The following is a 62,084-nucleotide window of genomic DNA, read 5'->3' on the forward strand; positions in this document are numbered from 1 at the left end:
TATATAAGAAGAGAGGAAGTTCATGTTTTTTGTCTTCTTCAGCAGAATTTTATAACGTTTTATTTACTTGAGTTTTGTTCAGCATTTATTCTGAATGCTGGACAGTAATCTGTCACCACACCCACTCCAGTACCAAGAAACACCAAAATATGGTCTGACGTTGGTCACAGGTGACCTCTGATGTATGATGTATGATGCCTTTATTGAGCTATGTGTCTTTTTTTTTTTTCAAACAAGTCTGTGTTGTTTTTTCACCGAGAGGTAAATATATCACAGAAAAATGCAGACATGATCTGTTAGGGCTGCGAGGAAATGTGTTTAACCCAACACTTGAGAGAACTTTAAATTTATTAACATATACAAACACACACACATACACACACACCCATACACAGCACATTGTGAGCATACCCAAATCAAGTTTAACAGGTTTTCTTTTGTCACTTCTTGATACGTTAAGGTCTGTGTTACAATAGACAATCAACTCATGGTTCCTGACATGGTTAATAGTGGCTCACTGTGTTGTATTCTATAGGGGGGATATTAAGTTTTTTGAGGTTTGACTATTCTGTGTTCCTCATGTTCTTTCATTTGATCAGTCTGGTTTCTGTTTTACTTTTTCTTCGGTCCTTCTTGGTGTTCATAGTTGTGTTTACGTCTTGTGTCTAGTTATTCTTTGTTACTCTAGTTGTGGCCTGCCCATAGCAATGCAGGCCACAACTGCATTGCTATTGCAGCTGTGGCAATGCATGGTGCATCATGGTGGCACCTATTGCTCTTCACCTAATAGAATGTTTCTTTAACTGGGATCTGTCCATTAAATTAATAAATGTAATTCCAGTACCAAAAAATTTTACTTAATACCAGGTGAGTCTCCCTAACCTGAGATTGTGAATCTGTACTTGGCTGATTCTGTGTCTTCAAATAATTTTAACAATGTTCCTGTAGAAGATTCATAACTTATAAGTCTGAAACAGGAAGAGGTTTGAAAAAACAATCTGTGTGCGACACTCAAGAGAGGGATTCATTTGTTGCATCAGAGTGATGTCATCACTGTTGATGTCATTGTTACCATTGAAGTTGGAAATTTTAATGGTGCCTTCACATCAAACAGGTTTTGAGAGTCAGGCAAGTCTGGTTTATATTCAAAGTCTATGTGGGGTGTTGGATGCGTTAGATGTGTCATGGCAGGAACGCAACGCATAGATAAATCTAATCCAACATGGTGGCTTGCTTTCTGGCGCCCCCTAAAGGGAGAAGCTGAAAAATATGAACTTGGCCAAAAAGAGAGCTGCCCTCTCGCTAGATGGCAGTGTTAGTAACATTAGTGGTTTCTCCAGTCGTATTGTGCACAAGAAGAAGAAATGACTCACATTGACAGAAAATAGAGGCCGAATGGGAGTTTCTGCTAAAATGTGATTGTGTTCTCTCTCACAATGTGTGTTTTTCGGTTGTTAGTTAGTAATTAAGCCGTTTTGCCGCCATGTTGGTGTGGTTGAAGATCTGCAGACGGTGTTTTCTGCGGAGTCGTGTTCTTCAGCGGGGGTTTCAGTCTCTTACAGCAGTCAGACACAGACGGGCTGAGCCCCAGGTGAACTCAGCTCCTGTGTACCGATGGTGCTCCACTGTTCAGGGCGAGGTGAGGGTCCGCTTTGCCCCCAGCCCCACAGGTGAGGTCCTCAGGTAACGTGGAGTTATTCTAAGTTTGGAAGATAAGAGATCATCCTCTTTGTGTATCGTAAAGCGTACAAGTATTAAACGACATGCTTATAATGTTCAGTGTAAAACTTCATGCACATGGACTATATTTACGTGTGTGCGGATTAGTGGGTTTATATGTGTTCACACGTATTTCTATAATAAGTAGTACATTAGATATTTTTATGTCTAAATCTTCAATTTGTGACTAAAAGCAATAACTTTAATTTAGTGAAGTCACTGTTGTTAGTCAATGAATAATTAGTTAAGTGCTTCTGAAATTCTTAGCCAGATGAATATTTACTTAGGAAAATGTAACCATTTAATTTTAAGAAAAGCATGGTGCATTGTATGTTTTATGGTCATGTGGGAATTTAGGCTTCCAGTCTGTTTGGAAATTTAGGGATTTTTTTTTTTATTGAAACCTCTTTTTGTCTGATTTAAGAACCATACTTTTTAATTTGATTGCTGTGGTTTACAGGATTTTTGCACCTTGGAGGTCTCAGAACTGCTCTCTACAACTATATTTTTGCTAAGAAATATGGAGGCAAGTTCATCCTGCGACTGGAGGACACAGATCAGAGCAGGCTGGTTCCAGGAGCAGCAGAGTCTATAGAGGATATGTTGGAGTGGGCTGGTAAGAGGTTTTTCAAAGAATTTGGATTGTTTGACACAGTGCGATGTGAACGCGAACAGGAGCAGCTGAAAATAAAGTGAAGGGCCGCGAGGGGAGTCTACCAGCGGGTGAAAAAATGCTAAAAGTTACAAAAACATAGAGGTTGACAAGCAAGCATCATAATTTGGAAATAATAGCTTGTGAGGTCAACACAAGCAGGTACAGCACAATTGGTTCACACCTTCTTGCACCCAGTTCAGTGTATCAGCTATAAAGCTTGTTTAACCCATCTTTGGTGTCACTGTTACTGGTATATAAAAAGCCCTTTTTAAAATAAACAAACAACTCTTAGCCAGACGGGGAAGTAAGTATATCCTGGTGGCCCACCAGACTTCTGATACACTAGGGGAAACCCTGAATTTTGGTTCCCAATTAAACCAAGTCTATCAGAAGATCAGGTGTGAAAACACCCTTAGAATACTGTTTCAGCAAAACTATCCACTCTACTTACAAATACTGTATGGTAAAGACGGTTAAAAACATTAACTTTGGAATCCATTTCTGTTTGTTTTACAATTTTAAGCCCTTATTTTATCACTATATAAAACACAGTCTAGTCTCTAGTGCTTACTTCCACCTGCAGGTATTCCACCAGATGAGAGTCCTCGTCGGGGAGGACCCCGGGGTCCATACCTGCAGTCCCAAAGATTAGACCTCTACAATCAGACTGCCAGGAAGCTTGTAGAGAGTGGTCACAGCTACTACTGCTTCTGCAGCCCCCAGAGGCTTGAGCTGCTGAAAAAAGAGGCTCTAAGGGCCGGCCAGACACCACGGTACCTAAACGGTCACGAAACTTTGTTCCTGAACAGCCAAAATGGATCAAAGACGTCTGCAGGATTTTTGCACAGAATTGAGTGTTCGCCTGTTTCTACAGCTACGACAACAGATGTCGTCACCTGCGAGCAGACCAGGTCCAGGAGAAGCTGGCTCAGGGAGCTCCGCATGTGGTCAGGTTTCGACTGGAAGCCGGCGTCGAGCCGTTCCTGGACCTGATCTTCGGATGGAACCGCCATGAGGTGGCCCAGGTTGGTCTGGAGGGGAATTCACCATGAAAGGTGTAGTTGGGAATGTCAGCACGTCGTTACTCTGGACCTGGTGGGACACCAAAATATATTTCTTCAACCTGTTCATTCTTATCCTCAGGTGGAGGGCGATCCAGTTGTGATTAAAGCAGATGGCTTCCCCACCTACCACCTGGCCAACATCGTAGACGATCATCACATGAAGATCAGCCACGTTCTGCGAGGATCCGAGTGGCTCATCTCGACCTCCAAGCATCTCCTCATGTATCGCGCGCTGGGATGGACGCCGCCCACCTTCGGACATCTACCGCTTCTGATGAATAGTGACGGCAGCAAGCTGTCCAAGAGGCAGGGGGACATATTCATTGAAAAATTCTGTAGAGAAGGGATTCTCCCTGAGGCTCTGCTGGATATCACAACCAACTGTGGATCTGGATTTACCTGTAAGTGGCGACGGGTGACATATAACACTTCGGGGTGTCTCAATGCTACTTTTTCACTTCTGATATGATACTGATATTGCAGCTTTAAGTATTGACCGATAACAAAATTGAAAAGACATGATCAAGTGGTGTTATTCAGAAAATACTAATCATAAACAATAGGTAAGAGAATAACTGACTCATTTATTATTCATTAATTTATCTGCGTGTGGGATACAAGTGCTGATGTGTAGAAATGCTAAGGCGGATTAAATGCTGGGGTGGAGATTTTAGATGCAGCCTGATATTATGCGATACTTGTTTCTTGGCTGATAATGGATCAGTTTTTGATATCAATATCAGATGGGGCTCACACTAGTAGCAATAAGCTTAAGATGAGCACTGTCAATATTAACTTAATTTAAGTAATAATAATTATGTGTTTATCCATGTATACAGCCAATCGAATGGGACGGAGGTTAGACGAACTGATTTCTGAGTTTAATCCTTCAAAGATCAAAACTCACTCTGCTTTGTTAGACCTGGAGAAGCTACCAGAGTTCAACAGGTGGGAGAGAAATCAACTTCGTATGAACTTGTCTTTAAGAATTTGTCTCAAATCAATCCAACCAAATTACAAAGAGTGTTTTTAAATGTTAACTTATTTTGGAAATTGCTCAACCGGAAGTTTTTGTTTTTCTGAAGAATCATCAATTGATTGCTCTCCATTTCTCTTTGGGACTTTGGACAGAATTCATCTGCAGCAGCGAATTGAAGATGAGCAGAAGTGTTGTGTGCTTATTAAAGATCTAAAGCAGCAAATTCAGCAGGTTTACGCTGCAAAGATCCAGGATAAAGAGGTGCTTGAAGGGGATTATATTAGACGTGTGCTACATCTCCGTAAGGTAATTTCATCTACATTAGCTTTATTTCCACTGAGCGGTACGCCACGGCCTTGTGCAATTCAGTATGCTATTTTTTCTGTTTCCATTGTAGTGTAAGCTAATTCTTTATGTTCATATACATGTTGTCTGTTAATTTTGATATTGTTTTCTATTAAAAAAGCAGTATGTTTTGAGAAACTGAAAGCTTTTTGCATTTTCCAAAAACCTCCGCTGTGCAGGATTTTGTGCATCAGTCAGCCACTTCAGTGAATGACGTCAAACTTGCAAACTGTTCAGTTTAGTTTTCAGCTTTATTGTGCAAAATTTATGAAGGCTAATGTTTCAACAATATCTGTCTTCATCACATTAGCTAAAGTCAGTTTTTCAATAAATTTGGATTGTTTGACTGTGCAGTGTGAAAGCAAATTGCAGCAGCTGAAAATGTAGCAAATGTTGCAGTTTGCAACATTTGCAAATTGCAAATTTCAAACCTTGGCTGCCAGAGTATCAAGTGGGAAAACAACCTTAGTGTGACTTTATGAGATAGATCAACATGAAGTTGCATTTAGTTTATTTTGCTATTAAAATTATTTTTTCAAGACATTGCACGTCTAAAGTAATATCTTCAGTAGTATTCAATGTATTGCTTTCTCTTCAACAGGGTCACATAACTTCCCTAAAGGAGCTTGTGAGCCCAACCTACTCCTATCTGTGGGTGCGCCCTTCCCTCTCCACCCAGCAGGTGGCAGCACTGACCAAGGAGGCTTCTCATATTGCGTCTTTAGTTCTGAGGTTTGAAAGCAGGTCTTTGCTGCATATTAGCAGTGTTTTGTCAAGTTTATGAATATTTGTGTGTGTGCGTGTGTGTGTGCGTGCGTGTGTGTAGGTTAATAGAAGAGCAGGGAGAGGAGCTGTCAGTGGGCCAACTAAGCAAAGATCTAAAGAGTTTGCCTAAGCAGACCAAAGCCACCAAGTACAGAGAGGTGATGAAGCTGCTGCGCCTGGTTCTCAGCGGCCTGCAGGTACCAGTCTACGTTGCGTTGAGCTCTAAAATGTGTTGTGTTTAACAGATGTTGGCTGATTCAAACTGAGGCTAATAAGAGCCACGCCACAGAGAACTGCTCACTCTCATGATGCATAGGTCTCACACTTTCTGCCAATGAGTCATTTGTCTTGAGATTTTTGTCAGCCTTATGAGTAAAGTCTAAAAAGCTAACCGACGAGCTGAAATACTCTGTGTTCATTCTTATGAATACAAAGAATATATAGATTTTTTTTTTATCTTTAAAAAAAGAATAAATGATTTTTAAAAGCTTGTTTTTATGGTTTGTTTGCCTTTTAGCCATAGTGGTACATTAAAAATTTTTTTTATATTGCATAAAAGTGAAATATTTCTTCCCCGTCATCTCAGAAAGTGAAGCTCGTACATTTTATCGAGAATCGACACACATATGTTTCAAGCCTTTGCTTCTTGTAATTTAATGATTATGGCTCAGAAAATCTGTGAAGAAGGCATGTTTGGAAACCGGTGGTGTTGCCTCCTAATCAACTGATGAACACAAAACACCTGCAAATGTTTCCTCAGCCTTTCAGCGGTCTTTCAGTCTGGGTTAGTAGGCCACACTGTCATGGGGAACTCTGCTGAGTGGACAGATGTCCAGAACACTCAAAGACTTAGCTGGAGTCGTTCTTTGATTATTTTATGTATGTTTGAGAAATCCTTCAATCTCCCGTAGCAACCATTCAATACGCCTGGTCGGACCTAGCTCCGCCTTCGAGGACAACACACTTAAATACTCTGATGGCAATACTTTACTCAACTCTATGTCAGCAATACGTGGTGAGGGTCTGACAATGAGTTTGGTGGAGTTGAATAAAACTGTCTGGTCTGAAGCTTGTGCTTTTATTTTGGAAAATATATTTTCCAAAAAGCGCAGGTTTAATAGCGTGATTTTTAGAACGTTATTGGGTATATCTTTGACACCATCAGGGCTTTGCTTCATCTCAGTTCTTGCTGGCAGCAGGAAGTTTCATCACACAGCTATATTTAAAACCACCGCAACAAAAGGGAGATTTTAATCTGACTTCAGAAGTCTGTATTTTAAAAAGAAATATTTTTTTCTGGCTTCTACATGTTTCTGAAACGAGAACAAATTTCAAATGAAATAAAAACATATGGATGTGCGTATAAAAAATGTATCTAAAATGAGATTGTTGCAAATTTAAACAATATTCTTTCTCTTTGTGAGCCTTGCATTTAAATTTGAAAATACCCGTGACCCTGTGAGACTTCGGATGTCATTTAGACTTTTTACAGACCAGGGGTTTCATTTCTGCTATTCTTCTAAAATTGCATATTTCAAACTTTTTCAGCACTTTTATGAGCTGACACATAGAAACTAAAAATAAAAATAAAACATACATTATGTAACTTCTTTTATTTCCATCTATTTCTTGACCAAGTAGAATTGTCATGTCTTGCTTTATGAAAACAACAGCGCTGCCGTAAACCCTGTGGCGACTCAGTAAAGTGGCACATTTTCAGGAGGGCTACCGAATGAGGAAGTTGCTTTTGATTCAGTTTCACACACACACTCAGTCTGGTTTTCTGAGGAAACCTAACTTACCTCCTTTTGTTGCCCTCTGCATTGCAGCAAGGACCCAGTGTTGCTGAGATGATGGTATCTCTAGGCCCCGCAGAAATCAGACATCGATTCCAGAAGCTTCTGCTGCCTCCAGATTCCTGTTAAAGATGGTTCACAGATAACCTCTTGCTCAGCTGGCGAACTGTTCTGTATGTTGAGAAATACAAAACTTCCGACAAACTTGATTACTCTGTCAAACTTGAAAGAAACTCAGCCGACTAAACATTATAAATAGTTCATGCTGTCAGGTGTCTTATACATTTTTTTCTTTTTTAGGCAGAGACTATGCACACCTGGGTGGGAAGTACCTTGGTGTATTTGTATGCTACATTTGTATGCTCCACTGATTCGAAATCGATGGGAAAATTTAGTTTTAATTTGACAATATTAATAAGAATAATGACAAACGGTTTTATTGTGACTGTTTTCTGGCTTTTGAAGGCTATATATTTTTTTTTGTTGCATCATATGTATTACCCTAGAGGAACAGGAAGTTGTGAATTACAGATAAAGAAAAAGGTCACTGAAACTATGAAAAACTTTGAAAAAGAGTAAAATAATAAAGAAAATGCTTCAGTTGGACTCTATCTATGGGAATATTCTGACATCAATTTGCATCACATTTTCCACTCTGACTCAGTGTGCTCCAAAAACACTGAGTGTGCTAACCCCTAACCCTAACTAAATCAAATTTTTATATATATGTATAGATAAATTCTATTTTTTAAGTTTCTGATCAAACAAAAAAAAAAAACTAGCATCAGTAGTTGCATTTCCAGCTCTTATCTCAAAATATGCAAGACATTACAGATGCATGTCAACTAATTACATCTGCTGTAAAAGTTTTTAAAAAAAATCATACTACTTTTGGCTTTAAGTCAGGTTAAAGTTTTCTTGTTTTATGCCATTCAACAGTAACACAAACAATCCTTCCTGTTCTAAAAGCCAAAATAATGAGATCATTGTGTTGCTGTCCACAAATTCAGAAATCTTCATGAATTAGGGTTGCTAAGTCTTTTTGTACAAATGACGGCATGCTTTGAAAACTTCAAATATGTTGATGTATTATTTTAAAGCCACTCCAACCTCATCTTGGAGTCTTGTTTAATGATTATGTGAAACTAAAATGTCAGTGTTTTAACCTTAACATTTTACAACACAACTTTCTCCCTGATCCGTCTGCGGCCTTTCTTGGTCTTCATGTTGTTTGTTGACTAATATTCTGTTAAAAGTCCTCCACATAGCTCCATTTATACTGATACTGTATTGCACACTGGAGGATTCTGTTTACTTTTATGACTTTTAAAAATAATATATTCAGAAAGTGTGGATGTTATTTATTTCTATCATTAAATAGGACTGAACACAAATGTCACACTCAGGTTTGCGTACCACAAAAAAGATAAAAATAAATCTGTTATTGCTGCTACTACTGTATAATGATATTTCTATTATATTGTCAACTTCCTAAAAAGATTGGCCTGTCATTTTGGCAAATACATGAATAAATAAGTCACCTCTTCTTTCTTTCCAAAAGGTGTTTTAAGCTAAATAAATAAATACATTTAAAAAAATCATTTTTTCCAAAAAAAAAAAAAAATGACTTGGGCCATTACTTTATAAAGGTGACAATATATACTTTTGTTACTTTCTTCTGTATTCCGAGACAATAATCTATAAAATATATAGATTAAAAATGCTTTAATTTGCCTACTGTGTTTTTATTATTATGTAACGTCAGAGTTTAGGGGTTCAACATTTTTCACGTCAAATGCGCTTCTTTCTGTTTACACTTAAAATACACACAGGCACTTTTGAGGTTTAAACCTTCTTACCGAGAACATGCTTTTTAAACAACAGGAACGCTTTGCGGTATTTTGTAGTTTTAGACGAGCGTTTTCGTCTAAATCGAGGGTGGGGTGGCGCGTGTTGGAGGGTGTAACGGTTAACTTGGTCGGAGCGGCAGAAGTGTGACAGACGGTGCGTGAGAGTCACATGTCACCATAAACAAGCGACTGTTTGACACCTCCGACACTCAGAGACGCTCCCGGGTCAGCGGCTGTCTCCGGACCGGTAGAGGAACCTGGGCGGCCATGGCGAGTGATGACAGCCGAGACACCTTTGAGTCGTGGCTCAGTAAGTTACAAAAAACGGAGCGAGAAAGAGTTAAGATGTGGTTTTCAGCCGCTCGTTTGCAGGAGAGACGGAGCTCCTAGCTTGCATCTCGTCACCAACCGTCGCTGTTGAACGTCATCCTAACCGTCAGCGCTTGAGCTCTGGGATCCCACGAGCTCATTTGATGTGCGGGCCAAAGCTCGGCCGTGTCTGGCTGTCTTTACAACAGTTTTATTTGTCAAAACATTAGTATTAGTACAAACTTTTAGCTTCGACAGGAAGTTGTTGAGGTCCCCGCGCGTGCCCGAGAAGCGCTGCAGCGGTTTTGTCTGAAGCTGACACCCCGCTCACGAGACTGTGCGCGAGCTCTTAACCAATTAAATAATTAGCTTAATATCTGGTGGCAAGACGTCCTCTCAAAGTGTCTTCAGTAGTTTCCTGCACTTGTCCATAAGTAAGCATAGCTTTCAGTGTAAACAAACCGTATTTACCATAACTAAATACACTTAGTGGAGAAATTCATAAATGCCTGCATTCAGTCCTCAGATTAAACTGAACTTAGTTTGAGAAACAATGGCGTTTTTAAGTTCAATTAATTCCGTTCTGTTCAGTTAAATCGAACCAACAAAACACTTTAGAAAAATTAGCGAATCTTAATTCATATACAAAAATGTCAAATCAGACAGTTTCTATTCACATGGACAGAATCACATACTTGGCAGTCAAGTTTAGTTTATCACACCATAGCAGTAAAAAGTTGTCTAATTGGTTCAGCCGTTAACTTTGCAACAATCCCTCATAATAAGCAAGCCTGTTGAAACAAAGGAACAACTGCTTCTCAACAGGAAGAAACCTCCAGTGGACAGGCCCAGTATAAATTGCCATCCTTTGCCTTAATTTTGCCATATAAGCAGTTCTGGGTTAAAAGTTCTCCCAAATCGAAAGCCTATTTGTGAATAAGTTCACTTAAATTCTTATTTAATGACTGATTTGATGGGTGGCTTTGGGTCATGGTGCTCTTTGGATAGTGTTTCTGTTAAATGGAAAAGACAAGACTGCAAACCTCTGAAAGCTGGAGTCTGGTAGAAAGCATTACTTTCAAAGTAATGCTCCTATTCAATAGACTAAATAAGCAATAAACTAATTCCACTAATACCTAAAAAAAAAGGATTTGGAGCATATTGCCATAATATTTCAAACATACTTGTGAACATACTTAGAAATATTTACCAACCGATCAATTTTTTTCTGATACCGATAGAGATATCTGAGGTTTAGTATCGAACATCGCTGAATTGACTTGAAATGTTTCTTTTTAGACAACCTTTTTGTTTAGTTTTTTTTTTCTCCAAAAATACAACTTCCTGATTGTTTGTGCACACTTTTACTTCCTCAAACGCTGCTTTTATGAGTTTTTGATTTAAGAAAATTGAATAAGCTTTGTTTGCTTCAGGAATTTCTCGTTAGCTTTATTAAGTACGTAATGTTTAGCACTGAGATTTAATCCGTTTCTATTTATAAAATAATCTGACAGGGATGTTGGAAAAAGTTTAGAAGAATCAAGAGACTCGGCTGCAGTAAGTAAGAGTATTAAACAAGTAAGCTAGCACTAACCTTCCCTGGTTTAAATCAGGATGATTATTCGTTTTCCATCCGGTTAAAAGAGTGCGCTAACAGCCAGAGCGCTGCTTGAAGAATTTTGTCATAAAACGCATCTGTATTTGTATTTTATGCTCAGTAAGTGGATGACTTTTTGTACTCAGCTCACTTATTTTGATTTGATCAGACAAGGCTACAGATCCACATAATCAGGAGGACAGATGGGACTGCATCGAAGGTTTCTACAAGCTGGTCATCCAAGAGACCGATGGGTAAGCAATTTCCTTTACCTGACATTTTTTAACCTTTAGCTTGCCTCAGAGGGTCTCCTTTCTTCTGGTTTTAGGCACCAGCTTGAGTTTTGAGTGCAGACCAGTTGCTTTTGGTGGTTATTTCCTCGCCACCAAGGCATTGGGAAAACAGTTGCTTCACAGGTTTTGAGCATAGTTTCTGTTGCTCCACTTAGAGGTGGTGCAACTGTCAAAAGAGAGGAAACTCTTCTCACTATGCAAATTCAGACCTTTCCTGTCTTTTAGGAATTTAGATCCCACTTCTCTTTTGCATAAATTGCAATTTCTAAGTACAGAGTTGCTACGTGACCCACTCACTTGTTTCAATGCGATGTCATGTTTTATTTAATTTTTTTTTCAGGCCTCAGATAGCTCTGCGACTTCTTGCCCATAAAGTCCAGTCCCCGCAGGAGAAGGAGGCTCTGCAGGCGCTCACTGTTAGTACCTAAACTCTTTACTCAGCTCAGTAGGCTTACAATTATTCATCCCACAGGCAGATATATGCTAATTTTTTATTATTATTTCAGCAAATGTTTAAAAGCATTTGATTACTCTGATGCCAATAAATGTATCTAAAAAGGTTATCTGTAAGTAAGGGTATAAATACTTATTGACATTCAGATTTTTGTTAAAATTAAAATAAAAACTGAAAAAAATGCTGTGTGTTTTATGTCTTTAGGGGAACTGCCTCTGTCAGTAACTTTTAGAATTTGTTTTTTAATCCCACCAAAATTTGCCAAATTTGTCTTTCTTTTGATACTTTGCAGCATGTTTAAATACCAAGAAAAGAGATTTATCTTTGCCAAATTCCTATTTTAGAAATTTATTTGTTTATTTCATTTAAATGTAAATTCTTCCCCTTTATATCTCTAAACAAACTGGTACTGTTTGGTTTGTATAATGTTCATCTGCCTTTGTGTTAACTGTAGGGGAGGGAGGGTGGTCTTGTGAGTAAAACGTGTCATTTCACTATTTAATGTGAGACATCGGCAATTAAATCTGCATTCAGACCCACTGTGAAGTCTACGCAGGGCTTCAGTCAGTAAGTTGCCATGAAAGGCAACATTTCAAGGGTCATGCGCTTCATATCATCTGACATGTAAGGGATGGTTTACCGCAAGTTAGCGATGAAAAAAAATCGGATTCTTCTTTTCTTTCATTTTCACTTTTTTATGTCTTTTTTTGGTGTTTTCCAGGTTCTGGAGGCATGCATGAACAACTGTGGGAGGAGGTTCCACAGCGAGGCTGCCAAGTTTCGCTTTCTAAATGAGCTTATTAAAGTCTTAACACCAAAGGTACCACTTGCCACAGACTTATCTTTCAGTATTGAAATCAGCTATGATTCACATTATGAATCCTAATTTATGTGATATGACATCTGCTATATATGTATATATATTTTTTAGAATTCTCTTACTAAGAATTTATCAGATGCAAGCTCTGCAGTAGCACACATTTCTTTTATGTGAGTTTCTTTACTGGTACTATGAGCTTTGAAGATTTAGATAAGTAGTTCTTAACATTATATTTGGCCATTTAAATAGCTTTAGGTTATTTTGTTTACCGTTAAAGCACCTGGGAAAAAAAGACGTAATCCTTGTTTTAAACATGGTGTGCTTTGCTAACAGCCATGCTAACTACTTATACTATTCACTACAGGCTCTTCTCTCGTGGGAGAAGCTGTATCGTAGCACAGGGGCTCGATTGACAGCAGTTTACTTGTGTTTAAATTGGTTTGATATTCTGAAACAGTAGGTTAAAAATGGCAGTCAAGAGATCCGTGGCAACTTGGGAGGAGTTGCATGAAATTGACAAACCAAATCTAATTGCAAATGGATGCCAGGTTGGATCTTTATTTTACTTTGTTTCTTTCTACAGTATTTTGGCAGCTGGACTCCACAGAAAGTTAAAGACAGAGTGACAGAGGTCCTCTATGGCTGGACCCTGTGGCTCAAAGAAGAACCAAAGATTCAGGAAGCGTACAACATGCTGAAGAAACAAGGTGACCTAGAACACAAACACACAGGATATCATTACACTAGTGTTGATGGCTTTAAAAACTGAAAAAATCACTTCATTTAAATATGTTTCTATCTCTGAAATGATCTAAGCTTTACTTTTTCTCCGATTTTAGGTATCGTAAAGACAGATCCGAAACTACCAGACACACTAATCATGGCTCCTCCCCCTCAAAGAACTACAGAATCCGTTTTTGATCAGGAGGAGAAAGCCAAGGTGAGTGTCTGACACTATAATTATATGCCTTTTGAATGTTCATGTAGATAATATGTCTGCTCTTTATCAGCTCCTAGCAAGATTATTAAAAAGTGGCCGTCCAGAAGACCTGGAAACGGCCAACAGGCTCATTAAAAGCACAATGAAAGAGGTGAGGAATGAGGTGGTGCTACTGGCTGGCTTGATGATTGGCTGAACTGATTGTTATCGGTGTGTGTTTATAGGAGCAGGAAAGGGCTGAGAAAGTAGCAAAGCGCGAGTCAACTCTAGCAGAGGTGGAAAGCAGCACTAAGCAGCTCAGAGAGATACTGGAGCAGCAAATAGTGACTGGAACGTCATTACAGCCCAGCGACAACGTGAAGGTACGCTGGATGAAACGGCAAGGCGAAGGCACTCGGTTTTTTCCATAATTAAGTTTATCTGTCAAATATGAAAAAGACAAACAAAAAAACACAACATTTACAAAAGTTACACACTGCAGCTTTAAGGTTTTTTTTTTTTTTCATACAAACATGTAGCCAGAACACTTCAGTCTCATGATATAACTATGTGATCTGTCAGTGTTCCAGCGTCTTGTGATTTCAAGAATGTTTGGGATTTTATTATTTTTCCGATGACCATAAATATTCAGCGGGTTTGGGGTCGGGCATCTGCCGAAGAAGTTCATTTTGCTTCCTCTGATAAAGCATGAGATTTTGATTTGATTTTCTGTTGGTTACAGCAACAAATTTTGCTGTAATTTGTCCCAGTAGTTTTCACATTAAACGATGGTATCATTGTTTTAGGATCATTTTTCAAAAATAAATGGTACAATAATGCATTCTCAAAGATCAATAAACTTTTGAAGTCCAATGAACATTTAAACTGGAAGATAAATAAGAAAATAATAAACAAAACAATAGAAACGACAAATAGAATGAATTATGACATTTCTGTAAACAAAATTGTTTATAGAATTTGGTCTCAACTAACAGAAAACATTAGTTGAGACTAAAGCACCAAAGAGCAAATCAATAAATCATGCAAATGGTAAGTACTCAGCTCATTTGAATTTATCATGCGATTAATTAATGTATTGCTGAATCATATTTTGACTATAACAGGCATAATATTCCTTGCTTTTTCCTTCCTTGTTTTTTTTTCTTTCCTTCTTTATTTCCTTTCCTTTGTCCTACCACCCTTGCTTCCTTCCTCTTGTTTTTCCTTCCTTCCCAGTATCGGATGTTATTTCTTTAGTATATATCAGGACTTTCAGTGTCTGTCCTGCATCAGTCTCTCTTTCTCTGTGTGTAACTCTCCTGCCTGTAACATTAAATCTCTGTGATAAACTAGGAGCTCTATGAGCGCTGTGACCGACTGCGGCCCAGCTTGTTCAGGCTGGCCAGCGACACGATGGACGACGATGTGGCTCTAGCGCAGATCCTGGCGGCGAATGACGATCTGACCCTGGCGGTGAATGCCTATAAAGATGTGATGGCAAGAGGAACGTGTAACTTGGGAAGATCACGAAGTAAAAGTGAAGAAGTGACAAGCAAAAGCATCAGTAAGACCTGATTTGGTGTCTGTTGTCTGTGGTACTTTTGGGTCCGTCTTTGCTGTATATTTACAGACTTCGTTTTCATGTTTGTTCAGGTTCGACGAATCGTAGAGAGATTAAGAGCTACCATCTCATCGACCTGTCAGGTCTGGACTCTCCACAGATCCAAAGGAAAGCTGATTCGTCGCCTCAGTTTGAGTCTTCTTCATCCGTTTTCCACTCTCATTTGGAGGGCAACATTTTTCCAGCACCAGAACAGGACTTTGGTAAGATGTTACTTGAAGCATCGATTGCAATATATCAATGATTAGGAAGATAATTTCTTATTTATAGTCATGTTGTGTAAATTACAGAGTTTGATGATTTAGACACGAAGCAAATCCAGCAGAATCCAAAGTCATATTATGAGGAACTAATGCAGGTAAAATCTCAATATAAGCCTAAAGATAAAGATTTAAGCTTATTTTTCTATTATAAGATGGTATAACAAACATGTTTGGTCTTATTTTTTTAGATTGACAAAGGGTTTCAGATGACCAATGGTAATCAGAATGGAGGGAGAGAAATTTTCCTGAGAGCCCGTGGAGGTGACGGAAACAACGATTCATCAGACGGGGGACACACCTGGTAATGAAAGATTGTCGTCATTGTTGACAGAAACCCCTAAGGAGCCCTGTTTTATTTTTAGAGAAACAGAGTCAACTGAAAACAGAGTGTTCTCAGTCAGAGGATTCTTCAAATGTGCTGTAATACAGACCACTAAAGGAGCTCCTTCCTGCCCACAGACATCATCCTCTACAACAGCTACTAGAAGAACCTTGGATAATTTGAGTTACGACATTTAATTTCCCTTTGGGATCAATAACAATTTTTTAAATAGAATTGAATTGGCATTTCATATAAGCCATGTAAGAAACCCAGCAGACATCTGGACGAAGTTGCTCTGGAACCAAACATGAACTTTCAGGCTTACATGTAGAATGTAAGTGTGGAAGATTAACACTACTCATCACCCTTAAAGGGGTAGCATTATGTAAAATACACTTTTTGGAGTGTTACATCATGTTATCATTTTATTCCCTAATCATAAACATACCTGGAGTGTTGATTGAATACTTTTATGTTCATTTGAGAAATCCTTTAATCTCTCATGGCAACCATTCAGCTGTGCCAATTGTCTGGTTGGAACTGCAGTTTCTCAGAACTGCAGTTTCTCAGAACTGCAGTTCTGAGCTTCCACCTCACAGAGCAGCCCTTCTGCACAACTCCCCCACTCAGCTCCTTCAGACTAGTCAGCAGCAAGTAGCAGCAGCAATTATACAAGCTACTTTTCAGTGCAATGCTGGTTAAAGGGTTAATGGAGGAGTGATGTTGTGATGACATCATGAAGGTGGAGTTTCAGAAAGAGGAGGTTTAAAAGAGACACAAGCGCACTTACTTTTTATGACAAATTAAGTTAACGTAGTTGCTTGATTGTGCTATAAACTGGCACTATGTGCCTGTAAAATACATAATGGTGCCCCTTTAAAAGCTTATGTAATCTTACAACACAAATGAGAACTCATAAATTTGAGACAGTTCAGTGGTACCTCAACACATTAATCACTTGATTAATTTGAGTAATTGTGATTTCAACATCCAGTAATAGTGCTGCAACCAGTTCTTTTTTGATACTGTGCAGCCCACCTTACTGCTTTGTGATGGTGTATTTTCCTCTCTTCCTCTCTCTGTTTCTCAAATTTCTCCTTACCAGACGTCTATTCCACTTCATAAAGCAATGAGTTGTCAGTTTCTAAATAAAGGTTGCTGTGATCAGCTTAAACCAGTCAAGTGTAAATAGAAATAAAATGCTTTTGTTGCAGTCCCATGGGCAGTTACTCGCACATCTTGAACCTTTAACATTTTGTTGTGGTAGATGAAGACAGAATATCGAATAAATATGAGCTGGAAGGAATGGTTCCATGGCAGTAATGATGTAGATAAGTTGGTAGATGATTTTCAGTCTAAAGTTTCAGATATCATTGATTAAATTGCCCCCATTAAAGTGAAGGTTGTGTCTGGAAAGAAGATAGCTCTATGGAAAAATGCACAAACAATTCAATCTGCAAGACAACTCTGCCGTAGGGCCAAACAAATTGGCGTAAAACCCGTTTATTATATTTATAAAGAAAGACTATGCAACAATCACACAACACTAAAACATGCAAGGGAGGGTTTCTTAGCAGATGTCATAAACAAAAACATTAACGATGCTCAAGCTTCATTTGCAACAGTTGACAGGCTCACAAACCCTCCTGTGATGTTACCACCTGAACTCCAATCTAATGCTGCCTGTAACAAGTTTTCCAGCTTTTTTTCAGAGAAAATTCAAAAAATTAGAGGATTAATCTGCACAACCACTTTAAAGCTGGTACCAATGCTGTACCCAAACAAAACAATTACAGGAAAATCGACCCAATTTCAACTACTTAATTATAAAACCCTAGAAGAAATTATAAGTAAATTAAGCTCAAGTTCCTGCTGTCTGGATGTTCTACCCACATATTTCTTTTAGAAAGCCCTGCCTGTCATTGCTACTGATCTGATCCAAATAGTAAACTAATCACTCACATCAGGCGTTTTCCCCCAGGCTTTGAAAACACTGATAAAAAGAACAATCTGGACAAATCACTACTGCAGAACTACAGGCTGACCTCTGATCTCCCATTCATCAGCAAAGTTATTGAAAAAACTGTGTGTAAACAATTCAATAGCTTCCTAGCGGGAACCAACCGCTTTGACTCCTTCCAGTCTGGTTTTTGTGCTCACCACAGTATGGAGACTGCCCTCGTAAAAGTGTTCAATGACATCCATATAAATGCAGACTGTGGGAGAACCATAGTGCTGGTTCTGTTGGACCTTTGACAGGGAGGTTATAACAGGAAATAATATTAGCTACCATAACTATGCCTATGATGCAGAGCTTTACATTGCAATGTCACCAGGAGACTCAGAATCCATCCAATCACTGAACAGATACTTAGAACAGATAAATGTGTGGATGTGCCAAAATTTCTCCAGCTGAACAGAAACAAAACTGAAGTTCTTATATTTGGACTGAAAGAGGAACGATCTAAAGTCAATGCACAGCTTCAGTTTTTACAACTAAAACCTAGCAATCAGGCCCAAAATCTGGGAGTAGATGGACTTTGATTTGAACCTTTAGAGCCAGCTACAAGACAGCTACAAAGTCGATCTTCTATCACCTGAAGAACATTTCCAGAATTACAGAACTAACGTCTCAGCCAGATCTAGAGAAACTCATTCATATGTTTATCTTTAGTCGCATTGATTATTGCAACAACGTCTTCACAGGTCTGTCCATCAAATCAATTCCTCCAGCTGCAGCTGATCCAGAACGCTGCTGCTCGGGTTCTCACTAAAACCAGGAAGACACAGCACATAACACCAGTTTTAAAGTCCCTCCACTGGCTCCTCATAGCTCAGAGAATAGACTTTAAAATACTGCTGTTAGTTTATAAATCACTGAACAGCTTTGCACCACAATACATTAAAGATCTGCTGTTGTATCAACCTTCCAGACCCCTCAGGTCTTCTGGTTCTGCTCTACATCTCCAGAATCAAAACCAAACGAGGAGAACCAACATTCAGCTTCTATGCACCACAAATCTGGAACAAACTTCCAGAAAACTGTAAAACAGCTGAAACACTGAGTGCCTTTAAGTCCCGATTAAAAACCCACCTGTTTAGAATTGTATTCGAAACGTAATCAATTACGTATTTAATGATTTTTTGTTATGATGTAAAGCACTTTGAAATGCCTTGCTGCTGAAATGTGCTACACAAATAAAATTTGATTGATTGATAGTTTTAAAAAATAAATAAGTAAATAAAATGTGTTTCATGGATTTGCATTTAGTCCCACTGAGTCAACCCTCTGTGGAGCATCTTTGCACTGCTGTTACAGTTGCACATCTTTCGACTTATGTCTACAAGCTTTACACATTTGGAAACTGACTTATTTTTAAACCCATTTTTGCTTTGCAAAATAACTCAAACTCACTAAGACTGGTTGCAGAACATTTTCAAACGTCTCATGTTCTGTTTTATAACATTCATGTTTAAAAATGATCATAGAATCAGTTAACAAAAGGCATGTATAAACAAAATGAGATCACTCGCCATATCACATACTCTGCTTTGATTTTCACTGTTACCTTTTGTGCTATCAGGTCAAACTCCCCGACTAAGCAGCTCCCTGGATTGGAATTGCATAAACAACCAAATAAAGACTTTGGATCACCGCTCATACTGCAGGAGAGCCGCCATCCATCTCCATCGTTGAAGGACATCTTTGTTCCTTTAGAAAGTATCAAATCCAGTACGTCTCCTCTGGTTTACACAGTTTGCAGCTAAGAACTAAAACTTTCTGAAGAATTTAGGGTTTAAACGTGTAAATGATTTTATCTTCCTCCTGAATACAAAGCGAAGCGGTGCAGATTGGTCTATTGTTATTTACAAAATGTAAAAAGATTGTGAAAAACACCTGAATTCATTTCTTTTCCCATTACAATGTATGCCTAGGGACTTCAGTAATTTACAAGCTCGGTTTATGCATTTCAGAATTTTTTTCATCTTTTTTTTTTTTTTTTTTTTTTTTTCTTATGTGTTGTAGGTCAACTAGAGCCAATCACGTTGTACAATACGGCTGGGATCCACGTGTCCCTCCATTTTGCCAAAGGCTGTCCGTCAGGTCATCCAGGTGTGGCGGTGGCCGTCATGTCTGCGGTGAACACATCTGCACTCGACGTGAAAGATTTCGTGTTTCAAGTCGCCGTCCCTAAGGTAAAAAAATAAAATGGTGATGGGGTTCTATCATCTTAAAGTCTTGTAGTTCTAAATGAGTTAATACTTAGTCATGACTTCATTGTTGAGTCTTTAAAGCTGCTGTTTGGTTAGTTTAGGTCAGTATAAATTAGGGTTGTCAATTAATCTGATTGATATGAAAAATTTATTGTTATTAAATGACACAGATTAATCAAAGTACCTGTTTTGATCTTAAAGCCTCTCTCTGTCTCACGGAGGGTTAGCTAATTCACCGCAGTGCTTTATGGGTTTGACACAACAGTGGAATGTGAAAGTTTTCAGCAACAAATGTTGAAAATGTTTCAACTTTCTGCTTATGGTGTGCTTTGTCTTACAATTGCCCAATTCAGTTTTTTTAAGCACACACTGCACAATATACTCCACTGGTACAAGGATCAGATGGATAAATGCAGCAAAAGTCCTAAAATTGCCTCGAGTATTTTTGTTTTGACCTACTTCTTTTTGGTTATCCATATTCTAATCTTTATTCCTGAACTGAGAACATTGCTGATTGTGACGTTAACTCTTCTTTAAGAGCATGCTGGTGAAGCTTCAGCCGGCCTCCCAGACTCGGCTTCCTCCTTACAACCCTCTGCTGCCTCCACCTGCAGTCTCACAAGTCCTGCTGTTAGCCAATCCTGAAAGTGTGAGTAGAAAAGAGTCTGCTTGTTTCTGTTTCTGCTCATCCAAAGCATTTGAACACTTGGTATGCAAATTAGAATTCAATGCTTATTTTTACTGCCCTGTCAGACTTCTGGATTTTTTATTTTTTGGCAAGAGATTTAGAGAATACGACAGATTGTCATAATATTCCTGTTCCTTTCAGGCCCTTGGCAGCTTTTATAACCAATCAGCTTTTGAGAAATGTCCGCTCTTTGTAATGTTATTATGGCACCAATTTCCTAAAGTTACAGTTTAGACTTTTTAATGTTCCATGTTTTGTATGCATATTGGGGTTTTTTTGTTGTTGTTTTTTTGTACCCTGTCTATCAATTATAGCTTTAGAAAAAGGATGCAAATGAATTGGAAGAGCAGAAATAACTTATTATCACTCAGTGGGGAAATGGTTGATTTGACCCAAGAAGCCTGGATGTTTGAGCTGAATGTATAGCTGCATTTCCAATACAAATGTGCCCAAAACTTTGTGGACATTTGTTCATGCGATAAGTCAAATCAAAAAAGAAAACATGCCGCGCCATCTTCCTAACACTTTGTCGTTTTTTTTTTTTTTTCTTTTCCTCCAATAGTCGCATCCGGTCGTTGATAGCATGACTTGTGAGATGCAAAAAACATGTTTACATTGCAGTTTTTTTAAATGCACTCATTTCCATGTAGCCAAAAAACTCATCCTAATGCAAAAACATTTTCATTGAAAAACGTGATTTGTTTTTTGAAATTGGTGTATTTCCATTACGTAAATTTATTTTGCAAAGGGTTTGAATAATTTATATATTATAAAATCCTGTTATATGGGAAAAAAATTAAGTTTTTATCATTTTGCAACCAATAGTTTTCTTGTATGTGAATTTATATAATCATAACACGTCTGTTTTTTTTTTTTTTTTTTTTGTTTTGTTTTTTTTATTCTTTTTTCTGTTCTTCCAGCGTAAAGTTCGGCTACGCTACAAGCTGACCCTGACACACGGTGACCGGGGGCTCGTCGAAGCAGGAGAGATCGAGACCTTTCCCGACTGGGCAATTTTGACTGGACAAAAATAGAAATAAAAATAACGACACAAGCTCAAGAATGTCATTCTGCTGGAGCTAAAATGCAGACAATGTAGGCAGAGGGAGAAAACTGAAATTATTGGGAAAAGAACAAGGCCAACTAAGTGAGGGCGAGGTTCATGTGGAATAAAGCAATGCAGCAGCGATGAATTTTCAACAGTTGAGTGCTTCAGTTCTCAGGTGATAAAGGTACAGTCACTGCTTTTTGTTATGTTGGAAACACAAAAACGCTGAAGTCAATCTGTGGCTTTCTATTTGTAGGGATTTTATATTTTTGTTAGATTGATATAAATTAAATCAAATTATCTGTAGCTCATCTGGAATGCGCTACAGACCACAAGAGGGCGCATTTCAGTTCACAGGCTGCGGGTAAAACCTCACCGACCTGGTGTTTTATTAGTCTTATGAATCTTTCAATTCCTGCTTGATGAACCTCTTTGTAAACAAGTCTGGAATAAAATTCAACCATCAATATTTGTTAGGCAATAATAGAAACTGCTGAAGATGTTTTTAAATTTTAAAAATGCCTTAATTGTTATGAGCTCTATGGGCTTTTTATCCAGCTGGGAATTCTTCTGATACTGCTCTGACTGTTACATGTTTTGACCTATTCTTTTAATATGATTACTGGTTACAAGTTACTGGTTATAGATGTGCACATTAAAACTTTTTCATGTCCATACTTAAAAAAAAAAAACTAGTGCATTTACTGAGAAAATCTGGTGCTTTATAACACCAGATTTGGTGATAACGGTGGGAAAGTATCTTACTTTATTGTCATCGAGTCCGTAAATCCTTGCAAAATTAGTATTTAGGAAATTAAGAGTTAAGAAAAATCTGAAAAAAAAGAAAATGAGGTAAAACTGAAATTGTGTAAGTGTGTCTGAACTGGTAATTATTGCAACTCCTATTCATGTGTAAACTCATTTCATTTAATTATTTTGTTATTTTCATTTTTTTCACTGCTTAATGTTTTTGCAGCCACTCCCCAACACTGTAGCTGTCATCACTGGAGTATTATCTTCTTGCCAATCACATGTATGGCTGAAATTTTCCAATGGAAAGGCAGTTATTTTATAAATATAAAGATCAGTGTATTGTTTTTCTTCTATAAACTTAATATTATTAGTAAATGCATAACATGCCATCAGTTGTTTAATTATTGAATGTTTTTTTTAATGTCCGATGTAGTCTGATATTGTAACAAAATTAGCAAATTGATTCTTTCCTGATATAAAGTTTCACTTTTCAATTTTTTCATCCAAAATCTCTTAGTCTCATTTTTTTCAATCATTTGACTATTTCAATTTGTATATTGTATAAAGGAATATTGCACAGTATTTCAAAAATACTGTGCAGCACTTTTGCTGTATAAATAGTGCTTTATAAATAAATTGACATCAACAATGAAAAGAAAACCTTCAAGAGATATGAAAATATGTAATAAATTCTCTTAGATTTGTACATGACAAAGTCAAGTAAAGGCAACCCTCATTGTCAGTGCTGGCCCAGAGCATGTGCAAGTTAACCCATTTAAACCCAGCGGTCATAATAGCAAACAAGACATTTTTTCACTTTCAAGGACTCCAAAAAGGTTACTGATTAAATTTTCAGTCAATGTTCCGCAAATATTGAAAGTTTAGAATGTTTAGATAATACGTATGCAGTATCACATGTTTACAATAAATAATCACATGACCAGAGCTCTTTATATCTTGGTTGGCGAGAGGGAGGCTGCCACCAACCTCCCAAAGAAGAGGCTAGCTAGGATGTATGTTTAAATAAACATATGTTAAAAGATTCTTGGTGCACATCATCTTTAAAGTGTCTACTTATGATATACACCTTTAAATTTACAAAAATTGGTTTGGTGCATGAGCATGATGTGTAAACATGTTGACAGTCAAACTAGTGACCGGTAGGACAATACATTTTACCTACATAGGTACGCTTATTTAAGTACATATCAAATTCTTCCAATTCTAAATTTCTTCCTTTTTAAAATAAATTTTGAATGTGGTTCTTGATCTGTCAGACTTAGTGATGGTCAGACAAAGTATATGACAATGTAGTTGGGAGAAAGATGGAATCTTTACCGATTTTGGTAGTTGTGGCTTATGCAGGAATAATCCATGCCCAATTTTGAATGCATATGATCAATTCATGGGAAAAGAGGATGATATGACCCCTCACCGGTCATGTGGTGCTCTGTTACCACCTGCCACGTTTATGGCAGGTGGTAACAGAGATGAGGGGACAGTTGTCTCTGATGTATCCTTTCAAACTAAAGAGGATCCAAATGAGGGTCTGAGTGAGACTGACAGATGTTCATAATTTTCAATAATATAAATGAAGGTCTCTACTATAGATGTTATTTTTATGATCAATAGTCATGTGATAACATAACACTACAACTGACTGAAGTTTAATTATGCATAAACACTCAAGCACTCAAGTTTACCTTGGTTTGGAATATACAGATTGTCAAATTTGTACTTTACAGAGCAAATGTTGCACTAGAGTAATGCTGTGGCAAGATATATTCAAATGAAGAAACAATGTTCACCTTTAATGATCTTTTCTATTAGGAAAAAGCACTTTTAGCTCATCTTAGTAAGAACATCATATTATCCCACTGGTCACAATTGTGACCGATCATAAAACACACTTTTTCATATATTTTTCCACAATTTTTCTAAATATTTCCCATTGATTAGGCCAAAGGGTTATGAATGAATGACATCTGATTTTAATATTTTTATGTCTGGGGAAAAAAATTGGGATTAAATGGGTTAAGCAGCTACTAGGGCTCCAAAGCTAGCACAATTTTATATATGTTTATAGAAATATAAAATAACGTTGAATGATAAACTAAATGCTATTACACATGGAAAATCGATTTCTAAATTATTTTTAGAGTTGTGACACTAATACGAGGTTAATCTCTTCCTGATGTTGGCTGCTGCCACTGTTTGGGGAAATATAAGATATCAAACTTATTAACTCGTTCACTTATTAAGTTGTTTACCGTTAAAACAATAAATGCTTTAACATTTAGTGTTAAAGCATTTAGCTTTAACACTAAATGTTTACAATAATAAACAGTATTCATTACTTTCAAATAATTAAAATAACATGGCATATTTAAATACCACTCTGAATTTCACATTTTTGCTTTCAGATCGCTACTCCTTTAAGGTTAAAATTAACAACCATAATAACTGGTGTGATGTAAGATAATTACAAATTATGTAGCTTAGGAGTGATACAGCATCTGGCGTGATGCGTTGATATTGGGGGGGTTCAAATAAAAATCTGCTCAGGACCTCAAAAAATCTTGGGCTGGCCCTGCTAATTTATAAATGCAAATTTAAGAGTAGAAGAAAAGTTCAATTTATTTCCGAATAATCTGTGGTCCCTTATACAATGCAACTTTTGACCGACAATATGAATAAAGTATCATTCTGTTTATTTATTTATTTTCAAACTAAAACTTATTAAAAGAAAACGATATGGGAATAGGACTCACAGAGCCTCACGAGGCTCCGAGTCCCACGCTGTGAGGAACGTGGTGACAAACCGGAAGTGTTTGTTGAACAGTTAAAAGCCACTTGACAAAGCCTAGCTGAGGTTAGCCGTCAGCCCCGGTTCCGTCGTTCTGCAGGGATGGAGGTTACACGACAAAGTAAGCGGACAGCCCGCCTTTGGTTTTAGTTCTATCCCGTTGTTGCTTGCCATGAAACCCTTAGCACATACACATACCTTGCTAAGTAGCACGGTACGTGTATGCTATAGATACAAACCAGAAACGCAGTGTATGTGTCTCAGCTTGTGGCTAGCATGCTAGGTAGCATCACTGCCTCAATGTGCTCAGCTGCCTGAAACCCCCCCAGACCGCTGCCTTTAAGACGTTAACCCACTTTATCTTCCCCCAGATTTTAAAGACTGCTTAAGCGCGGTGTACAGCGCCATAGAGGAGGCGGACTTCCTTGCTATCGATGGAGAATTTTCAGGTTACTGTCTCCGCATTTTGTGGCTGAAACGTAATTACAAGAAGCCGCCACGATATGTGTGAAATTGCGGGTTTTTCTTTCAGGTATAAGCGACGGTCCTAATGTCAGTGCGTTGACCAACGGGCTGGATACACCTGAAGAGAGATACACGAAGCTGAAAAAGGTTATTAAAACCCCATTTCTGAGGAGAACATCGATGTTTTTTTTTTTTAATTAATAATAACATTTTTATGCAACGTCTTGTTTTTTACCCACCAGCATTCCATGGACTTTCTCATGTTCCAGTTTGGCTTGTGTACATTCAGATACGACTCTGGGAAGTCAAAGTGAGTGTCCTCTTGTGCATAATCACACACGCAACATCTGGAACAGATTATGTTGGTGGTCTGCTAAACACATGTAGTGTTTTCCTTTTGTTTCAGCATAAAAGTATAACATATATACGTGCTTGACTGTATCAAACATAGTCCAGCAGAAAAAAAAGATGTGGATATGAAAGTTTATCCATATAATTGCTGCCACTGGGCATATCCATTTATGAGCCTTTATATCCATTTACTGACCCATTTGTCCATCAGTATATTTAATGTTTTATAAAGAGACTAATATCCATGGATATTTGAGTCTGCAAAAATATGAAATTGTGACTTTTTGGTGTTTTTATCTACCGTTTGCTGTTCTTTTTATTGAGGCTGCTAATGTTTGTTTGTGTAGCCAGGCCCCCACACCTCCTTATTCTATGTAAACGTCTTTTTTAGTATTCCGTTTCTCTCCGCAGGTACGTTACGAAGCCTTTTAACTTTTATGTTTTCCCGAAACCATTCAGTCGGACGTCTCCCGATATAAAGTTCATCTGTCAAGTAAGCATGGTTTTTCTGCTGTTCTGGCTCTCTAAGCTTTGACGTCTGACGCAGATGGTTTTCTGCTTGTCACTGATATTTTCTCTCTTTTTTTATTTATTTATTTATTGTATTTTAAATTAAAAATTCATACTTGGTGCTTTCTTTTGCCATTCCAGAGTTCCAGCATTGACTTCCTGGCGAGCCAGGGGTTTGACTTCAACAAGGTGTTTGGTCATGGTAAAAAGAGCACTTTTGTTTTTATGAACAAATATATATTTTCTATTGACTACAGACGTTAGACCTTTTAAAACTTAAAAAAAAAAAAACTCAACAACTCACTAATCAGAAAAGTTCAAAGGTTTTTCCAAAGTCAAGCTACTGCTGGTTAGTTTTAGTTTTTTAAAAGAATATGTATATATTTCTAATTTTTGAGATGGGGGACAAATCAAAGTCTCAGTTCAGTAAGAAGCAGATGTCTATTCTTAAAGAGGCATAGCATGGTTTACTTGAAGCAAAAATTGGGTTTTGAACTCTGACCTGGTTTCCCATTTTTCCTGTGCATGCAAGTCCTCACGGTTCAAAGATGACAGTTTCTTACTGAACAAATATAATTTGACTAAAGTGTCTGCAGGGCGTTCTTTCTTCCTCTTGTTTGGATTAAAGTGAACGCTTAGCCAACGAGTTCCCGCAGTACAGAATCCACGATGATGCCACCACAACACCGCTAGTGCTTATGGCAGCCGTAGATCAGAGGTTTCCTGTGCGGTAAGCGTTAATCGGTTTTCTCTGCGTTCTCAGGAATCCCGTACCTAAATCAAGACGAGGAAGCTCAGCTGAGAGAGCAGACGGAGGAACGGAGAAACCAGCACGCTAACGGTCTCGGGACGCCTTCCTTTATCTCCCCGTCATCCTCCAAAGTCCCTGCACACGTACCCGACGAACAGAAAGACTTCATCAACAAAGTGGTGTAAGTGGCGCTGCTCTGGAGGTCACCTTGTTGATACTGTATCTGATACAGTGTCTGATATTGTATCTGTTGGCAAAATACTAATAAAAAAAACAAAACTGAGTCGGGTGAAAACTCGACGAAACATGAAAAGTCAAGCCACCAGTTTGGATTGGGTTTGATTTTGAAATTTTTCAGCTGAATCATCCAACGTTTGACATTTACAGACAAAATGCAGTATAAATTGGGGATCCTTCTATGACCTTTTGAACCTTGTAGGAAGAGTTTATGTCTAAGTCCCATCTCTCTCTGTCCATTTCTGTGCATTTTTAAATCAGAGAGAAAGTTGAGAGGCTTTTCAATGGAAATGGGAAAACTCTGAACTTGGACCCATGTACAGGGTAATTTTTCCTCTTTTCTCTAAGAGCCATTCCTATCCTTTTTTTTTCTTCTTCTTTTTTTTTTAAAATCATCTTAATGTCCATATTTTCCTCCTCAGATTCCAGAGAAAGCTGATATACCAGACACTGAGCTGGAAGTGAGCGCTACTGAACATGTTTTAACACTTCTTCATTGCATCTTCATACAAAATTGACATTTATCTTGTCTCGACATCACAGGTTTCCCAAAGGTCTTCATGTTGAAACATTGGAAACAGAAAAGGTATGCATACAGTTGATATTTTTAAATTTTTTTCCATTTTCATGCCTTGTGGGGTGTAAGTTGCTGACTCAGCTGCTCGTGTCGGCAGAAGGAGCGCTACATTCAGATCAGTAAAGTTGAGGAGGAGGAGAGGAAGAGGAGAGAGCAACAGAAACTGGAGAAGGAGCAGGTGAGTTTATTATTACTATGTTGTATCATTTATTATGCATCATGATTTCTTACTGTTGTTGCAATAAATTCCAGTTAATAGTGTTTAAAAAAAATTTCCATTTCTTTCCGTTGTAGTTTTAATGTATTATTTTTTTTTGGTTCAATGAGGGCTTTAATAAATGTGTAAATCTGGTAAAAAGATGATTAAATAAGAACATTTCTTAGGAGTATCAGTCACAGCTCTACAGTGACTTAAAAAAACAAGCAATAAAATATATCGCAATATATTGTGATGAAACTTTAAGTCGTCCATAATGCCCACCTGCTTAGTTTTCTGTATTTGTGAGAAAACCTTGATGTGGTCTCATTAATATAAATGCTATGAGGAACACATTTCTTTCCTAACAGGTCTCTGTCCTGCATTTCTCCTCTTTCCCCACCAGGAGGAGCTCAATAACGCTGTGGGCTTCTCCAGGGTCATCCACGCCATTTCTAAATCTGTGAGTCACGCCTTTCATTTCATTCCATGCAAACCTGATACTTAATTGGAGTTTTGAGTTTATCATATCTTCTGTCATTAATCGTCATAAATTTCTTCACGCGATAAATTTCATTTATTATTGCTATGATAAATCTCAGCTAAAGTTTCGAACCCCTGCTCTCCAAAAACTGCCCACATTATTGTTAGTTTTCTTATTTTCATCACTATTCTTGTGTCCGTAAACATCAATAAATGTGAAAATATGATCAAATGAGGTTAGTTTAGTGGTTTAGTGAGACGAATCCCGTTTTATGTGACTGATGGTGTAAAGAAGTGTATTATAACTTGTCATACAGTCACAGCCACATGTATAGTGACCTGAAAGTAGAATAAATAATTATCATTACTTTTGTCATCACAATAGTATTACAAAATGTTGTGATAAAACTTTCAGTCCATATCACCAGCCCTTAATTTTAAAAGGAAGAATGCAGAGTTTTTTCGTACTGTTTGGGTTAATGTTATGGTTTGCGGTTCTGACTCGCAGGGTAAACTGGTGGTTGGCCACAACATGCTTCTGGATGTGATGCACACCATCCACCAGTTCTACTGTCCGCTGCCAGAGGTAAAAATCAATCCTTTTTCCTTTCCTGTAGTGTTGCATGAGTCGTTTAAACTTCTAACCTGTCTGATTATGTCCCTACTCTTTTCTTAAGGACCTTCAAGACTTCAAAGAAGTTGCAATGTGTGTTTTCCCAAGGTAATGTTCTTTTAGGAAAAGATGCATTTCTGTCTTAAACTACTTTGTTTTTGCTAGGGCTGGATGATCATTCAGTAACAATAAATGTCACGATAGAAACGTGATCAGTATCGATAGATTCACTGAACTCCAGAACTGCTCAGCATTCTGGGTGATATAGACAACGTACATCTTTGATGGCGAGCTAAGCAAGGCATCAGCTAACTCACTCACTCTCTGGTTACATGGTAACAACTTTAGTAACTTGTGGTTACCTAGCAACAACCTGTTGTGTAACTTGTGCAGCAGCAGTTTCAATTGACTGATTAAAAAAATAAATAAATAAAATTGTTTTGGAGAGAAAACTGAGAAAAACGCCTCCGGCTTGGCAGGATGTCAGATTGTTAAAACTAGGGAGCACAATAACTTTTTATGTATTTCTTTATGAAAATTGACAGTTTTCTGCTATGAGGGAAGTTAAAAAAAATAATAATAAAGCTTTCTCCAACTACTCTGCTGTAACTTGAACTTGAGCGTACAATTTTATATATAAAAAAAAAAAACTAAACCCACCAAACATGTTATTGTGCTATTCTTTAAATCAGACCAGACTGATAAAGATGTCACAATTTATGGGGCTGACGGTTATCTTCCACCTCCATTTAAAACAAAAAACTAATTGATAATTATCTATCAACCAATATGAAACACTTATTTTGTGGTACATTTCTCAGCCATATCGTCCAGCCCTAGTGGGGTTTGTTTTTTTCTTTGTGTGTTTTGGATGATTTATCGATTTGCTTCTTATCCACTTGTAGACTTCTAGACACAAAGCTGATGGCCTCCACTCAGCCATTTAAGGTACAAACCAACCTCACTATTCTGGTTCTGTCAGCAATGATGAATCTGTTTCTGAGCAAAGATCTTCTGTCTGTCCAACAGGAGCTGATCAACAACACATCTCTGGGAGAGCTGGAAAAACAAGTGAAAGAAACTCCATTCAAGCCACCGCAAGTTGGTGAGTCAATCCACCGGGAAGCATCTGAAATTCCTGGTAATGACCCCAAAAGTCAAGCGCTGGATGTTTTTTCTGCCTTCGTCGCGGATAGAAACCGCCGAGGGGTTCCCCAGCTACGACACGGCTCAGGAGCAGCTCCACGAGGCCGGATACGACGCTTACATCACCGGCCTGTGTTTCGTCTCCATGGCCAACCACCTGGGTAAAACAACCAATTTCAGTTCTAGTTTGGATCATGTGTGTGGGTTTCATTTCCATTTCATTTGTTGTTCTTGGTTGGTTTTATGATGGATATTTCAAAAGTCTTCAAGTTCCAGTGTGAAGTGTTGTGCACAAAATGAAAGTTTTAGTGTTTGAGCTGGTAGACTTGCTTCATTATGGCAATACTTTTATATTACCTGAAAATGTTTTGAAACAATAATCTTATTGTTTATTGCAATAATTTCAGGAACAATTCACCGTCAAATGGTGACAAGTCTATTGACACTAGCTTGTAAACTCTCAACTATTTGATTTGGATTTTAAACACACATTTGAATTTTCTCGACTTTGTTTTGCAGGTTCTTACCTGATGCCGCCGATGTCTTACATCTCCCCCAGATCGAAACTAGTTGAACCTTTCTTCAACAAGTAAGCGATTCATTTGCTTTTTTCATTAAATGCTCAAGATTACGTTTCTTGTTTTACAACTTTAAAATCTGTTTTTTGTTTACTTAGGCTCTTTCTGATGCGGATTATCGACATACCCTACCTCAATATCACCGGACCAGATTGTAAGAAAACTCCCGAAACGCAACTTTCTCTAATTTCTTTTTAGTTGTTCTATTTCTATTGTGGGTTCAGCTGTAAGTATTTGTTTTTGAGGAGGTGGTTGTAAGAGGGAAAAACTAGACTGGAGTCTATTTTAGGGATTTTAGGTTTTGGCCTTTGAATAGCATTGGCTTCAATCTGAAAATTGTTTTACCAGCATAATGTATTTTTAAAAAGTCGATTTTCTAAATGAACCTTTCTCAAATCCTTAACTCCTCTTTTATTTTCCTTCAATAGTGCAGCCGAAGAGAGACCATGTCCTTTACGTGACCTTCCCCAAGGAGTGGAAGACGAGTGACCTCTACCAGCTCTTCAGTGCCTTTGGTAAGGTATCAGAATATGTACGTATTCTGCTTTTAATCCGATACTACTCTGTTGATGCTGCTTTTTTGTTTGTCGTACGCCCCCAGGTAACATCCAGGTGTCGTGGATAGATGACACCTCAGCCTTCGTCTCTCTAAGTCAGACAGACCAGGTGCAGATCGGTAAGTCTCATGCAGCCGGGCTGGAGGGATGAACCGCCGTTGGGCGTTAATGGGAGCTCTGTTCCACCAGCTATGAACACCAGCCGCTACGCAGAGAGCTACAAGATCCAGACGTACGCAGACTACATCCAGGGGAAACAGCAGGAGAAGGAGAAGCTCGGCCAGCCAGCTAAAACCTGGCGGGACGACGGCTGGGTGAAGCCCCACTACCCCTCTTCCACTACGTCTGCTGGGTTTGGGTTCCCCAGGTAGGGCCGCCAGCAGCTTTCTCCACACATCATTCAGCGTTTGATTTGTTTCCTTCTGTGTTCTAGCTTGTGGTGCATACATGTTTTTAGTTTGAGGTTTTCTGATTTTATTCTAGGAGGAAACGCAGCATCAGTCCCACTCAGGGGGAGCAGGGAGGCGACGATGGCATCAGCGGGGACGGCTGGAACCACTACTCATTCCCAGACAGCACTGGCAGCAAAAAGATCAAATATGATGGTGTGTGAGAGAATATGGATGTATTTGTGGGGCTGGATGATTGAATAATCTGTTATTCAGCCATCATATAGACGCTATTCCACCAAGTTATGAAGCTTCTTTGAAAAAAAATTCTTCCTTAGAAATGTGGACTGGATGCTGACTTTAGCTTTGGAGACGTCTTGTGCTAACTGCAAAATGTTTAGCGTTGATGCTATTTTAGGCTTGAATAGCTTTGCTAATAGGCTATGTCCTTCAACCCAACTTGAACACGATAATCTTTTTTTCATTATTCAAGCTGATTGTTTTCTGATGTTTTTTCGTTAGCAGATGTCACTTTGTGGGTCAGATTTATGGGCGTAAGTATTTAATTAGGTCATTAAAATGAATTTGCTTGACCCTAAGAAACAAATAGGCTAATTTTGTCAGAGCATAGCTTTGATTTTTTTAATTTTTTTTTTATATATACTTTTGGATTAAGTAGTTAGGACAGTTTATTCAAGGAGAACATTTTACAACATGGAAAAAATGTGTTTTAGGTTAAATAATCTGCCAGTACAATTAACACTTTCAAAGTTACTTAAAAACTGAGAAGGTATTTGTAAAGTAGTTTTGTCTTAATTCAAGTGTATTAAGATATTTGGACAATAATACTTGGTGAGATTTCGTGGGGGGTTTTCAATGTTCCGACTAGGAAATGCAGTATATCAAGCGTGGCTTAAAGGTTTTCTTGGCCCACTTTCTGCTGTGTTTCCATTGTAATAAGTGCAGCGTATTGATTCCTGATCTAAACTCGTCTGCACTGTTTCTCCCTCCAGATGTCGGCGGCCAGGCGAGCGTTGAAGCCGTGGAGAGCAAGACGTCAGAAGGCTGGCTGAAGATGACGTGGGTGGAAGGACGACTCCTGTGCTGTCCAGGTTCTCTCTGCTGCTGCTTTATGTTTCGTTTTCTCCTGCAGAAATTCTTCGTATTCGGCCGAACCAAGCCCAGTCGCAGATGCTAAAAGTCCAGAAGGCGCCGACTCGGGCAGCTACGCTGACGGGACGGCCACCTGGCACCAAACTCCAACAGTTCCAGGAAGGAAAGATCAAAAAAGCAAGAAGAAGTCTGACGGTGAGTTATTCACTGCTGAAGTTACCAGACGGGGCGGGGTTGGTAGTTTTGTTCATGATAGATGCTCTGACGTGAAGCGCAGTGGATTTGATAACTAGGGCTTCACTTGTGCAGTCTGGTTGTTGGGTAGATTAATCAAAGACTGGCTGCAATTAGCCTTTCTTTTAAAAGGATCTGTAGGCTGATTGTTCAGTTACTGTCAATAATTTGTCCTCCATTAAAACATTTGTTGCATACTTCAAACTAAAATACAAACAACAATTTAGAGTAATGAATCAATTATATTTAAAATGCTACTTGTTTCTTCGCCAAAGCAAATAAAATGAAGCTCTTATTTAAAAGTTAAAGAAAAGAGAAGCCCAATATTCAGAATGTTGAATAAGATGAGACTAAACTGAAATGTTCAGCCTGCAACTCGCAAGGAAACAATCATTTCTGCCCCAGAGTCCCAGACTGGAAGCATCATTTACTTCTAAGGTTCTTGAATTGGCTTTGGTTTAGATGCAAAACAAAACACTGATATTGATGTCTTGGAATTCTGTGAAATTAAGGCATCAATCACAAAACTGATTTTAAAGACGCAGTCTTAATTAAATTAATTAAAGTTTTTATATTTTTTTTAGCTTTGCAGCATGCTATTCCCTCATTCAAAACAAACCTGCAGTGTGGCTTTGATTCTCTCATGCATGTTTGAGAAATGACTTGATTTTCTGTGGCAGCTATTCAGCTGTGCAAAACGCCTGGGTGGATCTAGCTCCGCCTGTGAGGACGGAGCTCCTGCCTCACAGAGCAGCCCATTGACTCATTCACTCGGCTCCTTCAGACTAGCAAGAAGCAATTAGCAAACACCTGGTGGCGCTGCCAATCTGTTGAGCTCATCATAGGAGCTACTTCTCAGTGCAATGCTGGTAAAAACATCAAGGGGTTAATAGAGGAGCCATGTTGTAATGACTTCTAAAGGTGGACTTTCAGAAAGGGCAGGAGTTTCTTAAAGAGACAGAGGCCCAATTTCAAGATGTTAAATTACAAAGTCAAATTTCTTTTAAGTTGTATATGATGTATAGCATTTTTATTACTCGATTGTGCTATATAATTATAGCATTTGGCTGGAAAACGCATGACGCACAAAATTTGACACTGAAATTGTGGGAATTAAAAAGGTTCTGATTTTTCAATGAATTTTTTTATTTTTTCCTAACTTGAGACTGTCTCCATCTTTGGTTCCAGCGTCAGATTCTACAACCTCCCTGTTTGAAGTCCCAGAAGTCTGGTAGAGCAGGGAGGCAGCCGCCCCATGCGGGCCGCCGCTCTGGGCCGCCGCCCCTGGTCAACCTCTCCTCCTCAACACTTGGTGCACGCTCCTCCAGGGTCATAAAGCACAGAGTGCTGCATGCCCCACCTTCATGCTCTCATTCAACACTTACGGATAAAGTGTCCAAAGCTACCAGCCGAGACATTTAACACAAGTTTTGAAAGCAAAAAAAAAAAAAAAAAAAAAAAAACTACAAAAAAATGTAAACAAGCCATAACAGCAGCTGCCATATTCTGATCTTATACTAGAGGAGCAGGCACCTCCTCAGAAATGACTATGTATATCTCAAACATGTATAAAGTGCAGAGAGTTTCACTTATTCACTGATGTATTCAGGCTGGAATCTGCCTCCACAGCCATTTGGCACTTTGAATGCATTCATAAATTTTATTGAGAGATGTCTCTAATCAGTTTGTATATATATATATTTTTTTTGAGTGAATTTATTTGCGCTTGTGTGAGAGGGTGCCCATTTCCCCAGTGTTTGTATTCCTGTAAATCTGTTTTCCTACAAGATAGAAATGCCATTTAATAAATCCCATCAGGATTATTTAGTTTTAACACAGTCAACCTTTTTTTTTTCTCTCATTTTAAGAAAATGGTCTTCTTCCTCAGTTTTATCAGACAAATGTGAGCTTCTAATTGAGATTGTGATATTTATTGTCGATGGCATTTTCACCCTTCATGAAAGGTGCTTTTTTTTCAGTTTTTTTTTTCCATTTGTGTTCAATGTTTTGTAACGATGTCAAAGTATGCTGTCAGCACAAAAAGATGTACAATTTAAAACATTTTTGTATGAGTTTAAAAATCCTTAAATTTCCTTTTAAAAGAAAGAGGAAAAAATTAAAGAATGTTTCTTAGTAATTGCTTCTGTTAGCATTTTTTCTACCTTGGAACAAAAATGTATTTAAAAGGTTTAAAACGATGTCCTTTTTTCTTTTTTTACAAATACAATTGCTTCAGTTTTTTTTAAAATTTTAAAATAAGCATTGGTTAAAAAATAATGAAAAATTAAGCTATTTAAAACATAGCTGATGTATTAAATACTATTGTTTTAAAACAGCCTTTTATAGGACTTTTTATATTAACATTGATTTAAAAATGTGATGCCATTAAGACTTTTTACAGCCTCTTCAACCCATGAAGTCTTTTTAAAAAAAACAATGTGTTCTGTCCCCATGATGTTTAATGGTCTGACAAAGATCTGCTTGTTTTGCTGAGATTCTTCCGAAGGCTGCCGATTTCACTCCGAAGCTGTTCAGGGATTTTCAGGGTGTTTCCCAGACGTGCTCTTTGTTCCCTTTAAAATCCGTTTTTGACTTCCAAAAAACATAAACCGGGATGATCACATCCTCTGCTGCAAGAAGAACAAAAGAGATGCTCAGAAATATGAAACTTGAGGGCAAAATGTATGCAATCTGTGCAATATATATTTCAAATTATTTGTATTTTTTTTTTTTACCTGTTGTGTCCGAGCAGCAGCACCACAGACAAGGTCCCGTCTGGGAGTGAGTTGAAGACTCTGCTCAGTCGGCGGTCCAGTTTATTCAGGAGACTCACTTCCTGATTCTACACGAGACAAAGTGGAGCTTTGTTGGTGTGCTCAACATGATAAATACAACAATAAAAAAGATGCTACTTTTGATGTACATTTTATATTTAATTAGTCTGAATCCCAAATAATTTTCAAACTGGTTACCCGACCTTCAGGTTGGATCCAGTTTTCACCTTGACCAAACTGTCAGACCCACTTAATGATCAATGCTCGCCTGTCAGCAGCATGTCCATTGAAGAGTGTGGTTTGATTAAGATTTGCAATTTTATTTGGTTCAAACTTATACGTTTATAAATAAAGGTTGATACAAGTTGGAAGTGGAGGCTTCACACCAACATAAAACTCAAACTTAGAACCATATTTTGGGAGGATTTCAATGCATTTTTGTTTGGTGCAATACCAGAAAGTCACAGTAGGTGGCATCATGTGGTTAAACGCGGCCGGAAACGCTCAGTTTTTGACCGTCGTTGTTGCTGTTCGCTCTCGATGTGTTGCGGCAATTCCGTGAGTTAACACTAGAAGTGCAATTTACAATTTCGCATTTCGTTGGAGAGCGCAACATCACTGAATGATCTCATTCACTGGACCCAGCTCGTGTCACTCTGCCGCCTCCTAGTGGCTGAAGTTAGTTTCGTTTTCTGAGTCAGGATGTGAATCTGACGAGTTTCTGGACAAAACTATTCATCCCTCTGGGCTTCCGTCCCCCCATCGCGAGCATCAAGTTTTGAACAGGAGCAACTTTATGACCAAAAAATAAAAATAATAAAAAAAAATATATGTATTCTAATTGTCAATTACTTGAACAATTTTATATATTTATAAATATTTCCAGCCAGGAGCCTTTTTGTCACCTGCGCCATGCATGCTGGGTTGATGACGTGGTTGGGTACGTCATCAACAGGGAGGCTAACTACCTATACTTTATTATATGGTCATATTGCACTTGACTGGTGTGAATTAATTTTTTTTTACATCTAAATTAAATATTTCTCTGATAAAACTTATTGCTACAACTAATAATGGACACATTGAAGGGAGTTATTAACGGATGAATGACGGGTTTTATAGCAGAACATGATCAAAGCATGATGTTATGAACATCTACGACACAATCTCTCTTCGTTAAGGTGGTGGTATGTAACTTTTCTATTAAAAATATATATATATATTTTACATTTGTTACATGTGTCATTAAATCATGAAAGTAGTAGATGAGACCATCTGTGAAAAAATTCAAGGTAACTACAGAAACACACGGCTCAATCAGGAACAACCAATCAGAGCCAGGAGGAGGGTCTTAGCGCTGTCAATCAATGTAGCTAGTTAGCATGGCCACCAATGATGGCAGACAAATGGTTTTTCTGAGAAGATAAGTTGTTTCTCCGCAATTAGCACTCTGAGCAGCGCACACATGAGCATGATGATCCACAGGACCCGCCTCTTTGCTCTGATTGGTGGAGTACCTGTCTCATACTGTCAGGACATAGAGACGACTAACAAATACGTGGAAAACAATTTCTTTTCTAAAACTCACACACCAGCTTTAAAAATAATGATACAACATTAGAAATGAAACAGTAATGATTAAAACAGAAAAGTCTGAATTCTCAGTCTCCAGTTCTGACATCTGAGGTAAACAAAGCATATTTACCCTCTGAGTCCCATCGTAATTAAAAGAGTCAGCTCTCTGCTCGTCCATGGCTTCCTCCTCTTCGTCTTGTGTCTTCCTCGATGTCGCCATGCCAACCCATGAATGTAAGTGTGGTGGGGTGATCGACGGCCATGTTGGATACCCGTTTTTCAGCAGGTCCTGCGAGGAGCCGAGTGCCGCGTGTTTGCTATCGGAACTCTCAAACTCTGTCAAACACATAAATGTCAGGATGTACATTTCTGCAAAACGTCTCGTGAACACGGAAAAAAAAACAACAACAAAAAAACAAACAAACTACACGTCGTTCACCCACCAATGCATGCGTGCCTTGCATGTATACGGGGCAGGGTGACGCTTTTGATTGACCCAAAGGGACTGAATGTCTCTCTGAGACTTTCCTCACTCAGGTCCGGTGCGGTGGTCCAGGGATGCAGCTGTTTGCCGTTTACTTTAGAGGTCTGTAGCAGCCCGTTCGTTTGTCTGCCAGGATGGTAACCGTCAGGTTTCCATCCTGGCAGACGGCCGTTAACTGTAGCAGAAACGTTAAGTCCCTCAGCCACATCCTGAGTCAGTCTACTGACGTAAAGCTGATTGCTGTTAACTCTGTCGCACATTAGAGCGTCCAGATTCAGATCCAAGTCCAGCATTGACTCTTTGACAGGCCTCTGCACCTGGAAAATACATAAAACATATGAATAACATTTTTAGAAAACTCTACAAAGGTTTGAGTGGAACAGCGATGCCTAAAGGGATTCGAGGAATCAGAATCAGCTTTCCTGGTCAAGACTGTGTTCAGAAACAAGGACTTGTAGATAAAAATTTGTACATTTCTGATGAAAAATATCAGAAATATTTTTGAAAACAAGAAAATTTCTGAGCTTAAAACATTGAATTTTTTCAGGATTAAAAAAAAAAAATCCTGAGTTTAAGCTGAAAATTAGCTAGAAAAAAAGAGCAATTTTGTCATTAATCTTGGAAATTTTATAGAAAAAGCCAAGAGATTTCTTAGTTTAAAAGTAACAAATTCTGCAGAAAGAAACCCTCAAACTTTAAGAATTTAAGCTGGAAATTTGCGTAACAAAAACTAAAAAAATAAATAAAAGAAAATTTAGATTAAACTCAGAAAACTTTTGAAAAGTGAAGATCTGAAACTTTTAAAATGTCCACATTTTTATTGAAAATGTCTTGGGGGGTTTTTTCAACAAATTTTTAACATTTCAAAATCAGAAATTAAGTTTTTTTTTCTGGAAGATTTGAATTATTTGGCAGAAATTGATTGCATTTTTTTCTTTTTCAAATCTACAATGACAGACATAAAAGTTTAAATACATAAATAGAGGAGGAATAAGAAAGAGCGAATGGAGAAGCTCTACCTTGATGATCTGACCCGACACGCTGAACCCATTCAGAACTTCTAAAGCGAGCGTCGCTCCTTCTAGCATCTGAAACTCCACCTTGGCGTGAATCTGGAAATTAAATATAATTTAACAAGAAGAAGAAGTGACCAACCTCATCCAGAGACGGTGAAAGTTGTTTTTCTTTTTCTCTTTGTATGATGAACAAACATAAACATGAAACCCACCCTGACTCCTGTGTTCCACATTTGGACTTTGTGGACCGGCCCGCAGCAACCAAACAGCCGCTTCACTTCTCTTTTGGAAAAGTTGGCTGGAAACGGCCCGGCAAACACGGTGCACATGTCCCGGAGGACTGCGGAGACCTGCAGGTTGAAAACACGCGCGCTTTTTACACCACCTGCACAAGCGCAACGTCTACCGAGCGTAGCGAACAGCTCACGTTGTGATACAGCTGCTGCTGGTGGAGACGGTGAACGTAGTTTTCTTTCAGATGGTTTGAGAAGGACGAAAAGCGAAGGACAGACAGGAACAAGTGACTCGTCTGGTTCCTGAAGCAGAAGAGCATCTGCAGAAGGAACGGGATTACTGCAGCACCAGAGGAGGCCGTCAACACAACTACATACGTCTGTTTTGGGTTTTTTTTTGATAAAAGATAAACTGAAGAGGCTGTTGGTTACTCAGAGGGGAGAAAACTGTAAGCGTTTCAAATCTTCACCTCTTTGTCAGATCTGTACCAGCGCTGACGGGACAGGTCCAGATCAACGTAGGAGCGCTTTCCCAGAAATGCGACGGGGCGGCTGAGGCTCTGCAAAATGTCTGCAAACCTGCGTGAGAAAGTGGGGGGGTGGAGGGGTTGTTAAAAACTGAAGCAAAAACATGACAGTTTCACTGATTTTCTCATTTATTGAGGCAGAGAGAGGAGCAGCTCCTGTTTGGATCAGGTTGAAAACGCTTAAAGTATCTTGTGATACTCTCCATCAGTGAAGCTCAGGGGGAAATAGAGGAGGCAAGACTTGACAAGAAAAAAAAAAAAGTTGTGCCAAAGTTTATTTTCAGAATAAAACAGAATAGAATAGACCCAATCTGCTGGGTTTCCATAGATATAGGGTTCGTACGTTTTTCCTGCCGTAAAATTGAAGCATTTTTCAAGGTAAGTTTTCAAACGTCTCCAAAGCTACACTTTAGAGATGACAATAATTTGAATTGATTTTAAAAAAAGAGTTTCAATTCACTATTATGTGACATTTATTACTGTAATTAATAATGTATTGCAACAGTATTCTCCATTCAACAGCAGGGAAAATTAAACTAAAACATAACAAAATTTAAAGTTTTGAAAACTCATTAAATTTGACTGACTGAACAAAACACCAGCAAAAACTTTCAACGTATAAAATATCAGATCAGCTGACCTTAACCCTCAACAAGTCATTGATGTATTAGGAATAACAAATGCATTACATTAAACAAATTGATTTGTGTTGAGGAAAATTATCTTCCTGCTCAACTTAAATGCTATAATCCAATATTTAAAAAGAAAATCACTTTGCTTCCTGTAACCAATCTTTTCTCTGAGAAATAATAAAAAAGGGATTTGTCAAAAAGATCTTCTCCTTCCCCTGTAAACAAAAATTTTTTGGACCAGTTTCAGTAATAAACTGAACTTGACGATGTGTTTTATATCTAGGATCTATTGGAATGTTTGTTTGACTGAAATCACTTCAAGTTCAAATACTTCATTGACCCCAAAATAGAAATTAAAAGTCATTGTACTTCATATTAATTAAAATTCTTCAGAGTCATTATAGATGTTCTTTACTTTTTGTAAAATCCCACGAGATTACGTGTTGCGAAATAGAACATAAAACCCAATAGAACAGAACAGAACAGGTGTCAAGAGCATAAAGAGCTGTGAAGATTTGTGCCCACCTGTAACTTGGTGTGGGGTCCGGTGTGTAGTTGGGGGACTCTTCTAAGCTCCACCCCCACAGGTCCTCCAGGTGAAGCTCCACAACCTGCCAGAGTGAACAGCAGGTTTTAAGGTCTGTAAAGAACCTGGAGCATCTGTGCTGTTTGCAAAAGCGGCCCGTCACCTGGAGCGGCCCCGTTCTGATGAAGTACCGGGCCAGATCCAGCGCTGCCAAGGCGTCCTCGGTGGGATTGTGACCCCTCTGGTCCTCGGTTTGGATCCGCCTCCTGAGACGCAGGCGGAACAATGACCAACTGTGTGACAGACACGCAGAGGCGCTTGAACGGGAACTCACTTCAGCACCACCTCGGCCAGAACCTTCAGTTTAAACTTCTGTCCGTGTTCTTTCCTGTACAGCAGGGCGGTGTCGATCACGTGAGGGTGGATGAGCTGTTGTTGGGGACAGAAAGTCACAACGGTTTTAAAACCACAACTTGGTGGAAATGTTTTTGGGGTTTTTTTGTAGCGATGCACTGATTGCACTTTTCTGGCCGATTACCGATCTTTAAAAAGCCTGACCTGCTGATATCAATTTTATTTATTTACTTTTTAAATGTTGCAAAGTATAGCAAGAAAGCAATTCACAGACAAAGCAAAACAGTTAAGTGAAAATGTTTGCGCTCTTTAACTCCCTCCTGAATAGTAGCAAATGGGAAATTCTGCCAATAAAGTATAGAAATCTTTAAACTTACAATAAACCAGCCTTAAGAAAAGATGGAAACTGTAAAGAAACTATAGGTTCTGAAAAAAGTTATTTAAAAAATATGGTTGATAATTACAATCTAATAGACTTTAGTGCTGAAACGTTTACATGCTGAGACTGAACATCATGTAAGAATCTTAGTGACTTACTTTGAGTGCTTTGAGGTCATTGTTGAGGGAGTGGCCCACTAGAACGGCATTATCCGGTAACAGTGTCCTGATCTTTGCCTGAACGTCCCGCAGCGTGGTGGTGATCGGTCTTAACATGGCTGCAGTGATGCCTGAGAACCTGATTAATCAAACCAAATAGCCTTTTACCTTCAGACTCCATTCAGAAAGACTATTAATTCAAAAGGGAAATTAAAATATAAGCCTTGTGTGCGTTTTAGCATTTCTCACCACATAAGGCCATTATTATTGTATTTTATTTTTTCCGAAGAGTTTTTGTGGCACTAGTGGCTCGTATTTTTGGAAAGAGGGGAAGGAGAGGGGAAGACATGCGGCAAAGGTTGCCGGGAGCGGGAGTCGAACCCGCGACGTCCGCGTCGAGGACTGAGGCCTCCAAATGTGGGGCGTGCTAACCCTCTGCACCACCACAGCACGCCCCACGTAAGGCCATTTTTTCCAACACATACTACATTGTGATGACCTATTATGAAGATATAGCTACTGTATATATTTATGTGTGAAGCAGGTTTTGATGTCCTTGTGGGGACCTATTTCCATCTACAATGGGGGTTGTGGGAACCACTGTTATTATGGTGACATTTCTTGGTCCCCATGAGGGAAACACTGTTTTTGGGTTAACTATGTTATAGCTAGAGTTAGGCAGTAGAAAATGAATGGAAGTCAATAGTAAGTCCTCACAAGACACAAAAACATGACCGTGTGTTTGTGTGTGTGCTAGCATACTTCGTTAGGTAATTGATGACAAGGTTTTGAGGTTTCACCAGCTCATCCAGTAAGCAGTTCCCATTGCTGTCCACCAGAGAAACACGAGCCAGCTCGTTTCCTTTCATTGTCTGACACTGAAACACAACGAGGAACAGAGTGGACAATATGAAGACTGAGGCACTACAGTAGTCCAGTGTTTAACTCTGCTCTTAGTGATGCTAACGGTGGGGAACTGGGAGAGGGTGTTCTGTCAGACTGTCACTTTCCAAAACCACAAAAAAAAAAAACTCCTAAAATTACTGTCCAAGCTCACAGACTGCAAGGAAGGAAGGAAGGACTCACTCACCATTTCACAGTCTAGTCCATACAGCGGGCTGTCATCACTTGCACAGACATTGCTGTCTGTGCACATAAAGTCCTCGAAACCTGGAAGTCCTTGATCAAATAAAGGTGCAGAACACATTTATGTTCAAAAGCAAAACTTTAAAAACATACTGTTTCATCAGGGTGGATGAATTTAAAACTAGCTGAGCATTTTACTCACCATAATTAACACAATTTAAAAACAGAGTAAGTTTGTAATACTGAAAAACTCCAAAGTGGAAGGTAATGTGGAGGTTTGCTTATTTATAAAAGATTCAGCTGGAATAAAACTGATTCACCATCTATGCCTTTAATAAGTTTTACTATGGAAGATAAAATCAGAATAAATAACATTTTACAAATTTAAAAATCAAACTAAATTTTTTTACCCTTGACTGGATAGTGATTTTTTATCATCTGCTGTTGGCTCAGCATATATGCAGTCAGTCCCCTCCTCTGAGTGCCAAACATAGTGATAACTGGGTGATTCCTCAGGGCTGAAGAAGCAAAAACACACAAAGTTCATCTGATAATTTTTTTTTGGTTTTGTTTTTACTGAAACTCCTCCTGAAACACAGCATCACAGCAGAAATAAATAGATGTGAATAAATACTACAAAGCGTTTCTGCAAAACCTGAACATAATCAGGTTTTGTTCCTGGTGACATTCAGGAACAAAAGTTTGAAATAGTGATCAATAAGAAAAAGTCTGAACAGTACGGAAGTAGATTAGGGTCACTGAAAAACAACAACAACTGAATTCTGATTTCTTTTCTCAGAATTGGAACATTTTCCTCAGGATTCTAACTTGAATCTAAAAATTCTGACTTTATTCTCAGAATTGTGTCTTTAACTTTAAAATTTTGAATTTTTGTCCACAGAATTCTCACTTCAATTTCAAAGTTTTGACTTTAATTTCAACATTTTGACTTTTTTCTTAGAATTCTGACTGTAATCTTGAGACTGATTTTTTCCCATTATCCCTAATCCTCTTCTGTAGAACAGTAATTGATGCTTTACAGATTGTTACAGCACATCTTGTTGTTTGCTGGTTGTATCCATAGCAACAACATTCGAGCTGCGCCCCTCACCTTCATGAAGCGCCTCCTCTGATGCAGAAAGAGATAAAAAATCCACCTCAGGAACTTCAAGGCTGAAGATGTCAGATGCCACATCGTCAGATGGAGTGAATGTAATTCTCTGTCAGCAGCAAATAAAATAAAGTAAGTAAGGCGTCTACAGTATAATCAGAACCTCTGTCACCCCGCCCCCAGTTCCTCACGGTGGAGTAGATGCTCCGGAGATGCACCATCGAAAGGTAGTGGTTGTAGAAGAGACTCTGCGTCACACCGTCCACGATTGCAACATTTATACGGCTGATCTTCCTCTGATGGTGGAGACGACACCAACTGGTGTGGACAGGAATGCGGAAACGACGTGAGTCTATCGTGAATGATTCAGAGACTAAGCCGACGGGAGAAACGCTACCTCGGTTGTTTGATACCCCTGGATTTCCCCAGAGCAGCAAAATGAAGCAGCTCCATCAGCTGAGCCACGGTGATCGGCTGCTGCAAGCGGTCGAGACGCACCGACACCTTCGCTGAACTGCCAGCTCGACTCTGGAGGTCTTCATAGCCTTCCTCTTCAGTCTTCCTTCTTTTGACGTCCTCCTGTGCAGACGGAGCTTCATTTTGTCTTTTCTTTTTGCCGCTCAGGACGTTTGGAGATGAGGAGCACTCCATGCTCAGGCCGATGTGTCTACAGTGAAGGAAACGCGAGGAAAGAGCATTTGAAATCCACACGGTTTGAATGTGACTATGGAAGAGGTTACATTTCTTGTGTGGGTTAACAGAACTGTGAACAGTTTTTGTGACTTTTCACACTTTAGTTTTTAGAATTATTAACTGCACTTTCTGAACCATTTGAACGGTTTGTTGCATTTTATTTGTGCATATTTGACAATTTTTACATGTTTGACCAATTTGTAGGTTAATCACAACTACAAAAAGATTTTAATATTTACCAATAGCATTGAAATTGCACTTTTTCCTAATAGTATGAAAATTCACCCCACAGTCAGAGTCCAACTGGAAATTTATTGAACAAATATGTTTTATCTGGAAGATTTACCAGTCATTGTTTTGCTCCTACAGGTGATGAAGAACTCTTAGATGCCCAACAGATGACACTGGGTCCAAACTGGGTCATTAGCAGGACAGTGATTCGAAAATACAGCAGCAGATCTACAACACAATGACTGGAAAGAAAAGAATCGAATCAGGATGCTGCGAAATTCAGACCTTCAACTGACTGAAACCTTTACAAACTGAAGGAATGCTGCAAGCCTGAGCCATATTTCCTTCATAAAGATATGAGAGACTGACAGTCATTCAAAACACGCTACTTTTGAAAATTCGCGTTGTTATTGTTTGCCTAATTTTGATAACTCATGAGTGTTTTAATCTGACATTGCAGAGCTAAAAGTAAAGAGAGAAATAACGGTGATCTGAGCCAAACATCACATTGTTAAATAATAACAATCGTTATAGAACTTTTTCCACATGATACGAGCCTTTAGCTATATAAAATAATGTTAAAATCCAAAGGCTCGTTGGCTTAACAATCCGTGTGTGTTTCGTTTTTAGCTTATTTACGACACCCTAAAAGTACTGAAAGATGTTAAACCTAAAGGGAAACTTAGAATTGAAAAATTACCAGATGTTAGGGGTCCGGGTGAGTCCATAGGGACAGAAACACACTTCAGAGCACGTTACTGGATGTTGGTCCAAAGGGAGAGCGGATGTTAACAACTTCTTAAAACTGCCTTTCAGAATAAACTACCATTGGGTTTTCAGTTTGTATTTACTGGATAATTTTAAGATTTTCGGACGGTTAATCAAGTTTTTATTTCGTTTATCGCATTCAAATGAATAAACATTCCCCATGTTGTCACTCTTGTTTGTATAAATCTTATAATTGCGATAATTGTGCTTTTATTTTGACGTAAAACGCTGTACCGGAACTGCGTGTTTCCAGACTGTCGGCTGTTTTCCTGCAGCTCTGCGTTTGACCTCGCTGCCTTACAGAACAAACGAATCGAGCTCCGAATTATTAATTAATGTTTGAAAAAACAGCGGCAATTTTTGAGTTTTCAGGTTATGCAGCAAAAAATCTCTATTTACGTTGCGATAATAATATTTGGGACGGATTTGCATCAAACGACGGATATGGCTACAAGAAAACTAGCAAAGTAAGTGAATTAGCTCATTAGGCCCCTACAGCTAACACATTTTGACAAGGAAACGTGACCGCATAGTTCCAATATTTAGGTGTCCTTCTTTTAAGGGCCTTAAAGATTAATGTTATTTCTAAAAAAAAGTGAACTCTTAATTTTATATTATGTTTTCAATTGGGTTTTTGTTATTGTTGACAGCAATGTAATTGCTCAGCGTGACACACGAGGGTATACATTTGTCCGTTTTATTCGAGGACAAATAAAACGGACAAAGAATCAGAGTTCAATGAAACTGCTTCCAGAGCACACCAGAAACCTCAGCGAGAGCTGAATTTAAAGGCCAATGAAGTGTAATACCGCCATGTTTTACAGTACAAAGTGACTGAAGATACCATAAGAGGAACTGGTGTGAGGTTTTGTTTTCAGCGGATTAGATTTTGAATTGTAAATATAAATTTATTTATTTGTTTTCAATAAACCTGCCTCGTGATACTTAACCGTACGTTAATCTCTGTTAAATTTCTGGATTTACGTTTTATTGTTCTTTTCCTGAAAAAAGGAGATTAGGATTACTGAGGCAGCGAAGTCAATCTGCCTCTGGTTTGAAGAAATCAGTGATATCCAGTGAGTATTGATATCACAAACTGTATGCTTACTGTAGAGAAGTAAGCATATTATTTTTCTAGACTGTTTTTATGTATATATTTTATATAAATGCTGGTTTCTTCCAGATCAGATATTTTCATACTTGATTGTGATCGACTTTGAGTCTACTTGTTGGAGAGAGAAAAATAACTACGGTCAGGAAATCAGTAAGTATTGGTTGCATTTTTATCACTTTGATTTGATACAATTTGATTTCCTATGTGTTTGCTGATGTGGACTTGAATCCATGTATTTTTCTTCTCCCTGCAGTTGAATTCCCTGCTGTCCTGCTGAACACATCCTCAGGGGAGGTCGAGTCTGAGTTTCATACGTACGTTCAGCCTCAGGAGCATCCTGTTCTCTCGGAGTTCTGCACTGAGCTTACTGGAATCACACAGGTAATGATGGAGGACGCTTTTACGTTCAGAAACGTCCTCACACGCACGCCTGACTGCTTGAGTTTTGCTCGCTAAATAGGTGCAAGTAGAAGCCGGTGTCCCCCTTCAGATTTGCCTCTCTCGGTTCAACCGCTGGGTGCAGAACCTGCAGCTGGAGAAAGGGGTGATGTTTCCCAAAAAGCAGCAGACATGTTCTGCCTCTGATGCGTCCCAGAAACTGTGCACTTTCCTCACCTGGTCAGGTAACAGTCGGTTCGTCATGGCACCTGTGCCGGCTGGAACGATCTGAAATAATATAAAATTTGATTTAAGTTTTTTTTTTTCTATTTTTAATTCTTGTTTGCAAGAATGGAAAAAGTGTTGTAAAAGAAAATGTTTTAGTTCAAAACTTTGTATCTTTTACCCAGTTGTCTAAAGTTCTGCCCCTATTTTTGTATTTCCTTCTCTGTTCTGTTCTTGAAATCTTGAAAAAAAGTGTTTTCTGTTTTTATGCATTATTTCCCTCCTTCTTTCCTAACATGTTATTTTCTCCTCAAGTTCATCTCCTTCTTCCCATTTAGTTTTATCCTTCTTGTTTTCTTCCTTGTGTCCAACCTAGCTTCTGTCTTAAAAATTTTTGATTTTATAAAAAATATATAAGATATATATGCTTCTTACACATTAGAGAGAACTATGACATTTAATAAAAAATATTGCTCTTACATATGGAGAAGGAAATATGGGGGAACATGTATTTCCAGACTTCATTTTCCATCCCATTGCCTATCATCCACCTACACTTTGGTGGACCGCTAGGGGGCTCCACTTACAGCTTGACATCAGAATGTGATTTAAAAAATCTTTTTGCTACTTGCTTCTTCTCTGCTGGAATTGAGGAATAGAGTGTTGTTATTATTGGTGTGTTATGGTTGTATAAACTCTGGCTACCCTAAAAGAAGTAAATCAACAAAATACTTATAAATGAAAATAAATACAAAATAAAATGTCTAGAAAATATAGAGCACTCAACTTCCCTGGTTAAAAAAAAAGACACCATCACATTGAAAATACTGCTGTGACTGTTTTGCATAAAGCATTACCTAAAAGGAGGAAATTTCACAACATATATATTCCCAAGGTAGTTTGTAAATGCCAGCTTTAGCAGCTCTTATTAAAATCACAAAACCAAACAGTGAAATATAGCATGCCTTTTAGAACCACAATACTTACAATTAAACTGTTAGCAATTAAATTTTTGTGTTTTGAAAATGTCTCTGATTTTTCATAAAGCAAAAAGTATTTAAAGTGAAATTATCTGCGTTGTGTTTTCAGACTGGGATCTTGCCGTTTGTTTGCAGTATGAGTGCAAACGCAAACAGCTTTATAAACCAGATGTTCTCTGCAGCTGGATAGACCTGAGAAGCACATACAGGGTAACTATCAGCTAATCCGTCCCAAAACTTCCCCACTGTTTGTGGATGTTTTCTGATAATATTCCAGTTAATGTGGCAGATATGAAGTGTATAATATTAACTTGAACTATGCAATAAAACATTATTTCATTGGAGATGCACTGATCAGATGTACATTTCTTTATCTGTCCCGATATTGAAAGAAAATTCTGGATCAGGGCTCAGTGACAGTGTGCCTGATCCATCAGGACAGATCTATTCAATCTAATTCTATGCTTCATGCTCTGAGCAACATCATGTTTTATTATTTATTTTACATTATATTGGAAACTCCTAATGAGACTTTCTGAATCATTTAAAGGAAGGTTTGTTGCAGTTTATTTTGACATGTTTTACCAAGTTAATCAATCTGTTGTTTTTGTCAGTTTCAGTTTTCTTATTATTTATTTTACGTTGGCTGTTAAAATCCCAACAATAATGACTGAACGAATTAAAGTTGTTTGACTAAGCTTGTGAAACTATTGGTGTATTTAAGTGTAATACTGGTGCAGTTATCAAATAAATTTGTATTTCAGTAGATTTATATGTGTATGAAGGGGGTTAAAAAAAAACATTTCAAGTCAATTCAGCACCGTTTGTCTGTATTGGGTTGGTATCAGCAGAAGCTAAATTTGAGATATCTGTATCAGTATTGGAAGTGAAAAGTGGATCACTGCATCCCTATTTTTATGCATTGTAACAGAATAGATGAATTTGAATCTCATCGATTTCTGTCACTTCGCTTCACTTCTTTCTGCATCTCCAGCTCTTTTACAGCCGGAAACCCAAAGGCCTCAATGGAGCACTTCAAGATTTGGGGATTCAGTTTTCTGGGAGAGAACATTCCGGTACCAAAAGTGACATTTCTTTAGTTCAGCCTTTTCAAACTTTGGAGTCTTTTCGACAGTCTTTTTGTTTCTTTTTGCTTTTCAGGGTTAGATGATGCTCGAAATACAGCTCGGCTGGCCGTCAGAATGATGAGAGATGGATGTGTGCTAAAGATCACCCGGAACCTGGAGAGGGTGAGTGGGCACCCGACAATGTCCTGAGAGAACCCAGGCTCCTCAGATTCCTTAGCATCAACCTTGTATTTTAGGCTTTTCTATGTGGAAAATATTGACATCTTGTGATCTCATGTTTTTAATTTTAAATAATCAATAAACTGACTTCAGAAAATGATGAAGAATGAACTTCCCCTTTCTAAAGTTTTGTGCTTGAAAACAGAAAGAAAACACTGGATGATAATATTAGTATAGTGTATTCAAAAGGTTTCTTTTTAAAACTTCTGTGACCATCAATATTAAAAATTTTCACAGAAAAAATATGCAATGACCACAGCTCTGCATCACCTCCTCCAGTTCATCCTACACCTCACCACGCACCTTAGTGTTTCTTGGCTCTGCCCTCTGAAATGGATTTTATTTAGTTTTTTTTTTTTTTTTTTTTTTTTTCAAAAACTACAGGTGGGTTATTCTTCCTCAAGGGGGTTTGTTACACTTTATAGTACACACACCAACTATTTCCTGATGAGACAGTTTGGCCAAGACATTCTTGTGAAAAAGAATTAAAATGTAAATATTTCTTTTTTTAGGATAATAAATTGATTGCAGTGGATTTTTTTCGGGAGTATCAGTAAACTTACCGTTATAAAACGTTCATCATCTTTCCTTATTACTCATAATTCTCCACAATGAGGCCTGTCATGATAACAAATCTTTCTGGATGATAAATTGTCCCAAAAGTTATTGCAATAAATAATAATCTTGGTGATTTGAGACCATTTTCAAATGATATGTTAACGGCATAATAATGGAGGTTTGCCTGTTCAAAAACCGATAAACGTTCATTTTGTAGAGAACACTTACCACCTGAGTTGTGTATGTTTGGAATATCTCAAATAAGAACACAACCAAAGTAATAAATGAAACAGAAATAAATAAATAATAAAAAAAAAACATAAATACAATGGATTATAACATTTCTGTAAACAAAATTACTCAAAAAGTATTGATCATAAGAATTTAAGTTATTGAACTCTTTTTAATGCATCTTTTGTTTAATTGCTTTTGCGACAGGCTATGTGTTGGTCTGTCATTTATCACATCAAGTCCGATTAACATACTTTGAAGTTTGAGGCTAAATGTGACAACTTGCACCATTACAAGTGTGGAGCTGTAGGAGATGAAATTTTAAGAGGATATTTTGAATTTCTTTTTTTAAGTAACCGATTATCTGGTTTATATTCCCGCAGACTCCATCAATGGCCAAATTCCTTTTCAATAAAAATGTCCCTCCTTCAGGAAGAATGCAAGAAAAACAGGATGATGCCAGGAAAAAGGCAAATTTCCTTAACAGCAGCAAGAGCTCATCATCGTTCAATATTTCACTGAAAGCTCGTCAAAAACATCCTCTTCATGAGGAGCCTCCGAGTTCAAGCTCGGGTCAAACGTGTCACAGCCTAATATCACCAAAAACATTGTTGAACATAACAACAGCACCTTTAAAGGGACAAACTGACAAGTTGGCGACAGCACATGTTGTTCCTCGTCTTCTTTTGTCCACAGTTCCGTCAAACTGTAGCTCACCACACGGTAATGGAAGCAGCAGCCATGTTCTGTTCTCCACCACGGTTGGCTGCATTTCCTCTCTACGTCATCAAAACGTCGTCAAAACATCTCCTGCGGACGAAGAGGAGCGAGACCTTCTGGTGGAAACGGATGAGCGGTGCAGTTCTTACGATGACGTGGTGTTGGTATCCGATCAGACTGAAACGGATGCAGTCTCTGGTGGAACGGTTGGTTACGTTTCAGATTACGACGGCAGATGTCAGGAGTGGGACGGACTGGATCATTCACTCGAAGCACCCCTCGTTTCACAACACGAGAGAACAGAAAACTCAGAAGTACTGAATAATGCACGAGATTCATTGATGGTGGGAAAATCTGTAAATTCAAATGCTGAAGTCTTTAATCACGCAAGTGAAGAACCGCACCAATCAACAAGCAGACAGATGGAGAAATGTTTTGCTGTGCCGAAAGTTGTTAATTGGAGCAAACTGAATGGACATTTAAGGTTAGATACGCGTCATAAAAATAATCAACACAACAGGGTCTCTCCAGTTCTACCCAACCCCTTTCTGCCTGAAAACACTTCCACTCCAAATCCATCCACCATGAGACCCAAACCAACCACAGCGAAACACAGAGAACCTCTGAAATCTTCATTTACTATTTATACTGATCCAAAAACTCCTCATCCGTCTACGTCTAGCTCTTTGCATCCACCCAGAAACATCCTGTCCTCTTTGCCAACAAACCTGCTCTCCTCCTGTGCCAAAGGACTCAGTGGGGCTCTCTCAGCAAATGGGTCAAGGGTCACCTCCCCTCTGTGCACCTGTGGTCGCCGTGCGAGGCGGCAGGTTGTGTCAAACGGCGGTCCGAATCACGGCCGGGGGTTCTACTGCTGCCCGGTTCGCCGCTCGGGGGCCAAAGAGAGAGGCTGCGGGTTCTTTAAATGGGAGTCTGCGCTCATGAAGAGCAGCTCAGTGGCTCCCCCTGCTGCTGGGTCTTCTGTATCACTTTGTCAGGTCAACTCTGCACTTCCATACAGGCGGCCGCAGAGAAAAAGTTGCTGAACGACTGGAGGAGCAGCTGTGCATGCTCTTTGTCACTGAGCCACTAGTATTTACCAGCCTAAAGATGAGGACTTCTGAGTTACAAAAGAAAAAAAATCTTGCCGACAGAAGCAATAGGGCTGCACAATATTTGAGAAACATGTAACTAATAATTTTTGATAAAAAATTTTTATTGTTGGATTTTACCCTCACTTTGGGATTTTTCTTTTTTTGATGACCAGTGAGTTGCAACAGTTCTGTAGTTAACATTCACAGTGCTTTGTCAGAAGTGTCTTAGATCACCAAACACATTTCAATAACAGATAAACATAACTTGTATCCACACATCAAGTAATATTTTAATAAAGGCAAACATGCTGGTCAAACCAACCTGGCCAAATGTGAAAAAGTATTAAACCCTCTTGCGGTCATTTTTTTAGCGCTCAATGTTTAGGAAGAGCAGATATCACAGCCAGACAGTAGAGAAGCGGGTGGGTTGTCCCGTCATACCATCAGTTCCCAAAACCACACACACACCAAAAAAAAAAAACCTAGTAAAGGCACACATAGACCGCATACGGGGTCAAACTCTCGTGCAGTCTAGCTGGACCCTGTCTCTTAAGACCAGTATTGAGTTATGAAAGAGCTATGATTTATTCCCTTTTTTTTTATAAAAAGATCTGAAAAACAAAATCTGGAGAAAAACCTTAACAGATAAGAAGAAAGTCACTGACGAAGCCATATGTAGCTGCATTATCCTTCCAAAAATGACTTTTCTGATTGTAATATTGCCCAAGTTGAAAGTCAAATGATTGTTATTCCATATATTGTCCAGTTCTAGAAAAAGAGTGTAAACTATATGCAACCATGAACATTTTGGGTATTACAACAAATATCTAAAATGACCAAAGACAATTTTGCAGCTCTGACTCACACTAACTTTATTTTAAGTTTTTTCAGTCCTCCCAGATCACTCGGTGTCCCGCTTCCTATTCGCTTTTTTTTTTTTCCTCGATGAGTCTTTTTGTCCTTCCTGACACGCCGTAGAGGACAACCAACAAACGTGCAATGTTGTGACTCGATCCAGCTAGTTTACGGTTTTCACCTGAACACGTGCGAAGACGGAAACGCGCTCGTGTCCGATCGATTTTTCTCATTGAACCCTAAAAGTCCCGCGGAAAGCTGCGGTCCCGTTGGCCTGCGCAGCTTCAAAACCGGAGGAGAAGAAGAACCGGAACCTTGACGGTAGCCTTGTCAGTGGAGATCCGAGAGGAGGCTAAAAATATTTCCACCTCGCGTCTGTGGGGGAGAAGCCCGTCGCTAACATGTCAGCCGTGCAAAACGAGTCGAGGAAGCGCAGCAAGAAGCGCTATGTGTCCGGTCAGCAGGGCAAGCGGTGGAAGGGCTCCCGGGAGCTGGAGGTGGGAATGCAGGGGATCCTCATCACCTGCAACATGAACGAGAGAAAGTGCACCGCGGAGGCCTTCAACCTGCTCAACGAATACGCGGACAAGCTCTACGGTCCGGAGAAGGTCAGACTGGCTGTGGCGAATCGTTTTAATCCCGTTTGCTACTAAAGAATGCGAAACTGCGCGTTCAAATGCGGTCCTGTTGCAGGTGACGGCTGGTGATCCAACCTCACGGCTGGCTGTGTCTCCCTCCACCCCCGGCTGAACCAGATCAGACTTGATTAGAAAATCCTTTAAACGGGGATCCAGTTCAGCCCCCTTTTCTATCCCCTGATGCTGCTATTATTTCTTTAGCTGGTTAGTCGCGTGGAAGCTCGTCCTCTTGAGGTTTTTCTACAGCCTGCATGAACAAATTATAAGGTCAAGTGAAATGTAATTTTAGTGAATTGGTACAAAATGAATCTCAAGATAGATTTGAAGTTTTTTTCTGTCTATTTTGATGATTATGGTTCCATTAAAAAAAAACGACAGAAAGTTGAGTGGAAGGAAAAAGTCTTCACTCTTGAAGAGTGATTTAATTTTCCAGCAGGGCTGTTATCCTACTCCAACTGCCCAATGTGTCAAAAGCAGGTTCAGTGATCATGGTATCTGTAGCTGCGTTTTCATTGCAAATGTGCACAAATCTTTGCCAATGTTGAAACAAAAAAACACAATTTTGCTATTGAGGTGTTTCCATTAAATTACAAATGAATTAAAATTATGTTCACGAGCTTGTTTATGCGCCAAGTCACTATAAATCATGGCAGCGTTGGATGCAAACAGTTGCATGAGATATATTCAAAATTAACCATCAGAGGAGACGTCTGTGTCTTATTCAGGCATTGGAACTACAAACTCCTCATACTTGGGAGTGGCTGCATATATGGCGTTTTGGGGAAATTGTAGTTAGTAATTTTACAGAAGTGCTATGGATTCAACACGTTGGAATGAGAGTTTATATGAACTATGCGATGCTGTGGTGGAATCAGATGCACATTGTCTGAAAAACAAAATATGAAGTACTTCCTGTCCTCTTCTTTGTGGTTTCTGCCAGTAGTGACATCCGGCTGTTGATCACATGTCAAGTGTGATCAACACCTTGCGAAAAAAGTGTTTCCATTGCAGTGAAGAATATTTTGCCAAAGTTTGAAAGGCTGTTTTTTTGGGGGGTGGGAGGTTTAAGTAAAGAATAAATAAAATAGCCAAAACAAAGTTTCACTTTAACTTGCAGCTTCAGAACAACAAAGGAAGCAGCAGCAGTGAGGAAGAAGAAGCCGAAGAAGAAGACGTAGACGTGGCGTTGAAGAAGGAAGTCGCACAGCTTCAGTCGTCTGCAGGCAAACAGGAGAGACGCTTCCAGGCCCTGGAGAGCGGCGCTAACAATGTCATCTTCATCAGAACTCACAATCTGGGTATGCTTTTTAGAAACGGGGAACGTTTGTTTTATTTTAGATTTTATTAGGGTTTTTAATTGACTTTTAAAAATTTCTTTTATAGAACCTGACAAATTGGTTCATCACATTCTGTCTGACCTCCATTCTACCAAGAAAAAGAAGTCGCGAGTCATCCTCCGGATGCTTCCTGTGAGAAGACACAGTGAACCCTAATCTGAATGCATTGATTGTGGTAGAAGTTATATGAAAGATGAAGAACAATTTCTGCACAGTTTTATGTCGGATATAAAGTCTACCATCATTTGTTGTTCTTTTTGTCATTTGTTGTGTCTGATCTTTCTTTTTGTGGGCTACAGGTAACTGGAACGTGCAAGGCGTTCCAGGAAGACATGCTGAAATACCTGACTACCTTCTTAGAGCCCTGGTTCAAAACTCCGCACAGTGCAACTTACCAGATCGCCTTCAAGGCCCGAAACAGCAGCCATAACAAGAGAGAGGAAATCATCAAATCCATCGCAGGTGCGTTCAGGTCCGCCGCGGCGTATTAGAATTGGCTGTTTTCCGATTTAAAAACGAAAGTTTTCTTTGGGGTTTTCCACCATCACCCAGGTCTCGTTGGGAAGCTGAACCCGAAAAACAAGGTGGATCTGACGAACCCTGAGCTGACGATAATCGTGGAGGTAATCAAGGCCGTGTGCTGCATCAGCGTGGCCAGAGACTATACGCTGTACAGGAAGTACAATGTTCAGGAAGTGGTAAAAGAGGACGCGGCCAAGACGAAAACCGACGTGATCGCTGGCGAACGGAGAGACGAGCACAGCGGAGGGGAGGCGGAGAAGGACAAGGAGGAGAAAGTTGCACAAGATGAGGAGAAAACTGGAGCACAGGATGAAGAGCAGGAGGAAGTTGATAAGGACGAAGGCAGTGGAGAATAAGAGTTCAGACTCAAAAAAATCAGCCAGTTTCTTTATGCTTAAGTGTGATTTTTAATTTTTATTTTTAACTGTTAACAGTTGTCTAATACGATGGAGTATTAGGGCCATTCTAAAAAAAATAATTATTGTGGTATTATGAGGATATAGTCATAGTATTACAACTTATGACTTCAATTCTGTAATGTTTCAACTTAATTCTTGTATGACTTTATTCTCTTAATTAAATTTTTTTTAATGTCTTAGCATGGCCCAAATATTCTGTCGTAATCAAAATGCCCTGGTTGTTAATAGTCTAAAAGATAATAATGTAACTTAATGTTTTGGGGCATTTTTTTTTTAATTAATATATGAAGACAAATGTCAGACTTGTAAGGTAAGAGGGTAAGTGTCCAGTTTCTTGCAATGAAAAGTTACACCTTTGACCTTTTTGTATTTTGAATTTCAGTTTCTAATTTAGATCTTTTTACTCAAATAATTGCAAGTTGGGCCACATGGTCAACAGGAAGATTACATAATTAATTACCCGTCTACTCTTTGTAGTTCTTTCTTAATTCTCAAATTAAAGTTCTGTGTTTGACTGGTTTCTTTAATGTTTTGTTTTAAACTCAACACGAAGACAAACGGCCGGGCGTGAGTGAGATAAGAACGTATATGGAGAAAATTAGTAGCCTATTCTTGCTAATAAAGCCTAAGGTGATATTGGCATGAATGTGATCATTTAGTGAACATTGTCTGAATTTGACAGCGTTACAACTTGCTGGGAAAAACTGCAAGCTTTTGCTAGTTTTCTGCCATGTTGCCAACATGTTCGTCGCTGCCTCACCCATTGGTGTAAAACTGGCGCGAGCGTCTTTGCACTCGAGTTGTGTTTAAAGGCGGCTCGGAAAAGCATGTTGCTACATGACAACTGATTGAACCGTTGTAATGGCTGAAAAGAAACACTTTCCGCCCATGCTGCCAGGGTCACAAACTCTTTGAAATACTATGGCGTGTGGAATAAAACTCTTATCTCTTGTGGTGAAACTAAAAATAGTTGGTCAGCAAGTCTTTCAGCTGGATAATGACCCAAACCCTAAAGCCAAATCAACACATTGTTTACTGGCAGCATATCAACCTGCTCTCATGGCGACCTCAGTCCCCTAAAGACAAAATGCTCTCCCAGAGGCAATCAAGCCACCTGGGCAAAGTGTTGACAGCAGGGGTAAAGAAAATTGGGATTTGGCTTAAAAAAACAAAACACAACAATTCTCTTCCTTCCTTGGGTTTCTCTCCACATCCTCACCAGGTTGTCAATATGCACAGTACTGAAATTCCAGTTTGATCAATAATTCAGATTTATCCCACAAGATGGCTTTAGCATCTCATCTCTTTTCTTTTAAAAACGGTACTATGAATACTTCTTGGCTCTAAGCCTATATTTTGTGCTGACAGTCGAGGTGGACACAGTAGTTCTGGAGTACTGAAATTAGGAAGGCTAAAAACTAACCAACTAAGCAAGCAAATTAGCAAAAATAAAGTGTTTTTTTTTTGTTTTTGCTAATTTGTGTCTTATCTTTTCAATTCTTCTGAACATCAGAAATCTGTACTAGAACAATAAAAAACAACCTCTAAAGTCTTATTTGAAGAATTTGGATTAAGTTATTATAAGTGAGTGACAATTGATAGATGACGATGATTATGATAATATATTTTTTGACCAATTTTTTTTTTTTAAAGTGGTCATTGGATGCACACTGCTGCTCGTAATATGGACACATTTTCAACTGAGTGTTTCCAGTGCTGAGAGAAGGCAGAGGAGCTCGATTATTTCAGATTATCTGTCCCTTATGTCTTGTGCCTTTAATATTAAATGCAAATAAAACATAATGCATCCAAGCATTTCTAGTTGCAGTATTGCCAACATTTATATTCCATTAGACATATTGTGCAGCTCTGTTACTACTGTATGTAACTGTATGATGACTGTATGATGACTTATGTAACAAAATAATGTTTTTCATTGATATATTTTGGCAAAACAATTATGTCAGGAGTCTTGGAGGTGTTGGGAAGTGGTGCAAAAGCATATTTCCTTTTTTAAATTTTGTTTTGTTTACAAGAGTTTGCAAAAGGTCGTGCATCTCTTTCCTGTGTCTTATCTCTGCATCCACTCAGGTTGGAAATATGCACATTTTTTCTTCTTCTGTAGAATTATCCCAGTTTTCTCGACTCTGTCTGCAGAGCCTTGCTCCAAAGGTCATCAGAAGTGATTTAGCTTTTCCTCCCTGTGGATACAGTAAAACCCCCATAATGTGTTTTTTGTTCATATATTCGTGCTAAAATCCACAAAATGAAATATGCAAATGGAACAGAAACGGTCTAATTTATTAGCGGCGTGGCATAACTGTGGTCTCGGACAAACACAAATGATGATAATTATTCATAACGAGAACCTTCGGTCCGTGTGCTCTTGCTTGCATTCACATTTACTAATTTGCGGTATGTTTTCTGCTCATTACACTCGGGATGAACTGTTGCGGTGACCCACCCGTCGTTATCTCCGCCGTTTTCCTGCTAAAACTCACAAATGACATTGCTGCTGGCTCTCAGGTGGCTCAGTCAGAGGGGCCCGCTGACAGGCGTGCAGGAACAGGGAAAGGATTTCAACCCGTCAGGGTGCATTATTAGTAAATTAGCAATTAGGCGGTGTATCTGGCGGATATAATGGCCAACGTACAGCGATGTCTCGTAATGACAAAACCGCTCTGAGCAAAACAAATAAATACAAAACAATCCGAAAAGCAACTTTAAAAACTTGCTAAGAGGAAAGTGTTTATTTTTTTAGGGGAATAAAAATATCTTTTAATCAGCAGGTTTATATGTTGAGTAATGTGGAAAATAGGAAATCAGAATATTAATAGCAGCGAGAAAATGCGGTTGTCCACACGAGAAACTCTGATGTTAAAGTTACCCTGAGGGTCGTTTCTAATTAAACGTCCATGGGCAGTAAAGCCCGCTGTTCTCCAAGTCAAAGGTGCACTTCACATACACGGCGCTCTGCTGCATGCGATCGAACGCTCGTTTAGGTTTAAATGTCACAATCCTGTGAAACAATCACATCCACAGGCACACGAGCACATATCCAGTCCCAGGGGTCAGGATTAGCATCCACTGGTGTGTGACTCCATATCTGACCTTTATGAGTAGCTAAGTAGAGCTCTCTGGGGTCTCATTTGTTTCACCTCGACCAAACAATGGCTTCGGCCCCCTCACAACTCTAGTGCTATCTCCCTCTCTCAGTGCTGAACACAGTGTTGTCATAAGTTAATACATTTGTTTGATAAAATCAATTTAAGAAAATAAATAAACTGCTAGGATAGGGTGTGTGTTTTTTTTTGGCCGTATCAAAATTGGTTTATATACATCCTATATATTTTATTTTAGCCATTCATAGATATGACACACTTATTGTAAAGAGATGTAACAAGCTTGAACCTACAAAAAAAACCCCAACAACCTGACATTAAAATTAGTGCTGTCAGTTGATTTAAAAATATCACACTGTGGCGCTGTGATGAATCATGATTAATCACCAGGCCTAACTTTGTGAGGTTGGAAAATAAATATGCACACAGGTGTGGTTCTTCCAGGAATGGTGCCGTGGGCAAGACCCTACTTCTGCTGCACTCCAATCAATTAAAATTAAGTCAATTATCAGACTGACTTAATTAAAAAAAAAAAAACAGGGTGGCAACAGGTAGTTGCTGCCCTGGGCAACTACCTGTACAGCCCATATAAAAAATCGTCCCGATGCATGTTTTCATAAACTGCTTAACAAAATGTTTTATTGTCTCAAAACAAACTTGTATGAAGATTCTCCAGGTTTTTATAGTCAGGAAGGTTTAAAGGATGACATTTTATTTTACAGGCTCATTTAGAAATATCCCTCTCCGTTCACTAGAATTTGTGCGATGTGCTGATGACAGTCTCTTGTCGTCCTCCTGCTGAGCGACTGGTCTAATTTGTGATGTGAAATTTCAACCTCATACACACAGGTCTGCACACGAGCACCAGCAATGCAACACAAGAAAGCTTAAAAATGTTCAACTTTGTTGCTCTGTGCAGTCGCAGTTTTGGGCCGACTCCCTGTCAAACTGTGAAAACCCAGAATATTTTAATAAGAAGCTCAGAATACCTGCAATTAATGTATGTATTAGATTTGTGTTTTCTAGCTATATTGTCATGCACAATTTGTGTGCATGGACTTGTGAATCAGTTTAGATTAGTTTAACCTGTTTCTTACTATTTCTTAATGCCTTTTCTTATACCCCCTTATGAATATATCTTCCATTGTATGTTGCTACTGAAGATTGAGTTAGTATTTCATTCCTGAATTTATTCACCACATCTGATTTTTATTTCCTGCATCACTAGGTGTCATTTTTTTAATGATTACTATTGTATGCTATGGCTGCAAAAGTCACAAGAGGCTACGTTGTGCATTGCAGCAAACATTCATTAGTAAAACTCAGCAGTGGCGACATGTTGACCATTGTATTACTTGGAAACTTGCTAAGACGTTCCGAGCAGATCCGTGCCAACCGAAAGCGACTGAGCGGTTATTTCCCAGATAATAAATTACATCCTCTAAACTGACCACATAGTTCGACCCATGTCTCTGTCTGTAGTGATAAAAAGCATTGTCATCCTGCCAAAAATGCTGTCTTACTCCACTGCTGTTGTACCATTAAGACTTTTTATATTATTGTGTTTATCGCAATGCAAGACATCTTAAATTTTCAACATGCCTGTCTTTGGGGGGGGGGAAAAAGGATGCACACATCAGTAATTTATATATTATTTGTTGTTATGGAAAATATTTTTGGAGGACTAAGTGGATTCAGACAATGGAAGGATGGATGGATTTTGGAGTACTTCTGTCACTATGAGAGATTGTATAAGAGCCTGTTTGTCAGGCAGCCATGTGAAATGAGCTCAACAATGAAAAATGCTTATCAACCCTCAGCAGCCTGTCAGCTTGCTGTTATTAGCTTTTACCCCCCACAGCAATCCCACAGGTAGGGAAGGCGTGCTCCCACACACTCGTACACTTCTATTTCTCTTCCCAGAAGGCTAAAAAAAAAAAAAAAAAGGCAATCAGTTGACGGATTTGGTTGATTGGGATTACGGAAAGTAATTTGTGTAAAAACTAAGTGGAGTTTTTTTTTCTTTTCCCAAGGAACCAATAATGTAGAGAAATTGGTTTCCTTCCTACCTCAGGTGGAACTGCTGTTTGAATGTAAATGACTGCTAATGAGATTAGCATGCAGAAAAAAAATTAAGAAAGCTGGATTCGATTGGAACAGCCAAACAAAACCATTTGTCCTGCTAATGAGAGAAAATAACCACTTGGGTATATTGGTTGTTCCAGTTCAGAGTGATATGCTTTGGTGAGGTTGGGTTGTTTTTTTTCGGAATAACTGGGAGGTTTTTTTGCTGTTGGGAGACACATTTAAGTATAATGGTAACAAGAACCTTGACAATTAGTTAGACAGGGGAGGCCACATGGGGGCAGAGTGTCAGCAGGGCAGCACACAAAGTGACACCATGAATAGACAGCAGAGGAAAAGAGGAGGAGCCTCCTGCTTCAAGCCTGGACTCCATCAACTCCAGGACTCCACATTTCTACTTTCATTTACACTCTTCTTTAAGCGGTGATTCTATGACAGTGTTTTAGGGCCATTGTGGATGGAAGGAACAAA

At 38.7% G+C, this 62,084-nt stretch overlaps 6 protein-coding genes across 7 annotated transcripts; 5 read left to right on the plus strand and 1 right to left on the minus strand.

The window, feature by feature from the left end:
• Window positions 1-1,368: 1,368 nt before the first annotated feature.
• ears2 (glutamyl-tRNA synthetase 2, mitochondrial) lies at window positions 1,369-7,929 on the plus strand. Its single transcript, XM_055056665.1, has 10 exons — window positions 1,369-1,670; window positions 2,180-2,335; window positions 2,958-3,147; window positions 3,249-3,399; window positions 3,518-3,839; window positions 4,278-4,386; window positions 4,570-4,723; window positions 5,364-5,494; window positions 5,589-5,724; window positions 7,357-7,929. The coding sequence occupies exons 1-10, from the start codon at window positions 1,484-1,486 to the stop codon at window positions 7,450-7,452; spliced, it is 1,632 nt and encodes a 543-aa protein (XP_054912640.1). The 5' UTR covers window positions 1,369-1,483; the 3' UTR covers window positions 7,453-7,929.
• Window positions 7,930-9,160: 1,231 nt separating this feature from the next.
• On the plus strand, window positions 9,161-22,942 carry LOC129376950 (ADP-ribosylation factor-binding protein GGA2-like). The gene is made up of 16 exons (XM_055056660.1): window positions 9,161-9,483; window positions 11,249-11,333; window positions 11,713-11,788; window positions 12,548-12,646; window positions 13,230-13,353; window positions 13,486-13,586; window positions 13,657-13,737; window positions 13,811-13,948; window positions 14,919-15,129; window positions 15,219-15,389; window positions 15,477-15,544; window positions 15,638-15,750; window positions 19,356-19,504; window positions 19,799-19,968; window positions 20,525-20,635; window positions 21,595-22,942. The coding sequence occupies exons 1-16, from the start codon at window positions 9,441-9,443 to the stop codon at window positions 21,706-21,708; spliced, it is 1,854 nt and encodes a 617-aa protein (XP_054912635.1). The 5' UTR covers window positions 9,161-9,440; the 3' UTR covers window positions 21,709-22,942.
• Window positions 22,943-25,316: 2,374 nt separating this feature from the next.
• parn (poly(A)-specific ribonuclease (deadenylation nuclease)) lies at window positions 25,317-35,621 on the plus strand. 2 transcript variants are annotated; one of them, XM_055056543.1, is made up of 26 exons: window positions 25,317-25,402; window positions 25,653-25,730; window positions 25,814-25,893; window positions 25,989-26,056; window positions 26,509-26,590; window positions 26,749-26,809; window positions 27,371-27,539; window positions 27,857-27,919; window positions 28,018-28,056; window positions 28,139-28,181; window positions 28,270-28,350; window positions 28,775-28,831; window positions 29,360-29,437; window positions 29,529-29,572; window positions 30,370-30,412; window positions 30,494-30,569; window positions 30,661-30,771; window positions 31,130-31,199; window positions 31,287-31,342; window positions 31,617-31,703; window positions 31,790-31,864; window positions 31,935-32,112; window positions 32,229-32,350; window positions 33,148-33,214; window positions 33,288-33,442; window positions 34,670-35,621. In XM_055056543.1, the coding sequence occupies exons 1-26, from the start codon at window positions 25,384-25,386 to the stop codon at window positions 34,714-34,716; spliced, it is 2,049 nt and encodes a 682-aa protein (XP_054912518.1). In that variant the 5' UTR covers window positions 25,317-25,383; the 3' UTR covers window positions 34,717-35,621. The 2 variants fall into 2 exon arrangements, with proteins under 2 accessions (XP_054912518.1, XP_054912519.1); XM_055056544.1 differs by having other exon boundaries at window positions 28,273-28,350.
• On the minus strand, window positions 35,397-46,065 carry LOC129376892 (RNA exonuclease 5-like). Its single transcript, XM_055056542.1, has 20 exons — window positions 45,961-46,065; window positions 45,376-45,502; window positions 44,734-45,003; window positions 44,528-44,654; window positions 44,337-44,445; window positions 43,636-43,743; window positions 43,230-43,318; window positions 42,902-43,017; window positions 42,140-42,278; window positions 41,583-41,677; window positions 41,412-41,514; window positions 41,248-41,333; window positions 40,034-40,142; window positions 39,758-39,883; window positions 39,543-39,680; window positions 39,334-39,426; window positions 38,274-38,631; window positions 37,961-38,166; window positions 36,217-36,323; window positions 35,397-36,111 (listed from the first exon to the last, which is right to left on the minus strand). Exons 3-20 carry the CDS (start codon window positions 44,985-44,987, stop codon window positions 36,057-36,059), a joined length of 2,418 nt encoding a protein of 805 aa, XP_054912517.1. The 5' UTR covers window positions 44,988-45,003; window positions 45,376-45,502; window positions 45,961-46,065; the 3' UTR covers window positions 35,397-36,056.
• A 230-nt stretch (window positions 46,066-46,295) lies between these two features.
• On the plus strand, window positions 46,296-53,461 carry eri2 (ERI1 exoribonuclease family member 2). The gene is made up of 9 exons (XM_055056476.1): window positions 46,296-46,495; window positions 47,040-47,104; window positions 47,212-47,292; window positions 47,396-47,523; window positions 47,603-47,765; window positions 48,835-48,935; window positions 49,720-49,801; window positions 49,887-49,975; window positions 51,205-53,461. Exons 1-9 carry the CDS (start codon window positions 46,404-46,406, stop codon window positions 52,585-52,587), a joined length of 2,184 nt encoding a protein of 727 aa, XP_054912451.1. The 5' UTR covers window positions 46,296-46,403; the 3' UTR covers window positions 52,588-53,461.
• A 71-nt stretch (window positions 53,462-53,532) lies between these two features.
• Window positions 53,533-56,925, plus strand: thumpd1 (THUMP domain containing 1). The gene is made up of 5 exons (XM_055056477.1): window positions 53,533-54,098; window positions 55,246-55,426; window positions 55,512-55,597; window positions 55,765-55,927; window positions 56,018-56,925. The coding sequence occupies exons 1-5, from the start codon at window positions 53,892-53,894 to the stop codon at window positions 56,341-56,343; spliced, it is 963 nt and encodes a 320-aa protein (XP_054912452.1). The 5' UTR covers window positions 53,533-53,891; the 3' UTR covers window positions 56,344-56,925.
• The last annotated feature ends 5,159 nt before the right edge of the window (window positions 56,926-62,084 follow it).

Source organism: Poeciliopsis prolifica, unplaced genomic scaffold (genome assembly GCF_027474105.1).
Source record: "Poeciliopsis prolifica strain line A6 unplaced genomic scaffold, Auburn_PproV2 SCAFFOLD045, whole genome shotgun sequence".
Lineage (NCBI taxonomy): Eukaryota > Metazoa > Chordata > Actinopteri > Cyprinodontiformes > Poeciliidae > Poeciliopsis > Poeciliopsis prolifica.

Excerpts from the sequence above, each read along its gene's own strand:
- ears2 (XM_055056665.1), top strand. The coding sequence starts at position 1,484 with ATGTTGGTGTGGTTGAAGATCTGCAGACGGTGTTTTCTGCGGAGTCGT. Across the intron at positions 3,400-3,517 it reads ACCGCCATGAGGTGGCCCAG|GTGGAGGGCGATCCAGTTGT; the intron begins GTTGGTCTGGAG and ends TCTTATCCTCAG. Across the intron at positions 3,840-4,277 it reads CTGTGGATCTGGATTTACCT|CCAATCGAATGGGACGGAGG; the intron begins GTAAGTGGCGAC and ends CCATGTATACAG.
- LOC129376950 (XM_055056660.1), top strand. The coding sequence starts at position 9,441 with ATGGCGAGTGATGACAGCCGAGACACCTTTGAGTCGTGGCTCA. Across the intron at positions 11,334-11,712 it reads GTCATCCAAGAGACCGATGG|GCCTCAGATAGCTCTGCGAC; the intron begins GTAAGCAATTTC and ends TTTTTTTTTCAG. Across the intron at positions 15,751-19,355 it reads TCAGACGGGGGACACACCTG|GTCAAACTCCCCGACTAAGC; the intron begins GTAATGAAAGAT and ends TTGTGCTATCAG.
- parn (XM_055056543.1), top strand. Across the intron at positions 28,832-29,359 it reads TCCACGCCATTTCTAAATCT|GGTAAACTGGTGGTTGGCCA; the intron begins GTGAGTCACGCC and ends TCTGACTCGCAG. Across the intron at positions 33,443-34,669 it reads AAGCAAGAAGAAGTCTGACG|CGTCAGATTCTACAACCTCC; the intron begins GTGAGTTATTCA and ends CTTTGGTTCCAG.
- LOC129376892 (XM_055056542.1), bottom strand. The coding sequence starts at position 44,987 with ATGGAGTGCTCCTCATCTCCAAACGTCCTGAGCGGCAAAAAGAAAAGA. Across the intron at positions 44,446-44,527 it reads TCCGGAGCATCTACTCCACC|AGAATTACATTCACTCCATC; the intron begins GTGAGGAACTGG and ends TGCTGCTGACAG. Across the intron at positions 42,279-42,901 it reads GTCATCAATTACCTAACGAA|GTTCTCAGGCATCACTGCAG; the intron begins GTATGCTAGCAC and ends TTGATTAATCAG.
- eri2 (XM_055056476.1), top strand. The coding sequence starts at position 46,404 with ATGCAGCAAAAAATCTCTATTTACGTTGCGATAATAATATTTGGGACG. Across the intron at positions 47,524-47,602 it reads AGCTTACTGGAATCACACAG|GTGCAAGTAGAAGCCGGTGT; the intron begins GTAATGATGGAG and ends CTCGCTAAATAG. Across the intron at positions 48,936-49,719 it reads ACCTGAGAAGCACATACAGG|CTCTTTTACAGCCGGAAACC; the intron begins GTAACTATCAGC and ends CTGCATCTCCAG.
- thumpd1 (XM_055056477.1), top strand. The coding sequence starts at position 53,892 with ATGTCAGCCGTGCAAAACGAGTCGAGGAAGCGCAGCAAGAAGCGCTAT. Across the intron at positions 55,427-55,511 it reads CATCAGAACTCACAATCTGG|AACCTGACAAATTGGTTCAT; the intron begins GTATGCTTTTTA and ends TTTCTTTTATAG. Across the intron at positions 55,928-56,017 it reads AATCATCAAATCCATCGCAG|GTCTCGTTGGGAAGCTGAAC; the intron begins GTGCGTTCAGGT and ends ACCATCACCCAG.